This window comes from Heterodontus francisci, chromosome 16 (assembly GCF_036365525.1).
Source record: "Heterodontus francisci isolate sHetFra1 chromosome 16, sHetFra1.hap1, whole genome shotgun sequence".
Taxonomy (NCBI): Eukaryota; Metazoa; Chordata; class Chondrichthyes; order Heterodontiformes; family Heterodontidae; genus Heterodontus; species Heterodontus francisci.
In genome coordinates, this window is record NC_090386.1 from 87,201,628 (window position 1) to 87,273,716 (window position 72,089).

General features: G+C 44.1%; 1 protein-coding gene and 2 non-coding genes across 3 annotated transcripts; 2 read left to right on the forward strand and 1 right to left on the reverse strand.

Annotated features, from left to right (window-relative positions):
- The first annotated feature begins 6,157 nt into the window (after positions 1-6,157).
- trnam-cau (transfer RNA methionine (anticodon CAU)) lies at positions 6,158-6,230 on the forward strand. The gene has a single exon. It is a non-coding gene; the product is annotated as a tRNA-Met (tRNA).
- A 1,155-nt stretch (positions 6,231-7,385) lies between these two features.
- trnam-cau (transfer RNA methionine (anticodon CAU)) lies at positions 7,386-7,458 on the forward strand. Its single transcript has one exon. It is a non-coding gene; the product is annotated as a tRNA-Met (tRNA).
- Positions 7,459-14,771: 7,313 nt separating this feature from the next.
- On the reverse strand, positions 14,772-60,029 carry edem2 (ER degradation enhancer, mannosidase alpha-like 2). The gene is made up of 11 exons (XM_068048569.1): positions 59,788-60,029; positions 43,765-43,875; positions 41,094-41,133; positions 36,685-36,790; positions 34,163-34,288; positions 27,219-27,430; positions 24,862-25,003; positions 22,769-22,893; positions 19,236-19,380; positions 16,088-16,209; positions 14,772-15,335 (listed from the first exon to the last, which is right to left on the reverse strand). The coding sequence occupies exons 1-11, from the start codon at positions 59,889-59,891 to the stop codon at positions 14,850-14,852; spliced, it is 1,719 nt and encodes a 572-aa protein (XP_067904670.1). The 5' UTR covers positions 59,892-60,029; the 3' UTR covers positions 14,772-14,849.
- Positions 60,030-72,089: the final 12,060 nt, after the last annotated feature.

Here is a 72,089-nt window from a genome sequence, read left to right on the forward strand (position 1 = left end):
TGGGACACCTTTTGGAATTTTGGCACTGATATTCAGATCCCTCCATGGATCCGTATTACTTTGCATGTTTTGGTTGTTGTGCAATCTATTATTATATTGTACTTACTGTATGATTTGAGGAGAAGGTGTAGATGTTGTTAGGACCAAGGAGGGAGGAGTGCACTGCCTTTTATAGTCCCACTTTTCCACAGGTCACAACATATATTTTTAAATGTTTACCCAGTTACCGATATGGTCAATCATATATTCTACTCTTTATCCCAGAATAAAATTCACCAACCAGTTTTCTTTAATAAACAACAGAATTATCGGTTTATTATAAAACAAGACTTATCGAACAATGAAGCGAAGTATGAACACACAGATTGAAGAATGAAAGTTCCCTTTTTAACTACCCCACACACAAACAGTACTGGACAATTAAACAACTAATGGGAGGAGGTGGCTCCATAAATATCCCCATCCTCAATGATGGGGGAGCCCAGCACATCAGTGCAAAAGAAAAGGCTGAAACATTTGCAACAATCTTCAGCCACAAGTGCCGAGTTGATGATCCATCTCGGCCTCCTCCTGAAGTCCCCAGCATCACAGATGCCAGACTTCAGCCAATTCGATTCACTCCGCGTGATATCAAGGAATGACTGAAGGCACTGGATACTGCAAAGGCTATGGGCCCTGACAATATTCCGGCAATAGGACTAAAGGCCTGTGCTCCAGAACTTGCCGTGCCCCTAGCCAAGCTGTTCCAGTACAGCTATAACACTGGCATCTACCCAGCAATGTGGAAAATTGCCCAGTATGTCCTGTACACCAAAAACAGGACAAGTCCAACCCAACCAATTACCGCCCCATCAGCCTGCTTTCAATCATGAGTAAAGTGATGGAAGGTGTCGTCGACAGTGCCATCAAGTGGCATGTGCTTAGCAATAACCTGCTCAGTGACACACAGATTGGGTTTCGCCAGGGCCACTCAGCTCCTGACCTCATTACAGCCTTGGTTCAAACATGAACAAAAGAGCTGAACTCAAGAGGTGAGGTGAGAGTGACTGCCCTTGACATCAAGGCAGCATTTGACCGAGTATGGCATCAAGGAGTCCAAGCAAAACTGAAGTCATTGGGAATCAGGGGGAAATCTCTCCACTGGTTGGAATCGTACCGAGCGTGAAGGAAGATGGTTGTAGTTGTTGGAGATCAATCATCTCAGTCCCAGGACATCACTGCAGGAGTTCATCAGGGTAGTGTCCTAGGCCCAACCATCTTCACCTGCTTCATCAATGACCTTCCTTCAATCATAAGGTTAGAAGTGGGGATGTTTAATGATGATTGCACAATGTTCAGCACCATTCGTGATTCCTCAGATACTGAAGCAGTCCATGTATAAATGCAACAAGACCTGGACAATATCCAAGCTTGAGTTGATAAGTGGCAAGTAACATTCGCGCCACACAACTGCCATCTCCAACAAGAGAGAATCTAACCATCTCCCCTTGACATTCAATGGCATTATGATCGCTGAATCCCCCACTATTAACATCCTGGGGGTTACCATTGACCAGAAACTGAACTGGAGTAGCCATATAAATACCGTGGCTACAAGAGCAGGTCAGAGGCTAGGAATCCTGTGACATGTAACTCACCTCCTGACTCCCCAAAGCCTATCCACCATCTACAAGGCACAAGTCAGGAGTGTGATGGAATAGTCTCCACTTGCCTGGATGGGTGCAGTTCCAACAACACTCAAGAAGCTCAACACCATCCAGGACAAAGCAGCCCACAAACATTTACTCCCTCCACCACCGACGCACAGTGGCAGCAGTGTGTACCATCTACAAGATGCACTGCAGCAATGCTTCAAGGTTCCTTAGACAGCACCTTTCAACCTCTATCACCTAGAAAGACAAGGGCAGCAGATGCATGGAAACACCACCACTTGCAAGTTCCCCTCCAAGCCACACACCATCCTGACTTGGAACACAGTGGCGCAGTGGTTAGCACCGCAGCCTCACAGCTCCAGGGACCCGGGTTCGATTCTGGGTACTGCCTGTGTGGAGTTTGCAAGTTCTCCCTGTGTCTGCGTGGGTTTTCTCCGGGTGCTCCGGTTTCCTCCCACAAGCCAAAAGACTTGCAGGTTGGTAGGTAAATTGGCCATTATAAATTGTCACTAGTATAGGTAGGTGGTAGGGAAATATAGGGACAGGTGGGGATGTTTGGTAGGAATATGGGATTAGTGTAGGATTAGTATAAATGGGTGGTTGATGGTCGGCACAGACTCGGTGGGCCGAAGGGCCTGTTTCAGTGCTGTATCTCTAATCTAATCTAATCTAATCTAATCACTGTTCCTTCACTGTCGCTGGGTCAATATCCTGGAACTCCTGTCTTAACAGCACTGTGGGTGTACCTACTCCACATGGACTGCAGCAGTTAAAGAATGCAGCTCACCACCACCACCACCACCAAGGACAATTAGGGATGGGCAATAAATGCTGGCCTAGCCAGCAATGCCCACATCCCATGAACGAATAAAAAAAAATCTTGACATGCCACTTCTCTGTACACATCTTCCCCAGGTCACCAAGGTTTCTGTTGTTTATTGAGCTTAAGGTATGTGACTTCCAGTAAATTGTTGTTTTCAAACAAGACCTCTCAGTGACCCTTGTAAAAAACAGGTGCATGGAGTCTTTTCAACAAAAACAAAGTAAAGCAGCTATGAAATCTTCAACCTTACTAAAAATAAATCTATTTCCACAATTTAAATATGAATCCTCATAAAATATTTACCAAACAACGGAAGCACTTTCATACCAACGTAAGAAAGCCAGACGTTTGTATGATTATATGCAATCACAAAAGGAAAGAGAAGGAATGTTGCAAAATGGGGTAACTGCTTAGATAGATATGTATGTAACTTAGTTAGTTAAGGGGAAGGAAATACTTAGTCACCCATGGTGGGCAGAAGATACATGACAGAGCAGTAATATCTTATTTAAAGATTAAAGGAGATATTAAAGGGTGGACCGAAGGACAACAAGGGGTTAATTCCTTGTTTGAGATTCTGCTCAAGTTACAAGTTTTCAGTGGAAGTAGACAGTCACGTGGCCCAGTCAAGAATCAAAGGCGCAATATGCATATATGTCTTGCAACCACGATAGAAGAAGGTGCCTGATGACTTTAAGCACCAGACAATAGAAGGCGATGGTCTCAAGTACTGTGTAAATCTAAGGATTGAAGAGGTGTGAAAGACTAGCTTCCTGAAAGCGATTATCAGCAGGAAATAGGTGATTCTGTGTCTTTCGCAGAAGACCTTTTTTAATAAGGGGATATCAAGAATGAGGACATAAGTTGTCAAATTTGGAATCGAGACAGCCAAGCCAGCAGCAAGAAATATATAAATGTACACGGAGATCGGGTTATGTTACTGTCCTTGCAGGCAGTTACGGAAGATGGTAGACCTTGGTCAACTCCACCGGGGGATCTACGAGCACCATCGTCAGCCCAACCAAGGGGTGATTATAAGTATTACTTTAGGAATGGGGGAGGGGGGGAGCTGGGGTTAATCTATGTTTAGCCTCTAGCAGGACAGGGTCCTGGGTCATGTAACTGTAGTTGCAGCTGTAACTTGTGATTGCTGAGTGTAACCTTTCTCTGCGGATTGTAGATCATTCAATAAAGCAATTGTGAGTTAACCGAAGAAACTTGTCTCATTAATATAAAAGCAAAATACTGCGGATGCTGGAAATCTGAAACAAAAACAAGAAATGCTGGAATCACTCAGCAGGTCTGGCAGCATCTGTGGAAAGAGAAGCAGAGTTAACGTTTCGGGTCAGTGACCCTTCTTCGGAACTGACAAATATTAGAAAAGTCACAGATTATAAACAAGTGAGGTGGGGGTGGGGCAAGAGATAACAAAGGAGAAGGTGCAGATTGGACTAGGCCACATAGCTGACCAAAAGGTCATGGAGCAAAGGCAAACAATATGTTAATGGTGTGTTGAAAGACAAAGCATTAGTACAGATTAGGTGTGAATACACTGAATATTGAACAGCAGCAAGTGCAAACCTGAAGAAAAACAACCTGAAAAAAACAGTGGGTAAACTTGTCTCATTGGTTATTCTGTTCATTTGTAATTCTGGTGTCAGGAACTCAAGTGTAAGGGGTGGAGTCTTTGAGTGAAGAAGAGAATCCACTACAATGGTTACAGCACAGAAGGAGGCCATTTGGCCTGTCATGTCTGCGCCGTCTCTCTGAAAGTTCAACTTACCTACTCCCACTCCCCCACCTTTCCTCCATAGCTCTGCAATTTTTTTTCTCTTTGGATAATTAATCAATTCTCTTTTGAAAGCCATTATTGAACCTGGCTCCACCACACTTTCAGGCAGTGCTTTTCAGATCCTCGCCACTCACTGCGTAAAAGAGTTTTTCCTCATGCCACCATTGCTTCTTTTGCTAGTCACCTTAAATTGGTGTCCACTGGTTCACGATCCCTTCACCAATGGGAACAGTTTCTCCCTATCTACTGTGTCTAGACCCCTCATGAACTTGAACACCTCTATCAAATCTCATCTCAACCTTCTCTTCTCCAAGGAGAACAGCCCCAGCTTCTCCAATCTATCCACGTAACTGACGTTCCTCATCCTCGGAACCATTCTTGTGAATCTTTTGTGTACCATCTCCAATGCCTTCATATCTAAAGGTGTGGTGACCAGAATGGGACACAACACTCCAGTTGAAGCCAAACCAGTGTTTTATACAGGTTTATCATAACTTCCTTGCTTTTGTACTCTATGCCTCTATTTATAAAGCCTAGGATCCCATATGCTTTATTAATCGCTTTCTCAACCTGCTCTGTCACCTTCAATGATTTGTGCACATATACCCCCAGGTCCCTCTGCTCCTGCACCACCTTTAGAATTTTACCCTTTATTTTATGTTGCCTCTCCTCGGTCTTCCTATCAAAATGAATCTCTTCACACTTTTCTGATTTAAATTTAATTTGCCACTTGTCTGCCCATTCCACCAGCCTATGTCCTTTTGAAGTTTAAGACTACCCTTGTCACAGTTCACAATACTTCCACGTTTTGTGTCATCTGCAAATTTTAAAATTGTGCCCTGAACACCCAAGTCCAGGTCATTAATTTATATTAATAAAAACAGAGGTCCTAACACCGACCCCTGGGGATACCATCCTCCAGTCCGAAAAGCAGCCATTCACAACTACTGTTTCCTGTCACTCAGCCAATTTTGTATCTATGCTGCTACTGACTCTTTTATTTCATGAGCTCTAACTTTGCTGACAAGCTGTTGGGTAATGCTTAATCAAATGTCTTTTGGAAATCAACAACATGATCTTCATCAACCCTCTCTGTTACCTCATCAAACAACTCGATCCAGTTAGTTAACACGACTTGCCCTTAACAAATCCACACTGAACCTCTATAAAACAGTTGTTCGGCCTCAGCTGGAAGATTGTGTTCAATTCGGAGCACCACAGTTTAGGAAGGATGTGAAGGCATTAAGAGAGGCTGCAGAAAGGTTTTACAAGAATAGTTCCAGGGATGAGGGACTTCGGTTACAAGAATAAATTGGAGACGCTGGGGTTGTTCGCTATAGAGAAGGGTGAGAGGAAATTTGATAGAGGTGCTCAAAATCATGAGGGCTCTGGACAGAGTAGATAGAGAGAAACTGAAAGGTGGAGAACCAGAGGACACCAGTTTAAGGTGAATGGCAAAAGAACCAATGGCGAGATGAGGAAAAACTTATTACGCAGTGAGTGGTTAGGATCTGGTATGCACTGCCTGAGAGTGTGGTGGAGGCAGATTCATTTGTGGCTTTCAAAAGGGATTTGGATAAGCAGCTGAAGAGCAAAAATGTACACAGCTATGGGTAAAGGGCCAAGCTGAGTTGCTCTTGCAGACAGCCTGCACGGCACGGACACAACTGGGCAAATGCCTCCTTCTGTGCTGTAACCATTCTTTGATTCTGTGAAGTTGTTGAGTTTCTAATGTTTGCCTACTGCTCGGTAGACACTAAGACCCCACTGTTGTCCCTCCCCACCTCTCCACACAATGGTTATCAACTATAACCACAGTAATATTGTAACATGTGCACTGTGTATCCCAGTCTCAGAGCCTGAATCAGCTCTGGTAGGATCATTTCCAGAGCCTCGTTGGCGCAGTAGGCAGCGCGTCAGTCTCATAATCTGAAGGTCGTGAGTTCGAGCCTCACACGGGGCACTTATTTTACAGGAAGTTGAATTTATGCAATGAACTGAAAAGTGACAGCAGGGTCTGCAAAACCTGCTGGGGTGGGGACGTCTGACTCTGTTCCAACGGGCTCAATCTCGTGTCCGGTGGTCAGTGGTTCCTTAGATTGCAGACAGCAACAAACTTTGCTGATCCTTCCCTTCGGTTTCATAATTTATTATTTCCACCTTGCGGGTAATTGCAACATTCACCGACGGCACCAAGACCCCAGTCTCTATTCCTAATGCAGGGTCACTGACCTGAAACGTTAACTCTGCTTCTCTCCGCAGATGCTGCCAGACCTGCTGTGTATTTCCAGCATTTCTTGTTTTTATCCCACTCTCTATTCCATTGCTTTTAAAGTTAATCTGGGATGGAGAACATCGTCAATAAAGTGGGTAAGTGCACTGCAGAGAGTGCAATAGCATGCAGTATAATAATGATGACCTTGGTACTGCCCCATGGACATTAACTGACAATTACTCCCCTTCCCCTCCCTGTCTCCCCCATTCCCCCCTCCCTGACCCCCTCTCCATTACCCCTCTTCTTGACCCGTCCTTATTGGCCCTATTCCGGGCCCCTGTACATTACCCCTCCTTGACACCCTCTCCATTGCCCCTCCCTGAACTCTTCTTCATTGCCCCCTCCTTGACTGCCCTCCTCCATTGCCCCCCCCCCACCCTAAACCACTCTTCTTTTACCCTCTCCCCAATCCCACCTCTTTATTGCCCCTTTCTCTGAACCCTCTCCATTGCACCTCCCTCTGACCAGCCTGCTCCCTCCGTCCCATCAGCACAACTTTCTATTGCGCCCAGCTCCTCCAATAGAGACTTGAACTCGTCCCTGACATTTGAATAATCGCGGCGGGCATTAGGACCCAGCGGTTCCCTGGGATGTCATTTCCCTCCCCGCCCTCCTCCAGCCGGCGGGCACCGCCTGCAGCCCCACCCCCCACCCCCCCCCCCCCCCCAACCCCTCCACTCCCCGGGCGGCAAAGCGGCACCTCCCGCCGCCGGGCACCGAACCCCAGTAACCCGTTACTGAGGTCTGGCGGCAGCATCACTGAAACCCCTGAAATGCTGCAGCTTTTACACAGGATTTCCCAGTCCCAGAGCCTGAAGCTGCTTTGCCAACATTGTCGTCAGAGCCTCGTTAGCGCAGTAGGCAGCGCGTCAGTCTCATAATCTGAAGGTCGTGAGTTCGAGCCTCACACGGGGCACTTGCTTTTATTTTTACAGATCATTAACAGCTTGGCTGCTTGATCCCTCAATTGAATGAAGTATGTCAAATACACTTAATAAGCCCTGTACGTTTAGAACAGTATTGCTAATTTAAAAATAGAACGAAATATTTAGCTGAATTCATTCAGGAGACTGGCTGATGTTGTCTGCCTGGCAACATTATCCCATCTGTGAAGCTCGAGTGAAAAAAGACCTGCATTTATATAGCGCCTTTCACGACTGCAGGAGGTCCCAAAGCACTTCACAGCCGAAGAAGCACTTTTGAAGTGCAATCGCTGTTGTAATGTAGGAAATGCGGCAGCCCATTTTTACACAGCAAGCTCCCACAAACAGCAGTGATAATGACCAGATAATTTGTTTTAGTGATGTCAAATTGAGGGATAAATATTGGCCACGGTACTGAATGGTTGAGGCAATTACATAAGAACATGTGAATTAGGAGCAGGATTAGGCCACTCGGCCCTTCGAACCTGCTCCGCCATTCAATAAGTTCATGGCTGAACTGATTACTCCACATTTCCACCTACCGCCGATAACCTTCCACCCCCCCCCCTTGCTTATCAAGAATCTATCTACCTCTGCCTTAAAAATATTCAAAGACTCTGCTTCCACTGCCTTTTGAGGAAGAGAATTCCAAAGACTCACGACCCTCTGAGAGAAAAAATTTCTCCTCATCTCTATCTTCTATGAGCGACCCCTTATTTTTTAACAGTGACCCCCAGTTCTAGATTCTCCCGTAAGGGGAAACATCTTTTCCACATCCACCCTGTCAAGACCCCTCAGGATCTTATATGTTTCAACCACATCGCCTCTTACCCTTCTAAATTTCAACAGATACAAGCCTAGCCTGTCCAATCTTTCCTCATAAAACAGCCCGCCCATTCCAGGTATTGGTCTAGTAAACCTTCTCTGTACTGCCTCCAACGCATTTACATCCTTCCTTAAGTAAGGAGACCAGTACTGTACACAGTACTCCAGATGTGGTCTCACCAATACCCTGTGTAGCTGAAGCATAACCTCCCTAATTTTGTATTCAATTCCCCTCGTGATAAACGATAACATTCTATTAGCTTTCCTAATTATGTGCTGTATCTGCATACTAACCTTTTGCGATTCATGCATTAGGACACCCAGATCCTTCTGCATCTCAGAGCTCTGCAATCTCTCACTATTTAGATAATATGCCTCTTTTTTATTCTTCCTGCCAAAGTGGACAATTTCACACTCTCCCACATTATACTCCATTTGCCAGGTCTTTGCCCACTCACTTAACCTATCTATATTCCTTTGTAGTCCTCCCCTTAGGTCCCCTTCACAACTTACTTCACTACCTATCTTTGTGTCATCAGCAAATTTAGCAACCATATCTTCAGTCCCTTCATCAGATTCATTTATATAAATTGTAAAAAGTTGAGGCCCCAGCACCGATCCCTGTGGCACACCACTCGTTACATCTTGCCAACCAGAAAATGACCCATTTATGCCTACTCTCTGTTTCCTGTTAGCTAACCAATCTTCTATCCATGTCAATATGTTACCCCCTACACCATGAGCTTTTATTTTCTGCAATAATCTTTGATGTGGCACCTTATCAAATGCCTTCTGGAAATCTAAGTACAGTTCATCCAATGGTTCCCCTTTAACCACAGCACATGTAACTCCCTCAAAAAATTCCAATAAATTGGTTAAACATGATTTCCCTTTCACAAAACCATGTTGACTCTGCCTGATTACTTTATTTTTTTCTAATAGGCCTGCTATACCGTCTTTAATAATAGTTTCTAACATTTTCCCTAAGACAGATATTAAGCTAACTGGCCTGTAGTTTCCTGCTTTCTGTCTCCCTCCCTTTTTGAATTCGCTATTTTCCAATCTAACTGAACCTTCCCCCGAATCTAAGGAATTCTGGAAAATTAAAACTAACGCATCAACTATCTCACGAGCCACTTCTTTTAACACCCTAGGATGAAGTTCATCAGGACCCAGGGACTCATCAGCCCGCAGCTCCAACAATCTGTTCAGTACCACCTCCCTGGTGATTGTAATTTTCTTGAGTTCCTCTCTCCCTTCCATTTCCTGACTTACAATAATACTGGGATGTTACCTGTATCCTCAATAGTGAAGTCCGATGCAAAATATCTGTTCAATTCATCTGCCATCTCCTTATTATCCATTATTAATTCCCCAGACTCACTTTCTATAGGACCAACGCTCACTTTGTTAACTCTTCTTTTTTAAATATCTACAGAAACTCTTACTATCTTTCTTTATATTTCTAGCTAGCTTTCTCTTGTACTCTAATTTTACCTTCCTGATCAATCTTTTAGTCATTCTTTGCTGTTTTTTATATTCTGTCCAATCCTCTGACCTGCCTCCCATCTTTGCGCAATTGTAGGCTTTTTCTTTAAGTTTGATACTATTTTTAACTGTTTTAGTTAACCACGGATGGCAGGTCCCACCCTTGGAATTTTTCTTTCTCGTTGAAATGTATCTATTCTGTGTATTCTGAAATATCCCCTTAAATGTCTGTCACTGCATCTCTATTGACCTATCCCTTAACCTGATTTGCCAGTTGGCCATTTCAACACACCCCCCTGCTCACATCTCTGTCCTGGGATTGCTGCAGTGTTCCAATGAACATCAATGCAAGCTCGAGGAACAGCATCTCATTTATCGATTAGGCACACTACAGCCTGCTGGACTGAACACTGAGTTCAATAATTTCAGAGCATAACGGGTCCCCCTTTTTATGCTTAGTTATTTTTTTAGCTTTCCTTTTTTATTTGGTTATTTTATTTTCGGTTTTTCAGTTTGTTTAATTTGTTTCCACTGTGCTTACCCACTGTTTTGGTTTTTTTAATGTGTTTTTTTTAATGTTTTGCTTGGAGTGCTCTGTGCTTTTCAGACATTCACACCCTATCTGTACTAACACTTTGTCTTTCAGCACACCATTAACATACCATTCGCCTTTGTTCCATGACCTTCTGGTCAGTTATTCTCTGTGACCTTGTCCTATCAACACCTTCACCTATGTTATCTCTTGCCCCACCCCTGCTTTACTTGCTTAAAACCTTTTACATTTCTAATATTTGCCAGTTCTGAAGAAGGGTCTCTGACCTGAAACGTTAACTCTACTTCTCTCTGCACAGATGCTGCCAGACCTGCTGAGTGTTTCCAGCATTTCTTGTTTTTGTGCCAGTTCACTTTAGCTCGCTCTGCTTTCATGCCCTCATAATCGCCCTTATTTAAGTTTAATATACTAGTCTCGGACCCAATCTTCTCTCCCTCAAACTGAATATAAAATTCAATCATATTATGATTGCTGCTACCTAGAGGCGCCTTAACTATGAGGTCATTAATTAATCCTATCTCATTGCACAATACCAGTTCTAGTATATCCTGCTCTCTGGTTGGCTCCAGAATGTATTGTTGCAAGAAGTTATCCCGAAAACATTCTATGTACTCCTCATCTAGGCTACCTCGGCCCATCTGATTTTTCCAGTCTATATGTAGGTTAAAATCCCCCATAATTATCGCTGTACCTTTCTGACAAGCTGCCATTATTTCTTCCTTTATACCCCGCCCTACAGTGTGGTTAATGTTAGATGGCCTGTACACCACTCCCACAAATGACTTCTTGCCTTTATGATTTCTCGTCTCTATCCAAACTGCTTTTACATCTTGGTCTCCTGAACTTAGGTCATCCCTCTCTATTGCGCTAATACCATCATTAATTAACAGAGCTACCCCTCCACCTTTTCCTAGCTTCCTGTACTTCCTAAATGCCGTGTACCCATCAATATTCAGGACCCAATCTATGTCATCCTGCAGCCATGTCTCTGTAATGGCTATCAGATTGTACTTATTTATTTCTATTTGCGTTCTCTGTTCATCTGTTTTGTTTCGAATGCTACGTGCATTCAGATACAGAGCCTTTAGTTTTGTCCTTTTATTATTTTTGTAACCTCTAGCCTTATCTGTTGATTTACTGTTAGATTTGTATGCTCTGTCCCTTCCTGTCACAGTCTATCATTTCCCATATTAATACCTTTCTCTCTTGCCTTGCCTCTACTCCTTGATTTACCATATCATTCCAAATTAGATCCCTTGCCCCCACTATTCAGTTTAAAATCCTCTCTACCTCCCCAGTTATGCGGCTCGCTACTATACCAGCCCCAGCACAGTTCAGGTGTCGACTGTCTCAATGGTACAGCCACCACTTTCCCCAGTACTGGTGCCAGTGCCCCACGAACCAGAACCCACTTCTACCACACCAGTCTTTGAGCCACGCATTAATTTCTCCAATCTTATTTGCCCTTTGCCAATTTACAAAAAAAAAGTGACAATTCTGGAATAAGTAAGTGAACACAACAGCTCCAGACTTCAGCTGCGAGATCTTTGGGAGCCAGGATACTAGGTGTTAGAGAGAAAGAAACGTATGCTAATTCACTGAATCCCCCAAGGGGTAGAGGTGGAAAAGGTGGGGGGGGGGGAAGGAGGGGCAAGGAGGAGAGGTTAAGGAGGAAGAGGAGGAGTGGAGATGAGGGGGAGAAGGGGAAGAGGGGGAAGGGGGAAGAGCAGGGAGGGAGGAAGCAGTTAAATGAATTTGCCTCATTGGACTGAATGACCTACTCCTGCTCCTATTTTCTTATGTTATCAACAAAAGGCTGGATTCAGAGAAAGTGAGTGTAGAGTGTAGGGATCTGGAGCTGGAAGAGATTTCAGAGAAGAGGTGGGATGTGGCCATGGTGTGATTTAAAAACAAAGATTTTAAATTTGATGCACTGGCAGCAAGTTAGATCAGTGAGGGCAGAGGTGATGAGTAAGTGAGATTTTGTGCAGGGCAGGATTCACATTGTAGTGTCTTGGACAAGTGGAGTTTATGGAGTCTGAAGGATGGGAGGCCAGCAAGGAATGTTAGAGTAATTGAGATCAGAGATGATGAAGACATGCATGACAATCTCAGTGGCGAGGAGGCCAATGTTACATAACGAGAAATGAGCGTTCTTTGTCATGGAGAAAATATAGGGTCTGGAACTAAGTTCAGGGCTGAACAGGAAGGCAAGACTGCAAACAGTCTGCCTCATTGTCAGACACTGCCTGTGGAGGGGTTAGAGACCTGTGGAGGCCATGGGAAGGGACTGTAGTGTCACAGAGCCCAAAGATTATGATTTCAGCCTTCCCAATATTGAATTGGAGGAAATGATGGCTCATCCTCGACTCAATGTTCAACAGGCAGCATTTAGACAGTCAATGGATCAAAAAATAGATTGGAATATCATCAGTGTAAACGTGTTATAACGCCATAGCATACAAGGCTACGGGCAAAGTGCGGGAATATGGGATTAGAATAGTTGGGTGCTGGCTGGCCGGCACAGACACGATGGGCCAAAGGGCCTGTTTCTGTGCTGTATAACTCTATGACTCCAAAGGTTGCCAACTCTCCAGGATTGTCCTGGAGTCCCCAGGAAATAAAGATTAACCTCCTGGACATTGCTGCAAGCAACCTGGAAGAGAAATTATAAGGGCATTCAAAGAAATGGTGATTTTTAAAAATTTTCTTTTACGATTTTAAAAAATTCATTAAAAAAAAATGTGGAGATAGGGGAAAAAGGCTGATTGGGTGGGGCAGTTGGAGGCTGGAAGTGTGTCGAAATCTCCAGGAATACCTCCAACCAGAGTTGGCTACCCTCTGTAGGACCCCATTATTTTACAAATTATGTCATTGGTAGGAAGCATTGCAGGTGAGGAATGGACGGATTTGTTTTCGAGTTACCTGATTTTCTCTCTCTTTTCAACCTCACTCTGGATTTTTAAAAGCTGATTGGGTTTACTGTGGACCTCCATTATGTTCTACGGCATTTGGTGAAAAGTGAGGAGGTTTTGTAAGATTAGTGGTTAGTTTGCTTATGGGTTGAGGGAGTAACTAATAGAAAGAGGAGACTTTATAGAGATAGCATGTAGTTTGTCCCCAGGAAATAGCACTCCTCTTTAAAGTGCACTGAGATATGCACTAATCTAATCTCTGGGAGGGATAACATTATAAATCACCTGATTTTTCCTCCTCAAATGTCATGTTGATTGGATTGTAGTGTGAGTCACTTCCTGCCAATTTTAGATGTTCAACGGGAGGCCTTCAATTTATTATCCGGTTTGCATCCCTCTCTTGAAATGTAAAGTCATTATTTTAATTAAGTAACATTGTGTTTCTGTGATTTATTTACTCTACTCATCCCTTCTGTGACTGTTCTGATTCTGCTTCAAAACTGTGGGTCATGAATTCAGACATAAACAGGAATGCTGTAAGTACATGGCTCAGTCACTTTCTGTCAGGAGAGACAGGTTATTTATCTTACAGGTCCACAGCCCATCAGAACTGAAGATAAAAACTAAAAAGCATTTTAATAAAAGTTGGAAACAGGAAATGAGAAAAAGTGGAAACAATTCTCGTATCAAAAAGAACTAAGGATGCAATGAGAATTTCTTTTTTATGGATTGAGCCATCATCTGGAATGCCCCTGAAAGGTTGCTGGAAGTAGATCGCATACTAAGCTTCAAAGGGGAACTGCTTATATACCTGAAAAGGTAAAACATAAAGTTCTATGAGGAATGTGTACGGGAGTGCTCTTTCAAAGAGCCAGTATAGGCATGATGGGCTGAATGGCCTCCTGCTATGGCATGACTGACTGCTGGCTACTCCAGACATGTTCCTCTGTTCTCTTTACTTGTAGATTAAACTGCATCAGTAAACACATCTTGAGATTTTCAGATACATCTGTGGTATGCATGGATAAAGAAACAAGTACCAGACTATTGGACTTCTTGACTAGTTGACAATTCAGTGTGGAAAGATAGTTGTACTGCCTTTCAGATGAAGCCCCCCATTGTCTCTTTGGGTGGATGCAAAAGATCTGACGACACTATTCGAAGAACAATGAGTTCTCCAGTGTGCTGGCCAATATTCCTCCCTCCTCCCCCCACCACCAAAAATAGGTCGACTGATCTGGGACCTTGCTGTGCACAAAACTGGCTGCTGCGATTGGCTAACTAATGATGACTACACTTCAAAAGTAGGTCATTGGCTGTAAAGCACTTTGGAACATCAAGGGGAGGTGAAAGGTTCTATAAATACACAGTCCTTCCTGTCATTCTTTTCATTAACCGAAATGGGGGGGGGGGGGGGGGGGGAGCTAAATCATCTCATTCCGTGCCTCCAGAGACGATGCTGGGATAGTGGCATAACACATTCTGCTCTTCCCGTCCTCCGGAATGAAAACCCTTCGAAAATCCATTACAAACAAAATAGTCAAACTTTATTCCACTTGATTCATAAATAAAGTCCCTTTAGATCATAAAGCCATTGTGTACACTAGGAATAGTCCGTAAACACCTGACCTAATACCGCGAGTTTTGAGCTAAAATGCTGACTGGCGCAGCTTAGTATTGGAGCCCCTTTTTTATTCGTCCTCTTTATTTTTTTCTCATCTTGAGCGGTCCGCATTTTCTTGCTGTATTGATGATATTGCTCTGAAGCACTAGCTGCATACTGTCCCATCCTCACGTACTGCGAGGTGCGGAAGCTTTGCATCAGCCCCTCGACTTCCCACCGCTCCTCCTTGTGTTGGCTGCAGCAGTGCAAGGCCGCGGGATCGATGGGGTGCGCCTCGGTGTTGAACAGGTAGCCGCCGGCACCCAGCACGCATTCGCCGTAAGGTGTGGTGACTGTGTGGAAGGTGGACCCATCGTTATGGAGAAAGTTGTCGGGGTCAAAGAGCAGGTAGAGATACTTCACCGTTTCCGCCAGAAAGAAAGACTCCATGCGATTGTCTAGTTTGTGGTCCCGCAGGTCCCGGACCTGAAATGTAAGAAAATAGAGCCGATCATCGAATCTACAAAAGGCACAGTGGATGCTCAGACATGGATTAGAATCAAAAGAATTCGTAATATTACTAACTATGGTCCAGCACAATGATCAATGGATAAATATACAGGGGGGTGGGGTGTAACAATGAGCCACGTAGAGCAGAAATAGTCATGCAGTGTATATAGGTAGGCATGGACTGTGGAATTACAGGCACATGGTAACCAAGTCTGATCTGGGGCCCACCCAATGTAAAGGCACACATGCACTTTCTGGCAGGAGTGACGGGCTAGAAATCAGGAACAGGAACCACGGCTGATGTGAGGATACGCAATAGATTTCCTACATTACAACAGTACCTACGCTTCAAAAGTACTTCAATGTAAAGCCCCTTGGGATACCCTGAGGTTATGCAAGGCACAGTATAAATGCTTGAGCCTCACCCATGATGGACAGGTGACTTTTTTCTTTCCCCTCCTCCCCACAATGATCTTGATCCAGATTTGGTACGTCACAGTGGAGTACATCAGAGCAAACTCAATGGTGAGGAAGCGTGATTTACAGGAAACCTTGCTGAGTTTAACGTTCCGAAGAAGGGTCAACTGACCCGAAACGTTGACTCTGTTTCTCTCTCCACAGATGCTGCCAGACCTGCTGAGTATTTCCAGCATCTCTTGTTTTTATTTCAGATTTCCAGCATCCGCAGTATTTTGCTTTTATTTGAGTTTAACAGGTTCTGTACTTACTGTAGCAAAGCCACAATCCACACGGCTGATCTTCTCAATGGCCTCGATGACATCCCTGCCCAGCTCCAGGAGAACTGGGTCCCCGGTTGCCTGATACAGATACATAGCACTCTCCACAAGCTCTGTAACAACAAACCATCCCCTTATTGCATTGGAACAAAGGCAGCTGTGGAAGTGAGAAGACTCCAAAAACCAACAGTCGGCTGTAGGTTTACACAGATATATTTCTAACATGGCCCTGGAATCCCTGCAAAGTTTGGGATGTGGGACCCTGTTGGGTTTCACAGACTATGGGACACCCTCGGGGTCGGTGAGACCAGGAGTTTGAAATGGCTCCATCACAGATTAGTGAGTCCAGAATTAACTGTCTAAATTTGGCACCACATTAATGGTGTTGAGGGTATATCGGGGGGAGGGGGCGAAATAGTCTTCGATTTCTTTCTCGCGTGATTTTCAAAATTAGGGGCAGTGAGTGGTTGGGGGGGGGGGGGTGGGGGGGAAAGTGGGGAAGGGAAGAGTGGTAAATCAGGCGGTTTCATTAACATAACTATTGCTCTCCAGCCAAAGACCAGTTACATCCCCTGGTGTGTAGAGTGAAGCCGATGAGAATGCCAGCACTTCTACAGGGGATGCAAGTCCTTATTAAGCATCAGGGTCAGTTTATTCTATTATATTTCAGAGTTTTTTTTTTCATTCTTAGCACTGTAAGTACTTCTAGAAGGGCAAAACCCCTACCACAACTATTTTCAAGGAAGACAGTGGTGCATAATTGGCACAGCTCATTTAAAATGATACTTTAGAATGCTCGAATGAACTGTCCAGCAATATGTAAGAACATAAGAAATAGCAGCAGGAGTCAGCCATTTGGCCCTCGAGCCTGCTCCACCATTCAGTAAGATCAGAGCTGATCTGATTGTGGCCTTAACTCTACTTTCCTGCCTGCCCACCTTGTCAATCAAAAACCTAACTCAGCCTTGAATATATTCAATGAGCCAGCCTCCACTGCTCTCTGGGGAAGAGAATTCCAAACACTAACGACCCCCTGAGAGAATAAATACCTCCTCATCTGTGTTAAATGGGAGACCCCTGAATTTGAAACTGTGTCCCCTAGTTCTAGATTTCCCCACGAGAGGAAACATCCTCTCAGCGTCTACCCGTCAAGCCCCCTCAGAATCTTATATTTCTCAATAAGATCACCTCTTGTTCTTCTAAACTCCAATGGGTATAGGCCCAACCTGCTCAACTTTTCATCTTAAGACAAACCCTTCATCCCAGGAATCAACCTTGTGAGCTTTCTCTGAACTGCTTCCTATGCAAATATATGTCTCCTTAAATAAGACCAAAACTGTGCACAGTAATCTAGCTGTGGTCCCACTGATGCCCTGTATAGTTGTAGCAAGACTTCCCTACTTTTATACTCTATCCCCTTGCAATAAAGGTCAACATTCCATTTGCCTTCCTAATTACTTGCTGTACCTGCATGCTGACTTTTTGTCATTCATGTACAAGGAGACCCAGATCCCTCTGTACCGCAGCATTCTACAGTCTCTCTCCATTTAAATAATATTCTGCTTTTCTATTCTTCCTGCCAAAGTTGACAACCTCACATTTTCCCACGTTATATTCCATCTGCTAAGTTTTTGCCCACTCACTTAACCCATCTATATCCCATTATGTCGGTGTAAATGCACAATGACAGATAAGGTGGATTGATGGATTTACAGCTATTATTTTCTCGACAGACACTCCTGATTTTGGTTGCGTGGCTTAGGGTAGACACAAAGTGAAAGGCAGCAAGGTCAGGGTTGTCACTACTGTAGTCTGATACCCCAAGTAATAGGCTGGAAAGCTACGTTGACAGGTCAGTGCAAATGTGGGAGGGAAGGGATTAGGGAATTTTAAAACAGAACATTACGAGAAGTGTGTTAAGTTTCTCGTTCCCAATGCTTAGCGATGGAAGTTAGTTTTACATTTTTATACTTACACACAATCCTGACTTGGAAATATATTGCCATTCCTTCATGGTCAGTGTGTTAAAATCCTGGAACTCCCTACCTAATTGTGGGTGTACCTACACCATATGGACAGTAGCAGTTCAAGAAGTCACAACCACCTTTTCAAAGGCTATTAAGGAGGAGCAATAAATGCTGGCGTTGCCAACGACGGCCACATCCCAGTAACGAATAAAAAACATCTCTAATCCTGATAAAGACTTAACACCAAGTTCCTCCCATTGTCTGAGTTAGCTGATTTCAGCCAGACCAGCAGTAGAGCTGCAACAATGAGCCACTAGCACAGGGAATGGAAAAATAGCTCCTGATCCAGTGAATGACCTTGACTGGAAAGTGTATGCCTGGATATATCGTGGAGAGTACAATCAGGCTTGGCTGTGGTGTCCTAACAATCAACTAGTGTGAGAACACTTGCTGTTTGGCAAAAAAATAGTGATAAAATAGCCAAAATACATTTTATTAGTTGTGTACTGACTCTAACAAAAAGGGGTTTGTTCAGAGGTTTAAAGACTATTAAATAGCTCCTATGGTGGCCCAGAACTTAGCCAGTGAATTACTCATACAGGCTAGCAAGATCTCTCATAACCTGTGCTGAATAAGCTGGGGCAGCCATTGGTTTCAATGTGCCTTTGTTTTAGAGATGAAATCAGCCAGAGTTCTTGATTGCTATCTACAGACTCCTGGTGGAAGTGCATATAGAGGCAGGATAGGGTTTAGCTGCAATGAATGCCCCTTGAGAGTCAAATAGCTCAACCATCAAGGCTCGCACACACAAACAGTGGCCACTTGGTCAAGGTATCGGGGATGACCTGTGCCCGTGGAATCGACGCCCTCAGGAGCAGTGGAGGAAAAATTGGCAAAAAAAATGTATTGTTATTTTTCTTATTAAGTGCCTGATCCGCAACAACATTACGACAAGGGATCATCAGCAAGGATTATCCTAGCACCTGTAAAGTTGGCATTAAACAGATTAACTGGTCTTCTAACTCATTTGCTGTTGGTGGGGAGGGGGAGGGAAATCACAATGGCTGCTGCATTTGCCTACATCAAAAACAATGGTTACACTTAGTGTGAAGTGCTTTCAGGCATCCCGTGGATGAGAAAGGGTGCTATTTAAATGAAAGTTCTTTCTTCACCTGGTCGAAGTGGGTAGCCTTCCCGCTTATCCACAGTTGAACCCTGAGGGATGCTGTAAAACTCGGGTAGGCCCCCATACTGCTTCCAAACCTGGTAGTAGTTGTGGAATGTTTTCATCGCATTATTAATGTCGCCAATCAGGCTCTACGGTAGAAGGAACAAAATAATGCATCAGCCCTGACTTAAAAGGCAAGAAAGTCTGGTTTAAAATGTAAGAGTTTTAGAAATCTTAATTTCTCTACAGCGATAATGTACATCATGAAGAGTATAGAAGGGTTTTTCAAAACAGGGAATAGCCACTAGAACTACATAGGGAACAGGAGTGGGAGTAGGCCATTCGGCCCCTCAAGCCCGCTCCACCATTCAACTAGATCATGGCTGATCTTCTACCTCAATACCATTTTCCCGCACTATCCCCATATCCCTTGATATCATTAATATCTCAAAATTTATCGATCTCTGTCTTGTACATACTCTATGATTCAGCCTCTACAGCCCTCTAGGGTAGAGAATTCCAAATATTCACCGCCCCCTGCGTGAAGGAATTCCTCCTCATCTCAGTCCTAAATGGCCTATCTCATTCTGAGATTGCGTCCCCTGGTTCTAGACCCCCGACCACCAGCACACCCCAGCCAGGGGAAACATCCTTCCTGCATCTACCCTGTCGAGCCTAACAAGCTGGTCCCTTTTGATGGCTCAATCCTGTGGGCCCTTCCTCCAACCAATTATTTCTCTTCCCTGAAGCACATCAGGAATTGTTCTCCTGACAACTTGCATTTATATAGCATCTCTAATGTAGTAAAACATGACGAGGTGCTTCAAAGGAGTGATTATCAGACAAATATAGATACTGGGTCACATAAGAAGGTATTAAGACAGGTGACCAAAAGCTTGGTCAAACAGGTAGGTTGAAGGGGTGTCTTAAAAGGGAGGGTGAGAGAGGTGGACAGGTTTGTGGGGGGGAATTCCAGAGCAGAGAAAGCACTAGGGAGATTTAATAGTTACTTAAAATTGTGAAGGGTTTGACACAGTCAATAATGAGAAACTGTTTCCACCGGCAGGAAGGTCAGCAACCACAGAACACAGATTTAAGATAATTGGACAAAAAGAACAGTGGGGTGGGGGTAGGGGAAGAACGAGTGGCTAACATTTTTTCTTTAAGCACAGCGAGTTGTGGTGATCTGGAATGCACTGCCAGAAAGGATGGTGGAAGCAGGTTGAATAGTAACTTTCAAAAGGGAATTAGCTATATTCTTGTAAAGGAAAAAACCTGGAAAAGCTATGGGGAAATAGCAGGGGAGTGGAACTAATTAGATACTTCTTTAAAAAAGCCGGGATACATATGCTGGGCCGAATGGCCTCCTTCTGTGCTGTAAGATGCCATGATCTAATTGACTTTCTTGCCTCTTGTACCTGCTTATATTGTCACTCCGAGGTAACTTAGTCAAAGACAAGATTATACCACAGTAAACCAGCCACGCAATTTTGCACAGTGCAACGCCCTTTTTGAAGCTGAACTTAAGAACATAAAGAAATAGGAGCAGGGGTAGACCATATGGCCCCTCGAGCCTGCTCCACCATTCAATACAATCATTGCTGACCTTCTGCCTCAATTCCACTTTCTCGCTATTCCCCATATCCTGGATTCCCTGAGAGACCAAAAATCTGTCTATCTCAGTCCTGAATATATTCAATGAATAAGATCCACAACCCTCTGGGGTAGAGAATTCCAAAGATTCACAACCCTCTGAGTGAAGAAATTTCTCCTCATCTCAATCCTAAATGACCAGCCCCTTATCCTGAGACTGTGTCCCCGTGTTTTAGATTTGCTAGCCAGCGGAAACAACCTCTCAGTGTCTACCCTGTCAAGCCCCTTCAGAATCTTGTAAGTTTCAATGCGATCTCCCCTCATTCTTCTAAACTCAATTTACTAAGCCTCTCATCATAGAACAACCCTCTCCTCCCAGGAATCAATCTCGTGGAACCTTCGCTGTGCCACCTCCAAGGCAAGTATATCCTTCCTTAAATATGGAGAGTAAAACTGCACACAGTACCCCAGGTGTGGTCTCGCCTAAGCCCTGTACAATTGTAGCAATTGTACCACTACAAAATGAAATGACAAACAATGCGAGAACACACAAGAACAAGCAACAAATCTTAGAAGCGATATGCTCATTTGTTGTTTGTTAGCATATTACAGTGTCATGTCTATAACATATTATCATTCCTGTTCTTATAACAAAGTGCTTTGAAAAACTCACAGGAACACAGGAATTGCTTGACGAAAAAAAAAAGACCACATTCCATCCAGTTTGCTTGCCTTCCACCATCCTTGTAGTCACAGGAGTAACGATAATGGAGTTAAGCAATCATGAACTTAATTTTTTAAAAAGCATGACGTGGTATAGAACCAACAGCCCGAGCTGCATCTGTGGGGTGGGTGCATGGATTCTATCCCACTGTGCAGAGCTTCTGATTGCAACTGCACTGTTATGAAGTAGATGAAAGATAACTCTGCAAAAAGGTGGGGTGATCAGGGCGGGGAAAGATCATATTTCTTCCTAGACTGCGGTAGACATGGCAAGATGATACAGGAAAGCGATAATCTCCAAAAACAGAGAATACCTGCAAGGCTAATCAGTTGTGGAGATGTCAGCAGTGGCACAGTTGGTTGCCCTCTTGCTTCTGAATCAGAGGGTTGTGGGTTCCAATCTGACTCCAGAGACTTGAGGACAGAAATCTAGTCTGACACTCCAATGCAGTGCTGAGGGAGTACTGCACGTCCTATTAGAGGTGCCATCTTTTAGATGAGATGTTAAACCTAGGTCCTGAGTGCTCTCACATGGAAGTAAAAGATCCCATGGTACTATTCCGAAGAAGAGCACGGCAGTCCTGGCCAAAATTTACCCCTTAATGAACATTGCATTGAAACAGATTACCTGGTCATTATCATATTGCTGTCTATGGGAGCTTGCTATGCGCAAACTGACTGCCGCATTTCCTACACTGCAACAGCGACTACACTTCAAGAGCACTTCATTGGCTGTAAAATGCTTTGAGGCATCCTGAGGTTGTGAAAGGCGCTATACAAATGCAAGTCTTTCTTTTAACGGAGCTGAGCCCAACCTCTTACAGATTTTCCATCAGCAGTCTCTCGGTAGTGATCCCTATTTATTCTATCAATATTCCTCAATAATTTTGAGCACCTCTGTACATCACCCCTTCATCTTTACTGCTCGGTGAACAATCCCAGCTTCCCTAATCTCTCCACATTGTCTCTGGACTGTAGATTGGCAGATTGGACCGGGAGTGTGGGAGCAATCTATCATTAAATTTCTCTTCAAAAGGAACCTTGCAGTATCAACAGATCCATCATCCTGGTCAAACAACTACAACTCAAGCCTTAATTGGTGGAAATGTGTCTTGGAAAGAAATTTTAGCCAATTTAAAAGTTTATAAGAAGTAAACATCACAAAGGAAGAAGCAAAAAACAAGAGGACTGAGCTCGGCACAATAGCCTAGCAATTCCCACCTGAAGTCCTGGCCAGAAAGCTTCCAGAGACTGGAAGACAGGCATGGAGACAGTGCCTTTGTACATCTGAACCCACACATACCAGTCATCAAACTTTGTGTAATTCTTAATAACTTTTTCATAGTCTATGAGAAAAAAGAAATACATTATAGGAAGGAACTAAATTGAAGTTAATTTCCAACAGGAATAAATATTTAAAAAACTGATTCATTGGGTTTCTGAAACAGCTGGTATCTGTTACAATGAATAAGAGTCAATCTCAGTTAGCGTTTGTGTTGGTAGATTAGAGTCTAGTCCAGAATGTTCTGTGTCCCACCAGTGTGACAGAAACCACGGTCTAAATGTTCCAATTATTCGTACAAAGAAGATTTTCAAAGTACATTTTGTACAAGAGTCCAGTTCTGAAAGGGATTTAATTTCTCCTGCTAATACACTGGTTTACTCAGAACACGAGCAATTTTTCACTCAGGTTGTTAACCTGTTTAATTTTACAAGTTAACCAGAGGAAAATATGAAAGGGTATTAAAGTTTGCATGTGTGTTACTCATTTATGAACTTAACAGGAGAAGCTGTGCCTGGAATTTCCTGAGAAGTTGTGTCATAGCTTCAGCACAAGGGTAGCAGTGGGCTGCTTTATCCCCTGAATCAAACTCACATTTAATCAACTGACACTGAAACGTCAAAACATGTGAATTAAAGCCTGGCTACCCGACCCGAACCCGACCAGACCCAACTACATGTTGGGTTCGGGTCGGGTCTATATTCTGAGTCCAGCATTCGGGCTCGGGTCGGGCTGGACAGTGCTGCCTCCGGGAACTCATGGGATCAGGCTTGCCCAAGATTCCCCACGACTCCATCTGCAGGAATAGCCTGCTGCCGGAACAGGATGAACAGGATCACAAGTATTACCCACTTGGACAAGGTGGAGCACAATAACATGTTTGATGTCATTAAATTTATTGCGATATTCGTGTTGGGTCGGGTCAGGTCAGGCGCGAAAAAAAATTAAAGGACTTGGGCCCAGGTCGGGTTCAGCTTGGCTGCGGTCGGGTCGGGTTTCAATTTTATACCCAAGCAGGCCTTTAGTGTGAATTTCCTCGATCATTCACATTGCTTCCAAGATAGTTATACTGAAACTCTCTGCCACTCATTTACATATCTCTGTCCTAAGACTAGCTCACACAAATTTCCTAGAATTCCCACAAAGAGTATGCTGGAATAATTCCACGTCTACAAATTTAGGCACAGCACAGTCCAAAGTCACCCAACACTGGTGTAAGTGAGACTTTTTTTTTTAAAAAAGAGTTTGATAGCAATTTTCTTTGCACATTATTTTGTGAACTTTTCTTACTTAAGTTGACAGCACGATACTTAACCAAGATACTATCAGTCTCAGTGTAGCTGAAATTTTTCATACCCACCGTCCCGCTATATGTTCAGAAGGACTATGCAGCTGAAATACCTTCACAATGAAAACAGTCCTATTCTGCATAACAAATGGATGGCAGCAGCAGGCAAGAGGCTCAGAGAGTGAGACATCACTATTACTCCTGTTGGTGGTAGTGCATCTGCACTCATTTTACACCGGTGCAAATGAGATTAGCAGGAAATTTTAGTGCAAGTTTCCCACTTGTCAGATCGGCACAGAAACCAGTGTAAATTTCAGCATAATTTCTGCAGAGGTACAATCCAGGAAATTCAGGCCCTTTGTTTTAATCCACAGAACTAAATACCTTAAATCATATTCCATATTGACAAAATTAATTCAAGCTGTTGCCTTTATGATTCAAGACCCCCTCCTCCCTGCTTTTGCAAAAGAATGTCACTCAATAATCTAAGTCAGCAAGTCAGGTAAGTGCAAGTAAAATATAAAGTAAAGCACAACTCATTGTCTGATCAAGTACTGCCAGGGCAGATACAAGTATAGGTTAGATACAGAGTAAAGCTCCTTCTTATTCTGCCTCACCAGAGGACAGGTACAACACGAGACATGTCTTATGTTGTTCACACCATCAAATATTTCGCCACATACATCAAAAGCTGCAGAGGAAATAGTGACACAGAAACCAATTTAATCGGAGCACAATTCTTACCAAGGAAGGAAGCCATCAAACCCTCATCCTGCAATAGGATGGCTCCTTTCACCAGATACTCAAAATAGGAGTCGATCCCTGCTCCGATACCAGCATCCTGTGCCACCCACTTTGATGTTACCACATCGATATGGTTTCCAACCTATGGGAAAGAGGCAGGGTTGGGGAAGGGAGAAAAGATCCATTTAAAACAGATCCTGATTTCATAGTCACTGAAACAAATTAAGTCGATTTTCATTCAGTAAAAATGGTATTTTTAAAAATTCATTCATTGGATGGGGGCGTCGCTGGCTAGGCCTGCTTTTTTTTTAGATTAGAGATACAGCACTGAAACAGGCCCTTCGGCCCACCGAGTCTGTGCCGAACATCAACCACCCATTTATACTAATCCTACACTAATCCCATATTCCTACCAAACATCCCCACCTGTCCCTATATTTCCCTACCACCTACCTATACTAGTGACAATTTATAATGGCCAATTTACCTATCAACCTGCAAGTCTTTTGGCTTGTGGGAGGAAACCGGAGCACCCGGAGAAAACCCACGCAGACACAGGGAGAACTTGCAAACTCCACACAGGCAGTACCCGGAATTGAACCCGGTTCGCTGGAGCTGTGAGGCTGCGGTGCTAACCACTGCGCCGCCTTTTGTTGCCCATCCCCAATTGCCCTCGAGAAGATGGTGATGAGCCGCCTTCTTGAACCGCTGAAGTCCATGTGGTGTTGGTACACCCACAGCGTTGTAAGGGTGGGAGTTCCAGGATTTTGACCCAGCGACAGTGAAGGAACGACGATATAGTTCCAAGTCAGGATGCTGCGTCACGTGGAGGGGAACTGGCAGATGGTGGTGTTCCCATCTGTCTGTTATACTCTGCCCTCAATCTATCCCCTCCCAATGAACTTTTTTTTTTGTTTTAAAAGGGAAGTGTGCCATTATTTTTGGACTTCTGCACAGAGGCACTCAACTGGAACTCCTAAGGGTATCCAGGCTACTGTGACGGCCCTTCTTGCAGGGTCACAACGTTTTGTGAGCTACCTCCTCCACAGCTCCACATTCCTGACACACCAGCCAAACAAAAGGAGCAGGCATTCCCATTACATATAACTCCAGATCTGGCTCCTTCAGCTTGTGGAAAGCAACAGGTCAACAACAACTTGCATTTAATAGCACCTTTAATGTAGCAAATTATCCCACGGTGCTTCACAGGAACGTCATCAAATGAAATTTGGCACCGAGCTGCATAAGGAGAAGTCTGAACAAGTGATCAAAGAGGTAGGTTTTAATGTGCGTCTTTAAGGAGGAAAGAGAGGTAGCAAGCTTTAGCATAGAATTCTAGAGCTTAAGGGGTGAGAGTCTTCATAAGTGACACTGACTATTGTGGCAAGCGACAGTAAAGGCATGCCTGTTGAAACAGCAGCAATGGATCACTAATTAACTATATTAAAAAAATGAACTCTTTCCTAGATAATGCAATTTGGCTGCTTGTAATTGGCACCAACGACAAGTCCATCTTTGCAAGTTGATAAATGGACCAAAGTTCAACAATGGGCAATTTCTGTAGCAATTCATATCAACTGGAAACAGTCAACCCAGCTGTAATAAAGAATAAGGTTTGAAGGTTTTAAATGAGTTAAATATTTAAAATTAGCAGTGCACAGTGAAACAGGTGAAAAATAGTTGTGTGTGATACATGCGATGTTTTGTGGGTGAATGCACATGTATTGTATTAAGGGCTGAATGAATGCTGCCTCTGGACTGGATCTCTTGTACATTCAATCGACAATCTCTTAGCTCAGTATTGTCTGATTAGGAAATCAAACTTTTGGAGGCAACACCACGAGAGGAAAAATAACAACTTGCACTGATATAGTGCCTTTAACATAGTAAAATGTCCCAAGGCACTTCACAGGAGTGTTATCAAACAAAATCTGACAATGAGTCACATAAGGAGATATTCGGGCAAATGGTCAAGGAGGTAGGTTTTAAGGAGCGTCTTAAAGGAGGAAAGAGAGGGTTAGGGAGGGTATTCCAGAGTTCATGGTCTCGGCAGCTGAAGGAATGGCCGTCAATGGTGGAGCAATTAAAATCAGGGATGCTTAAGAGGTCAGAGTTAGAGGAGCGCAGAGATCGTGGAGAGTTGTTGGATGAAGATCTATTCATTCAGACCAGCCGATTGAGCTGGTTTTGGTCTCTGGAAACCCATGTGAAATAGCAAGTGTCTACAGAGGTGTGACGCTGATGTCAAGCAAAAAGCATGAGAGAAAGAAAAACTCTACACAACCACATGTCGATGATCAGAGACAGGGTGAAGCACAGAAGGGGGCGGGTGAACCCTTATAACAAGAAATACTCACAAGTCCAATATCCGATCGGCTGTTCAATAGTGCGTCCAGCGCTTTCCTTGCCACCTCCTCAAACACAGGGTCACCTGTTAAACGGCTGAGAGTGGCAAATTCCAGAATGAAGGTGCCGATACCAGCAGTGCACGTGACAGGGGTCTCACTGGGATGAACTCCGTTCATAAGGTTCACTGTTCCATACGGCATTCCTGTTGGAGTCTGGAAAGCTTTAAATAAAATAAATGTATTTTTACTTTAAATAAAAATATTCACCCCATTGTCAGCACTGGCACTCAGTGAATCTGTATTAACAAAAAACAAACTAAACCCCAAACTATAATGCTACAGACATTGGGGTCTTCATTATGAATCCTCATTCCAAAGAGTCTGCAAAGGGATATAGATAGATTAAGTGAGTGGGCAAAAATTTAACAGATGGAGTACAATATGGGAAAATGTGAGGTTGTCCACTTGGTGGAAAGAACAGAAAAGCAGAATATTATTTAAAAGAAGAGACTACAGAATGCTGCAGTACAGAGGGATCTGGGTGTCCTTGTACATAAATCACAAAAAAGTTAGCATACGGGTACAGCAAGTAATTAGGAAGGCAAATGGAATGTTGGCCTTTATTGCAAGGGGGAATGGAGTATAAAAGCAGGGAAATCTTGCTACAACTGTACAGAGTGTTAGTGAGACCGCACCGAGAGTACTGCGTACAGTTTTGGTCTGGGTCAAGGAGGGATACACTTGCATTGGAGGCAACTCAGAGAAGGTTCCCGGGATGAAGGGCTAGTATTAGAAACATAGAAAATAGGAGCAGGAGTAGGCCATTCGGCCCTGCTCTGCCATTCAAAAAAGATCACGGTTGATCGTCTAATTCAGTACCCTGTTCCCGCTTTCTCCCCACATCCCTTGATCCCTTTGGCATTAAGAAATATATCTATCTCCTACTTGAATATATTTAATGATTTGGCCTCCACTGCCTTTTGTGGTAGAGAATTCCACAGGTTCACCACCCTCTGAGTGAAGAAGTTTCTCCTCATCTCAGTTCTAAATGGCATACCCCATATCCTGAGACTGTGACCCCTAGTTCTGGACTCCCCAGTCATCGGGAACATCCTCCCTGCATCTAGCCTGTCTAGTCCTGTTAGAATGTTATAGGTTTCTATGAGATCCCCTCTCATTCTTCTAAACTCTAGTGAATATAGGCCTAGTCGACCCAATCTCTCCTCATACGTCAATCCTGCCATCCCAGGAATCAGCCTAGTAAATCTAAGGAAAGGTTGAGCTAGTTGGGCATATACTCATTGGAGTTTAGAAGAAGGAGAGGTGATCTTATAGAAACATATCAGATTCTGAGATGGCTTGACAGGGCAGACGATGAGAGAATGTTTCCCCTTGTGGGGAATGTAGAACTAGGAAAGGGTCATGAGTGTTTGGAATTCTCTTCCCCAGGGAGCAGTGGAGGCTGGATCAGTTAGATAGACTTTTGATCTGCAAGGGAGTAAATGGTTATGGGGGCAAGCAAGAAAGTGGAGTTAAGGCCACAATCACATTAGCCATGATCACACTGAATGGCAGAGCAGGCTCAGGGGGCCAAATGGCCAAATCCTGCTCCTGTTTCTTATGATGGCCGTGCCTTCAGATGCCAAAGCCCTAAGCTCTGGAATTCCCTCCCTATTCCTCTCCGCCTCGCGATCTGTCTGTCCTCCTTTAAGACGCTCCTTAAAACCTACCCCTTTGACCAAATTTTTCTGTCCAAATATCTTCTTGTGTGGCTCAACGGCAAATTTTGTGCGGTAACACTTCTGTGAAGCGTCTTGAGATGTTTTACTACGTTAAAGGTGCTATATAAATGGAAGTCGTTGTTCTTGAAAGACTTAAGAAACGTGGGCTTTTCAGCCTGAAAAGGAAATGTTCAATAGAACATCTTACAAAGATATTGTTAAAGGTAAATCCAGAATATTGTCTTAAACTAAATTCCAAGAGTAAGACAGGGGCTCATATTATACTGGTAAGAAGTAAATTTAAGAGTGATATCAGGACGCTTTTCTTTACACACAGAATGATTGACGCATTGAATAGATGCCCTGACCAAATAGTAGAGATGAAAACCAGGAAACAATGGGAGAAATGTAGGATATTCCTGGATACATGAAAGCAGATGGGCCAATTGGCCTTCTTTGTCCATAAATATCTCAGGATGGTTTTCCCTTTCGGTTTCTTTTCCTACACTACAAGTTCCCAAATATTCTCTGGACTGTCTCAGGTGATGAGGCATTCCCCGTTGAAGGAGGAAGGCAGGAAAAAAGAACGATCAAGCATATTGGTCTGTACAACTTTCACCACTGCTCCCAACAACTGGCTTAAGGGCAAATCTGGCCAAATGATGGCATGGTGCAGTGTGTTGCAGCATCAGCCTTGAATGCCACAGGATACGGCATGGGCTTTTAATAGCTTGATCACACCAGGGCGCTGCCAAGCAGAAAGCAACATTTTCCCTAAGGGAAAACAAGATTGGAAGTGGCTGTGACATACACAAGCAGAGGTCAGGTGACGGGTAGCCTGCACACCCACACAGCTGGGTCGGGATGCAACTTAAGAGGTGGGACAAAAAATTCGCAAGATTTAAAAACAAATCATTCGCTGGATGTGGGTGTCGCTGGCAAACCTGGCATTTATTACCCATCCCTATTTGCCCTCGAGAAGGTGGTGGTGGGCTTTCTTCATGAACGGCTACAATCTGTTATTGTGAAGATGCTCGCACAGTGCTGTTAGGTAGAGTGTTTCAGGGTTTTGATCCAGGTGAAAGAACAGGGATATATGTACAAGTCGGGATGATATGTTGCTTGGTGGGAGCTTGGAGGCGATGGTGTTCTCGTGTAGCTATTGTCCTTGTCCTTCTAGGCAATGGCTACTCTGCAATTAGTGGTTCATCACCTGATCTATCAAAACCTCCTCACCCAACTACAAGGCTCACGTCAGGCGTGACGGAATATGCAATACTTGTCTGGGGGCAGCCGCAACAACTTTCAAGAAACTTGAAAATTTCCAATAGAGAGCACTTTGCTCGACTTGGCACACCTCCCACTAGACTCAATATCCACTCACTCCACCACTGGTGCACTGTGGTTGTAGTATATACTATATATAGAATCACAGTAGTGACTCACCAAGGTTATTTTGACAGCATCTCCCTCCTCTGCAACCACCAACATTGAGAAAAACAAGTGCAGCAATGTCATGGGAACACCAGGTTCCACTCCAAGTCACACATCCTTCCTTCACCACTGCCGGTCAATATCCTGGAATTCCCAACCCAACATCACTGTGGCAGCATCATCAACACAAGAATGGCAACGGTCCACAAAGCCTAATCACCAATTTCTTAGGGCAGGGGCGTTACCCCTGGTGTCCTGGCCAATACTTACCCTTCAATCAATATTACTAAAAACAGATTACCTGATCATGATCACACTGTTGTTTCTGGGAGCTTGCTGTGCACAAATTGGCTGCTGCGTCTCCTACTTTACAACAGTGACGACACAGAATCATAGAATGCTTACAGGAGGCCATTCAGCTCGCCGTGTCCGTGCCAGCTCTCTGCAAGAGCAACTCAGCTGGTCCCACTCCCTGCCCTTTCCCTGTAGCCCTGCAATTTTTTTTCTCTTCAGGTGGTAATCCAATTCTCTTTTGAAAGCCATGATTGAATCTACCTGCACTGTCTCTGATGCAGTGCATTCCAGATCGTAACCACTCACTGTGCGAAAAGGTTTCTCCTCGTGTTGCCGTTGCTTCTTTTGTCATTCACCTTACACTGGTTTAGATTAGATTAGAGATACAGCACTGAAACAGGCCCTTCGGCCCACCGAGTCTGTGCCGAACATCAACCACCCATCTATACCAATCCTACACTAATCCCACACTCCTACCAAACATCCCCACCTGTCCCTATATTTCCCTACCACCTACCTATACTAGTGACAATTTATAATGGCCAATTTACCTATCAACCTGCAAGTCTTTTGGCTTGTGGGAGGAAACCGGAGCACCCGGAGAAAACCCACGCAGACACAGGGAGAACTTGCAAACTCCACACAGGCAGTACCCGGAATCGAACCCGGGACGCTGGAGCTGTGAGGCTGCGGTGCTAACCACTGCGCCACTGTGCCGCCCTCCAGTGCTCAATCCATCCGCTAAAGGGAACAATTACTCTCAACTTTGTCAAGACCCCTGATGATTTTGATCACCGCTATCCCTTCAAAAGTAATTCACTGATTGTAAAGGGCTTTAAGACATCCTGAGGTTGTGAAAGGTGCCACATAAATGCAGAATGGGCAATAAACAGAGCCTGGCCCACATCCTAACAAGAATTTTTTTTTTTTTTCCTCAATCATATTTAAGAATTTAATTTTTATTTGGTGGGTGGAAAAATGATGGACTCAAGTTTTGAATGTTTGATACACCAGAGCTCATGTGCATCAGCTCAAAGTGAAATAACCTGCCAGCCACAAGGTGGCTCAAAGACTTTGCCAGCTTGTATTTCACCTCGATTATTGCTGAGTCTGTTGACGCTCCACCAACTGTTGTACATCAGTTTCTTATTGCAGAAGCGGCTGGCATGTTTCATGTATTTTTCCACATTTGCACCCAACTGCTGTCCGATGAACGCAACACTTGATCTAACAAATTGCAATTCAACAGATTTTAAGATGCTCAACTCCTTGTTTTGGGGAGATCTTCATTTAAATTTGTGAGTAGGTGGTCAGTAACAGGATGGAGCTTGGAACTGGCCCCCCCTCCCCCATATGGAATAATTCCCACAAACACTCACTAGCTGGACTCACGGGCAAGGTACAAGAGGGCTGCCCGTGCGTTTACCTGGGGTTCGTATCCAACAAAATTCAGCACCTCCAGGAGCAGCAAGAAACTCAAAGATCCCTACTTTCAGTCTCATTCCGAATTATATTTAGAGATACAGCACTGAAACAGGCCCTTCGGCCCACCGAGTCTGTGCCAACCAACAACCACCCATTTATACTAACTCTGCAGTAATCCCATATTCCCTACCACCTACCTACACTAGGAGCAATTTACAATGGCCAATTTACCTAACAACCTGCAAGTCTTTGGCTGTGGGAGAAAACCGGAGCACCCGGCGAAAACCCACGCGGTCACAGGGAGAACTTGCAAACTCCGCACAGGCAGTACCCAGAATCGAACCCGGGTGCCTGGAGCTGTGAGGCTGCGGTGCTAACCACTGCGCCACAGTGCCGCCCCAGTGGCACTGTATTTCATGCTCTCCCCCGCGGCGGGTTTGGAGGCGGGGAGGGCATTTAATCGGGTGAGACGGTGACCTGTGGGGACCTCACCACCTTCTGTCCTCCACCCCAATTAAGTTCATGGCAGGAAGGCCCATGGGCCACCTTCTCACCCACCGCCAATTGAGGTCCTTAAGTGAGCCTCATGCCACTGCCACCGGAATTATCCCAGTAGTGGGCAGGCCAGTCGCCACACGGGGAGCACTACAGGCAAACCCTTGCAGGTTGCTTGCTGGCTCCCAGCTGGGGGGGGGACGGTTCCTTCGTTCAAAGGCATGTAGTGCCTGATCGAGGGAGCCGGCATCGGGAAGCGGGGGTCCACTGAGAGCCACCAACCCCCACACCCATCCTCATGACCCGCACCCCGGGGAACCCCTTCCACCAGGATTCACCCTGTGGCCTGGGTCCCTCGACGATCCTAGGCCTCGGGTGGGTGTATTTCTGGCAGTGCTCAGTAAAAGTGCTGCTGGCCTCATTGGCCAGCAGCTCTCTGTGGGCGGGACTTTTGTCACCAGGGTCCTGAATGCCGGGGAAGGCCGGCTGCTGACCAGTTAAGTACCTAATTGGCACGTGTTGTGGCGGGCCTACCTGAAAAGAGACGACGCAGGGCTCTTGCCGGATCTTCAGCCGGTGGTTGAGACCCCCCGTCACCTAAATAATATACCGCCCATGGTGTTCTGAATCTGACTCTCTTCATTTTCGTTGTTGTTTTGAAGTTGACAAGGGTGAAAGGCCCTTATAGCTCAATAGCTGTAACAATAGAAACACTTACAGCACAGGAGAAGGCTATTCGACCCATAGTGTCCATGCTGGCTGAAAGAGAGCTATCCAGACTAATCCAGCTCCTGGTCCTTAGCCTTGTAGGTTACGGAATCTCAAGTACATATGCCAAGTGTCTTTTTTAAATGCAATGAGGGTTTCTGCCTTTCAGGTAGTGAGTTCCAGAACCCCATCATCCTGGGGGTGAAAAAATTACTCAACTCCCTGCGATAATCCTTCTACCAATTCCTTTAAATCTGCCCCCTGGTTATTGACCTCTCTGCTAAAGGAAATAGGTCCTTCCTATCCATTCTATCTCGGCCCCTCGTAATTTTATACACATCAATTAAATCTCCCGTCAGCCTCCTCTGTTCCAAAGAAAACAATCCCAGCCCATCCAATTTTTCCTCACAGCTAAAATTCTCAATCCCTGGCAACATCCTCTTAAATCTCCTCCGTACCCTCTCTAGTGCAATCACATCCTTCCCGTAGTGCAGTGATCAGAACAGCACACAGTACTCAAGCTGTGGCCTAAATAGTGTTTTATACAATAAAAACAGAAAATGCTGGAAATACTCGGCAGGTCTGGCAGCATCTGTGGAGAGGGAAATGGAGTTAATGTTTCAGGTCAGTGACCATTGATCAGAACATTTCCGTTTGTCTCTTTTTATCTCCTTTTGTACTAGTGCTTTATACAGTTCCAGCATAACCTCCCTGTTCTTATAATCTTATAGCTCGGCCAAGTGAAGTGTAGCAGAATGGTGAGCAATAGTATGTAAATGTAACTATGTTTGAGAATAATGGTGACAATCACAGAGAAAAGAAACGTGATGGATGCCCAATGTGCCCATACAGGTGTGGCATGTAGAGCCCCCTCACCTGGCAATAGCCTGCGAGCCGCTTCTTCGGCCAATCTGAGCAAAGGACCAGAGCAGGGCCATCCGGGCTCCAGTTTGATTCCGCCCTCTTTAGAGAGTAAGTGAGCTGACAATAATCCTCCCACCACTGTGAAAATGAACGAAACACTAAACAACAGCGATGAACTTCAAGATCAAATGTACAAGAGAAAGCACTCAATAGTAAGCAGCAAACTGAAAATTTCATTCAAGTCCCTTTCAAAAAGGCAAGCTGTGTAAAAGAAACAAATATTTTTAGATCCAAAGCAGCATTGCCCTGATCTGTGTGGCTCAGTGCCATACGCTAGTACATTTACCCTTTAACCACTGGAGGAGCTTTGCGGTGGATTCTGTTGCTATTACAGCCAGGGAGGGCTGTCAACAGGGACTTGTCCTTTAACACTCTGCAGTGTAATAGTGTTGCACAGTCTGGTGCAACACAAGTGTGCATCACTATTCCTTTTGTTCACTATACAGTGAATTCCTAACCTTGCACCAGCTTTCAGGAGTCCGTGGTCACGTGCTTTCCCAAAGAGGAACAAAATCAGATGGTGTTGCTCAATGCCATAGACTTACACCCAATGGCAGCTAGTTACATGGTAGAACAACCCACGAGCAACGGAACTGGGCTGCTTACTTGCCAAGTTACCATACAGTGGTTCTTAAAACTGGGGTTCACGAACTGGGGATCCGTAGAGACTTTCCAGGGGTCTGTGAAATAATGGGAAAAATATGAGGTGGGCTTGGTGCAAGGTGGGAGGCAAGAGCAGAGTGGGACAAACATCACACCAAGGATAGGTAGACTTTGCAGTGAGAAGCAGGCACACCACTTCCACCTCACCAGTATCCAGAAGTACATGCCTGTTTTCTTTAAAAAAAGACTTGTATTTATATGGCGCCTTTTACGATCAGTGGACGTCCCAAAGCACTTTGCAGCAAATGAAGTACGTTTGAAGCATCGTCACCGTTGTAATGTAGAAATTGCGGCAGCCAATTTATACACAGCAAGCTCCCACAAACAGCAATGTGATAATGACCAGATAATCAGTTTTTGTGATGTTGACTGAGGGATAAATACTGGTCAGGACACTGGGGTTAACTCCCCTGCTCTGCTTTGAAATAGTGCCATGGGATATTTTACATCCACCTGAAAGGACAGACGGGGCTTCGGTTTAAGGTCTCATCTGAAAGACGGCACTTCCTCTGACACTGCAGCACTCCCTCAGTACTGCACTGGAGTGTAAACCTGGAGTTTTGTGCCCAAGTGCTGGAGCAGGACTTGATCCCACAACCTTCTGACTCAGAAGCAAGAGGGCGACCCAGTGAGCCACAGCTGACACCCAAAGCAATATTAAAACACTCTTTACATTCAGCATTTGCATATAATTTAGATGGGAGGGGGGCAGAGGGGGTGAGGATATCTGTGATTAAAGGGGTCCTTCAACCAAAAAAGTTTGAGAACCACTGGTGTAGTGATGGAGTGGGAGATGCATCAAAATGGGAAAACAGATCAAAAGGTCTGGAGAGGCTTTAAATAAATGGACATAGGACAACAGCTGTAAAAATGCTGCAGCTGCTTACACTCACATAAGACAATAATAGTCTTGTCCTATGGTGACTCCTTCGCTACTGCTCTTACAATTGATAACACGTAGGCAACACATATGCGTTGGTGCATAAAAGACGCCAAACTTGGATATCACAACAGAGGGGGCAGTAACTTACATACAAAACAATACAGGAAATAAACTCAAAAACATCACTTTCAGGCACACCAGGGCATCAAGACAAATAACCAGAGTGGTTTAGGGCCAATTTAAGATAGACGTCAGATAGCTTTTCTTTACACTAAGGGTGATAAACAACTGGAAAGGGTTGTCAAGTTGAGTGATTTTGTACTGGACTTCTTTCAATACAGCTAGAAGCTGTAGCAAAATGGTGGTTGGATGGATGAGATAACAAAAAAAATAGCCAAAGCTTCATCGCAAGCAGAAACGTTTAAATTATGATGGAACAGAGATATGATTGGGAAAATATGGTCCTTAAGGAGGTGGCTGGAAGGAGAAGAGGAGGAGGAGGAGCCACAAGCTTCAGCATTCTCGCCTCGGCGTCAGAATGGTGTGGGTTCAAGTCCCACTGCAGAGACTTGAGCACAAAATCCAGCATCATTCTGAGGGAGTGCCACACTGTTGTAGGTGCCATTTTTTTGAATGAGCTGTTAAACCGAGGCTGCGTCTGCCCTCTCATGATGCTATTTGAAGAAGGGCAAGTGAGTTATCCCTGGTGTCCTGGCCAACGTCACTGATATACAGATGATCTAGTCATGATTTCATTGCTGTTTTCGGAATCTTGATGTGCACAAACTGGCTGCCACATTCCCTACATTACAACCGTAACTTCACTTCAAAAGTATCTCATTGGCTGCAGACTGATTTGGGAGGCCATGAAAAGTGCGAGTTCTTTCTTTAGTTTATAAAGGTTTCAAAGAGCGTGTTGCAGACTTACCTCGAATGTTGGTCTCGAACACAGATGCGTTGACATCAATGTCAAAGTCCATTCCTTCCTGAAGAACGTGATAAACTCTCTGAAACTCGGTCACGTTACCCAGCACCTGAATCCAGAAGAGATTGAAACAGCACATGAGCATCTGCACATTCATACTCCCCTACTACAGAAAAGCTGTGGAGAAGTCATATGGGTTAACAATGGCCACTGGGGCAATACAGGAGACTGACTAGCACTGTGGAGCTGTACAGCACTAACCACCTCAAGAGAGGGGGAAGTAAAGATGCATGTTCAATCTGCCCTGTGGGTTTATTTCAGAGGCCCCGATATGATGGTACTCTTTCACATAACATATTAATTGCCGACACCAGCTTGTGTGAAGCCACCTGTTGCCCACTAGGCTCCCAGGGGACAATCTTTAATTTTTCAGTGACATGGCATTCTAACCTCATCCAACTATTAATCTCACGCCCAAGTACACTCAGTGGAATGAGCTGGACTTTGTTTCAGTGAACAGGAACAGAAGATCACTGGAAACTGAGCTCATTGACCCTGAGATTCTTAAAGCCTGGCTGGATTTGGTTCCAGGTCCCGAAAGTGAAAAGGGAGGAAGCTAACTCCACAGTAAAACCCACTCTTTTTTAAATGTCTGACAGAATTGTGGTAAAACTATCTATAGCTTTTCTTTTAATGGAATAGATAAACGTGCTTATTTTCTGTGGAAAATATCCTCGAATCTCACTCCTCAAAGAGATGCCATCACTTGCCCATTAGGGGATGCATTCATTTTTCAAAGTATTTCTTGGCTTGTAAAGACCCAAACAATGGGTCTCCCACTCCTTTCCCAAAGAATTGTGGAGTCCAATCATTGAAAAAACAACAGGGGGGTAGCACCTATGTTCCCTGACTCAGACTGCTTCAGATCAGTGTCCAGGTTAAATCAAAACACAACAAAAAATCATTCCTGGGATGTGGGCTTCACTTGCAAGGACAGCATTTGTTGCCCAGTCCTATTTACCCTCGAGAAGGTGGTGGTGAACCGCCTTCTTGAACCGCTGCAGTCTATGTGGGGTAGGTACACCCACATGTTGTTAGGAAGGGAGTTCCAGGATTTTGACCCAGCGACAGTGAAGGAACGGCGATATAGTTCCAAGTCAGGATGGCGTGTGGCTTGGAGGGGAACTTGCAGGTGGTGGTGTTCCCATGCATCTGCTGCCCTTGTCTTTCTAGGTGGTAGAGGTCGCGGGTTTGGGAGGTGCTGTTGAAGGAGCCTTGGCGAGTTGCTGCAGTGCATCTTGTAGACGGTACACACTGCTGCCACTGTGCGTTGGTGGTGGAGGGAGTGAATGTTGAAGGAGATGGATGGGATGCCAATCAAGTGGGCGCTTTGTCCTGGATGGTGTCAAACTTCTTGAGTGTTATTGGAGGTGCACTCATCCAGGCAAGTGGAGAGTATTCCATCACACTGTTATGAGTGCTTCTATTCTTTTGTTATATTTTGAAGATTTGTGATTTAAAATTGAAAAGGAGTCCATGGATTTTTTTTTTTTTTTTTTACAAGGGTCACTGAGAGGTCTGGACTGTAAACAGTTACTGGAAGGCACTTGTTTTCAAATAATTACCCAGCAGGGGTTGTTTTTAACTTGGGGAAAAATGTTTGCGGAGAAGTGACAGGTCAAAATTTATAGGGGTCAGGCGGCTTGTCTCTTGTGACATTGTTTATGGTTTCGCTTTGTACAGTGAGTTGGGATATGGACAATGGTTTGAGAAAATGTGCCAAGAGAGCCACACCCAGCTCAGTCTATTCCAGCTCTTTGAAAATGCCTGCCAGTTTTCCATCTTTTGAGAAGCACGTGTAAGAAACTGCCTGAAACCCCTTGTTACTGCATTTTCCCTGGAAAGGCTGCCCAAACTGATCTTCAACACCGTCTGTCAAGAACCTTTCTAGGATGATCCCAGTGACAGTCGTCTATATGTATTTGGGACGCCAAACCAAAAAGGACCACGGTCATCTTTCCATACCTTCTCTTTTTTCTTCAAGAATTTGCAAATATTTTGGCCAACATAATCCGTTTTTTGCACTGGAGCTTTAAAGAGTAAATCTCTATTTTTTGGTTAACGGGGGGTGTGTGTGTATGTATATATATATATATATATATATATGCGGGACTAAGGTAAAAAGGGAACTTTTATATTTCAATCTGTGTTTATGCTTTACTTCATTATTGGCGAAGACTTGTTTTATAATAAACTGATAATTTATTAAAGAAACCTGGTGTTTTATTCTGGGATAAAAATAGAGTCTATGATTGACCATATCGGTAAGTGAGAAAAAAATTTAAATATATGTTGTGACCTGTGGAGAAGTGGAACTAGAATAAACAGTGCACTCCTCACGCCTCGGTCGTAACAACATTCCTGACTTGTACCTCGTAGATGGTGGGCAGGCTTTGGGGAATCAGGGGGTGAGTTACTTGCCGCAGAATTCCCAGCCTCTGATCTGCTCTAGTAGCCACTGTATTTATATGGCTGGTCCAGTTATGTTTCTGGTCAATGGTGACCCCAGGATGCTGACTGCTCAAGGATGTGTGAGAACTGACCCCCGAACCTATGTTACTGGAACAGCTCGTTGGGAGGGCAGGAAAGAGCCAAAATGGCAGCCTGTGACATTCACATCATTTCAGCCTGATTGCAATGCAGACTCCAAAGGTGAAAGGGCGGAGTATGTCAGCCAGTCCCATGCTAGCATTCGCTTTCCTTCTTGCATGCCAGGAGCTGACAAAGAGACTATCTGTAATTTATTGGAAAGAAGATATTGTAAGTATTTTTTTTAAAGAGAGAGGGTGAAGGTGGAGCATGAGAATCAGGGTAACATTCCACCGATAGTTTATTGAGTTTACTCAGCCCAGCTAGGTGTCAGGTTCACCACACTGTGCCGAGTTAGCTGGCTTCCACCAGGGCAACAACAAAAAAGCTACAACAGATCTCAGCACGCCTGCGAAAATCAGGCAGGGTTTCAGCTTCTGGTTTGGGCTCAACTATGATGCCCCACATGGTTGAATAGCTTGCAGCCACGTACTCGGACAAGCTGATAGAGGATAAGTGGGGTCCATATGATTACACCAATAACAGTCAACACTTTCAAGGGAAGAATGGTGTCACAAGGATTTTATTGTTGTGCTAAAAACTGAGAATTCTGTGTGTTTTAAAAACTTGAAAAAGGATTTTTCAGTGGACCTTGAGGCACCTGCAAATAGCTGAAAATTTTGCAATGATTTGAAAGGAAGTTCAAAACAAAAGCCGAGCTTTTTGGGTGGTTTGAAAAGAAGCTGAAATTGTATACAAGGACAGAAAAGCAAGCAATTTCAATGAAACCAGCAAGGGGTTGAACTCCTCAGAGCAACTGCAAATGACAAGGGAGACTCTATGTCTGGACATATGATCTGCTTAGGAAGGTTTTGCTTTCACTTTGGACCCTTCAAAAAAAAAGCGAGTTGGACAAAGAGCAGGCATTTGAAATTTGGCTTTGAACCTCCTGGAGAAGAGAGGAAAATCCAGAAACAGTGTTGCCTCTCTCTGTAGAGGAAGCCTGCATCTCTTGAGAAGAAACCCCTGTATGTCAGAGGTAGCAGATTCCTATTGCCTCCTGTCTCTGAAGAATCCTTGCATCAAGTGGTTCCTGTTTCCTCCTGTGTTTTAAGAAATCCTGAAATCTGAAGAAAGCTTCTACTGCTATACTGCTACTGTAAGACTAAGCTGTTGTTACACCCCTGTAGAAAGACCAATATGAAGCCTGCTGCAGTCAAATTGCCTTAAACAACTACCCATCACAGACCATTCATCAACCTCACCTGGAGAGACTTCGCGTGGCATCCAACTATTTGACTCTGTGATACCTCAACAAACCGAAGAATTTCCTACCAGGACGTGACAAACTGATTTATTTTATTATTCCTTCTATTCCTAAGAAACATCTATAAGCCAAAAAATTATTTTTCCCTGTTTAACCGTTTTTTCTTTGAATGTGTGTGTGCATGAGGGCTAGGGAAATAAGGAGCTTTTCGTATATAGATTTATCTCATGATTGTTTAAGACTTAGTTTATTAATAAATAGTTAATTTTGTTGTTGATTAAAGAAACCTGGTTGGTGTGCTTTATTCTGGGGGACAAATAGAGTATGGAATTGGCTGGTTTTGGGTAGGTGGGAAAATTTATTGATCTGCTGTGACCCGTGGAGAAGTGGGACTGAATTAACAGTGCACTCCTCCCAACTCAGATGTAACAATGGGGAAACTGGCAGAAAACTCAACGATGGAGAAAAGATAATTTACAAAGAAAGGGAGGGAGAAAAACTAGCTTGAACAGAGCCTGTACAAGGTCAGACAATCCAAGCATGAGTGAGCACTTACCAAGAGTGTGTCTAATGCATCGATCAGCGTCAGAGAAAAGCTGCGGAACACAGAAAATAAAATTGACTTTTTGCACAGCAACTTGACCTCAATAAGTGACTATAATAAAAGCTTATTTGCAATTAATGTTCCGAGAATTTTTACTCACTTCCTCTCCCAAGACCATCGAACTATGACAGAATTCTGTCGCTGGGACTCCCACCAGCCCTCTGGTAACTGGTCATTCTTCACCTCTGAGCTCACAAGCTCCAGCTGAGCTCAGCTAAACTGGCACAGGGAAAAAACTGAACCTGGGCCCTTTGTAGGCTGAGTGGCCTAGTGCTACAAGATGCATAGCAGAGTCTTATTTGTTGCAAACTGCCAGCCTTTTGGTGGGCCAGAGTTGGATGGCCCTGGCTCCAATCTGAAAATTAAAATCAGGCCCCTTCCCACTCTGTCCCATTCATGGGTTCTCCACACTCTTTTTAAAAAAAATTAATCCTTGGGATGAGGGCATCACTGGCAAGGCCAGCATTTATTACCCATCTCTAGTTGCTGTGGTGGTGGGCCTTCTTCTTGACCCGATACAGTCCATGCGGTGAAGATGCCTCCACAATGCTCTCCTACCTGAGCCCTGTGGTTGTTGCTATGATTAGCCAAAACAATTAAACTCAGCTGCGCGCTGTGGGTCGGAGGATAAAAAGAAAAAAAAAAAAGGGTTCCAAGCAAGGTTTGAGCAGGGGCGTGGGAAAAGTGGAAACGTTTCAGCATCAGCTTGGGAGAAGGAAAGAGGACTGGACAGGTTGGAAGGGGGTGAAGGGTTAGTGTGAACTGGGAGGGGAGGGGGGGTGGTGTTCACTGTGGTTGAAGGAAGGAATGCAACTCTTGAGGTAACTGCTGATGGTCTGTTGAAGAAGCCAAATATCAGTTATTTTTCTTTTTTGAAAAGTAGCTAACCCCGCTGTAGCAGTTTTAATGTTAAAAAGAGAAATTCAAATATTCTGGGAAGAGGTCCCACAAATTCCCCTGGAAATGGACTGTTAGCTTTGGGGGTGGGGCAGTGAGAGGGTGGAAGAGAACAATAATTGGAGAGACTGTGCACAATTCTAAATCTGCAGAAAAGGTTGATAGGAGATTTGATCGAGGTGTTCAAAATCACGAGGAGTCTGGACAGATAGGGAGAAACTGTTCCCATTGGCAGAACGATCGAGAACCAGGGGACACCGATTTAAGGTGAATGGCAAAAGAACCAGAGGCAACATGAGGAAAATCTATTTTTAGGCAGCGAGTGGTCAGGATCTGGAATGCACTGCCTGAGAGTGTGGTGGAGGCAGGTTCAATCGAGGCATTCTAGAGAGAACTCTACTGTTATCTGAAAAGGAAGAATGTGCAGAAGTACGGGGAGAAGGCAGGGGAGCGGGACTAGCTGAGTAGCTCTTACAGAGAGCTGGCACAGACACAATGGGCCAAATGGCCTCCTTTGCTGCTATAACCATTCTATGATTCTCCCTGGATTGGTCCAAAACCTCTCTATTCCCCCAATTTTCTGTTAAGCATTTTTAAAGCTCCCAATACGTGGTTCGCCTGGTACTGAGAGGAATTTTAAAAATGAAGGTAAAATAGCTAAATTTTCAAATAGCAAGTAGAGAGTAGTTTTTATTAAAAATCAAACAGATCCCTCATTAATTTAGAAACTGCAACATCCATGCTCATTGTGGACTCCAAAATAAGAAAATGCAAAAAGGGTTTTAAAAATAATTTTCTGAAGAATGCGTCTTGCAGCCCCCCACCCACCACCACCCCCCCCGACTTTATAAAACTTGTACCTTAAACCCTTCAGGTTTTCATGTATTTACTTTGCCCCCTGCTCCAATACAAATGAAATAATGTTGAGCATACCTAAACCTTAAATTACAAGGTCTTGTCCCACTGCGCTTTCAGTGTAATTACTTATTTTTGCATGTCAGCTTTGTTTTGAAGTTGCTGGTGAACCTTTGCTAACTTTTAAAAAAAGTTGGCATGTATAGCTACAACACAGAATACACTGGTCCAATGAGGGAAAGGCAATATGTCCATACATCCACCTTATTTCCAGTATCTGTTTCAGATGACTTAACCCTATTAGGCCACAAACTCTAACTACTATAAGTAAACATAGCCTGATGTCACAAGAGTTGAATTGCTGTCAGGACACTTTACAAATTGGAACATGCACGTCAGTTTCAGGCTGCAGCTCTGAAGTAACCAGCATTTTGAGACTGTATTGCATGCGGACAAAGTAAGGCATCTCAAGTGTAGTATCTGTGGATGCCCTACCTTTAATACAATCATCTGTAAAACCAAGATAGCAATCAGAAATGGCAATCCTGACTAGTTCCCCCTCACCTACTCCAAAGGTCAGCTGTGGCACCTTTGCTGAGCTCTCAGCTCTGATCAGCTAACACCACAGAACAGAGGTGAAACCTGGGACCTTCTGATCTGTCTACTACACATTTCCTAAACTGAGCTATCACAAAGATGTGTTATTTAATTGTTATTTCCCACAAAGGTCAAATAAAATTAATCCAAAGCTTAGTGATCCACAACTGTTGAAAAGCCATTCTTAAACTTGGGTTGGGCTCTATCCCCTTAAAAACCTCTCCTTTAAAAATTAAAAAATCCTCCGGTTGTCAGAAAGTCAGCTACAACCTACCTCCCCCACGTATCATGACCATCACAGGTCAACGGTCGTAGTTCATCATAAGGGAATGCGTTCTCCAGGTAGCTGTTGTAGGCATGATAGAACATGTCTTTAACTCGCTCTCTGTGAGGGGAAAAAAACACATCGATATATAGGAGACTTTTTGTTCAGTCTGTATTAAATCTCCAGTCAAACCTTAAAGAACTATAAAGCCCAAAGTGACCATACAAATGTATACAAGTTCTTATAGTGGGAGGAAGTCACATTACCAAGGTTTGAGTTCCTTATTCAATCGATCAAATGTCACATGCTATTAGGACAGAATTTGTTCTAATTAACCACTTACTATATTGAACCTACTGAAATTCCAAACACCAACTGCAAGCAATCATTGATCATAGTAAGATTTGTTGGAAGATCAAATGTTCCCTGATATACATTTTTATAAGTCAGATAGGTGCTTGGGATGCATGCAAATATCATCGCCATGCTTCAAATCAAACTATTGAGAAATCTATAGAGGTGCAGTTGGATTTCTCACTATAAGAAGGCACTCTCTCTCCCTATTCGAAAACGCTACACGGGGTTTAGATTGGGTAAGTGAATGGACATGAGCATAGCATATGGAATATAATGTGGGGAAGTGTGAAGTTATCTACTTTGGTTGGAAAATAGAAAAACAAATTATTTTTTTAAATTGAGACTGAGAAATGTTGGTATCCAGAAGGACCCGAGTGTCTTTGTAAATGATTTACAAAGTTAATATACAGATACAGCAAGCAATTCAGAAAGTAAATGGTAAGTTAGCCTTTATTGCAAAGAGATTACAGTACAAGAGTAAAGAAGTCTCACTACAATTATATAGGGCATTGGTGAGATCACACCTGGAGTACAGGGTACAGTTTTGGTCTCCTTACCTAAGGAAAGTTATAATTGCCTTAGAGGGAGTGCAATGAAGATTCACTAGACTGATTCCTGGAATTAAGGGACTGTCCTATGAGGAGATATTCTCTGGAGTTTAGAAGAACGAGAAGTGATCTAATTGAAACATATAAAATTCTTGAGGGGTTTGACAGGATAGATGCTGGGAGGCTGAGAAGACTAGAACTATGAGTCACAATCTTAGAATGAGGGGTTGCTCATTTAGGATTGAGATGAGGAGAAATGTCTTCATTCAAAGGGTTGTATATTTTTGGCATTCTCTACCCCAGAGGCTGTGGATATTCAACCATTTCGAGTATATTCAAGACAGAGATCGACAGATATTTGGATACTAGGGGAATCAAGAGATATCGGAAGAGAGCAGGCAGGTGGTTGAAGAAGATCAGTTGTAATCTTACTGAACGGCCTACTCCTGCTCCTAATTCTTGTGGTCTGCCACATTCAGAGATCCTAAGAACAGTTTGGCAAGTGCCAAGACTGAGTGACCCCCAAGTGCACAAAGGGTAACTGCTCGAGTTTAACCAGGTTAAACCACAATGAATTTTCCTCTGATCACCAGGATACTGACAAAGCAGAGCCATCTGATGAATCCCAGCCCCCACAGCAAGCTCCCACATATGAAGAGCATATGGCACTTGGTCAGGAGGAGAGAAAAATAAAACCAAGCAGTGACATCACAGAACAGCAGGTAAGTGATCGGTTGGTGAGTAGTACAATGTATTTTTGTCTCTCAAAGCTACAGCAGTTGTATAAACTAAGAGCTGGGGAAATATATCTTTTATTTTATTAAACTGGGGAACCTGGAGGCAAGATGCGTGAACCTGAAGGAATTCAGGGCCGGAGCAGCTGAAGGCCGAGGAAACGCAAAGGTCAGAGAGTGAGTTATAAAAACCTAAGTTACATCAGGACAAGGGGAAAATTATTGGTGAGTAACGGGTAAGTAAGTGGTGAGTTTTTTTTGAAATAAGTCTTCAGTTTATTTCTGCTAGGATCAGTCTAATAATAGAGGCATGGCAGGGCACCTCAGTCTCGTGGAGGGCACATCCTGTGCCTTTTCAAGTCCTGGACAACCACATGTGCAGGAAGTGTCGTTAGCTGGAGGAGCTCGAGCTCCGGATTTCAGAGTTTGAGACGCAGCTGGTGTCACTGTGGTGCGTCTGCAAGGCTGAGATCTATGTGGACAGCACGTTTCTGGATGTGGTCAGACCAAAGCTTAAGGGTGTGAGGGCAGAGAGGGACTGGGTGAGTGGTAGACAGTCAAGCAGGACTAGGCGGGTAATGCAGGAGTTCCCCAAAGTTCATCTCGCTCTCAAACTGGTATTCAGTTCTGAATACCGGTAAGGGCGATCGTTCTTCTGGAGGAAACAGCCATAGCCAAGACCACAGAACCATGGGGGGGGGTGCTCAGCTGTGCAGGGTGGTAGTGTCAGGGAGGGCAGCAGGAAGGTCAGGAAAGCTACAGTGATAGGAGAGTCAATAGTTAGGGGACTGGGCAGGTGTTTCTGCGGCTGCAGATGTGATTCCGGGATGGAATGCTGCCTCCTTGGTTCAAGGATGTTGCTGAGCAGCTGCAGAACATTCAGAGGGGGGAGGGTGAACAGATAGAGCTTATGGCCCATATTGGTACCAATGACATAGGTAGAATGAGGTCCTGCAAGCAGATTTTAGGGATCTAGAAAATAAATTAAAAAGTAGGACCTCAAAGGTAGCACTTTCGAGATTACTCCCAGTGCCATGTGCTAATGAGTAAAGAAATAGGAAGATAATGCAGCTGAATGCGTGACTGGAGAGATGTTGCACAAGCAAAGGCTTTAGATCCCCAGGGCATTGGGGCCAGTTCTGGGAGAGACGGGACCTGTCTGTACAAGACGGACGGAAGGGTTGCACCTGAACGGGCTTGGGACCAATAACTCGGCGGGCAGGTTTATTAGTGCTGTTGGGGAGAGTTTAAACTAGCTTTACAGAGATGATGGGAACCTGAATGCAGATTTACAAGGAAAAGAAACAAAGCTGGAAATAGGAGGCAGAAGATCAGTAAGCGAGTACGGTAGGTCAAGGAAACAAAGGCTAGAAAATAGACAGCAAAGGAGTAGTTCCATGATAAGCGGTATATACTTCAACGCAAGGAGTCTACTGAACAAGGCAGATGAGCTGAGAGCACAGATATACACTTGGAAGTACGATATCATAGTTATTACTGAAATGTGGTTTAAAGAGGGGCAGGAATGGCAGTTCAACATTCCTGGTCACAAGATTTTTAGAAGAGATAAAGAGGAGCATAAACATGGAAGGGGATAGGTGTTGTAATATTGGTTAATAAAACAATCACAGCTGTGAGGAGGGATGATATGCTGAAAGGAGCATCAAATGAAGACCTATGGGTTGAATTGAGTAACAAAAGAGGGACAATCACTCTGCTGAGAGTATACTGTAGACCCGCAAGCAGTCAGAGGGAGATAAAAGAGCAAAGAGTGAAATAATGGATAGGATAAACATAGTGAGGACTAGTGGATAAATCTCCAGGCCCAGATGAAATATATCCCAGGCTGCAAAAGGAAGCAATAGCGGAAACTATGACCATCATTTTTCAATCCTCTCTGGCCACAGATGTGGTGCTGAAGGACTACTAACATTGCACCATTGTTGAAAAAGGGAGGAAGGGATAGCCTGACTAATTACAGGTCAGTCAGCCTACCCGAAGTGGTGGGAAACTTATTGGAAAAACTCCTGAGTGACAGGATAAATCATCATATCGAAAGGCACGGATTAATCAAGGACAGTCAGCATGAATTTGTTATGCAAAGTTGGTGTCTGACTAACTTGATTGAATTTTTTGAGGGTCCGTGAGGGTAGCTTGGTTGATATAGTCTACATGGATTTTGGCAAGGCTTTTGACAAGGCTCCACATGGCAGACTGATCAGAAAATTAAAAGTTAATGGGATCCAAGGGAAAGTGGCAAGTTGAATCCAAAACTGGCTCAGTGGCAGGAAGCAAATGGTTATGGTTGATGGGTGTTTTTGTGACTAGAAAGCTGTTTCCAGTGGGGTTCTGCAGAGCTGGGTCCCTTGTTGTTCGTGGTATATATCAATGACTTAGACTTAAATGTAGGGACATGATTCAGACGTTTGCAGGTGATACAAAAATTGGCCGTGTGGTTAATAGTGAGGAAGAAAGCTGTAGACTGCAGGAAGATATCAATGGACTGGTCAGGTAGGCAGAACAATGGCAAATGAAATTCCATCTGGAGAAGTGTGAGGCAATAAACTTGGGGATGGCAAACAAGGCAAGGGAATACACAATAAATGGTAGGATTCTGAGAAATGTAGAAGAACAGAGGGACCTTGGAGTGTATGTCCACTGATCTCTGACGCTAACAGGACATGTAGATAAACCAATTGATAGCACAAATAGAAATAAATGGCTACCAAAGCTGGGAACTAAATATTCAAGGGTATTTGAATTTCGGAAAGGTAGGAAGAAAGGAAAAGGAGATGGGGTAGCTCTGTTAATAAAGGATGAGATCAGGACAGTTGTGAGAAATAACCTTGCCTCGGAAGATCAAGATGTAGAATCAGTTTGGATGGAGATAAGAAATAGCAGAAAAAGTCACCAGTGGGTGTAGTTTTTAGGCCCCCTAAATAGTAGCTACACTGTAGGACAGAGTATAAATCACAAAATAATGGGGACTTATAGCAAAGTTCCTGCAAAAATCATGGGAGATTTTAATCTTCGTATAGATTGGACTAATCAAATTGGCATTGGTAGCCTTGAAGATGAGTTCATAGAGTATATTGGGACAGTTTCCTAAACCAATACATTCATTCTGGAGCGAACTGAAGCTGATCCAGAGGGGCAGCAGGCTCCCAGTCTCTCTCTGTGCCGGCCCGCGCTGAGACTCGAAAGAGGAAACAAAAAGACTTACAGTGACATCACGGGAAATCTGCAAGGTGATTGGGTAAGTAACAGCTGTTAGTCAATTTAAATAGCTTAAAAAGGGAAAGTTTTTTTTTGAAAAAACCTCAAGTGATAAAGTGAGTACTACTAAAGTGTGTTTGAAAAAAATTAGTGCAATTTAGACTGTAGTGGGTAGTGTTTGGAGTAGAATAAGGCCCCTAGTGTAATTAGTATTTTTTAATTCAGGGAGTAACTAAGTAATCTAAAGGTAAGTCATGGCAGGAGAGCTCGCACCCGTGATATGCTCCTTCTGCGCTATGTGGGAAATCAGGGACGCTTCCAGTGTCCCAGATGACCATGTGTGCAGGAAGTGTATCCATCTGCAGCTACTGACTACCCGCATTACGGAGCCGGAGCCGCGGGTGGAATCACTGTGGAGCATCCGCGATACTGAGGACGTCATGGATAGCACGTTTAGTGAGGTGGTCACACCGCAGGTAATGGCTGCACAGGCAGAAAAGGGATGGGTGACCACCAGGAGGAGTAGTAGGCGCAGGCAGGTAGTGCAGGAGTCTCCTGTGGCCATCCCCCCTCTCAAACAGATATATCACTTTGGATCATGGCAGTCCAAAGGACTGTCACTGACCTCATCTCCTCTCGAGATCTTCCCTCTACAGCTTCTAACCTCATAGTCCCGCAACCCCGGACAGCCCGCTTCTACCTCCTTCCCAAAATCCACAAACGGGACTGTCCCGGCAGACCCATTGTGTCAGCCTGCTCCTGCCCAACTGAACTTATTTATTCCTATCTAGACTCTATCTTTTCTCCGCTGGTCCAGTCTCTTCCCACCTACATCCGTGACTCTTCTGACGCCCTACGTCATTTTGACAATTTCCAGTTTCCTGGTCCCAACCGCCTCCTCTTCACTATGGACGTCCAATCGCTCTACACCTCCATCCCCCACCAGGATGGTTTGAGGGCTCTCCGCTTCTTCCTGGAACAGAGGCCCAACCAGTCCCCATCCACCAACACCCTCCTCCGCCTGGCTGAACTTGTTCTCACATTGAACAACTTCTCCTTCAACTCCATGCATTTCCTTCAAGTAAAAGGTGTCGCTATGGGTACCCGCATGGGTCCTAGTTATGCCTGTCTTTTTGTGGGATATGTCGAGCATTCTTTGTTCCAGTCCTACTCAGGCCCCCTCCCCCAACTCTTTTTCCGGTACATTGATGACTGTATCGGTGCCATTTCCTGCTCCCGCCCCGAACTAGAAAACTTTATCAACTTTGCTTCCAATTTCCACCCTTCTCTCACCTTTACATGGCCCATCTCTGACACTTCCCTTCCCTTCCTCGACTTCTCTGTCTCCATCTCTGGGGATAGGTTGTCTACCAATATCCATTATAAGCCCACTGACTCCCACAGCTACCTCGACTACACTTCTTCACACCCTACCTCCTGTAAGGACTCCACTCCATTCTCCCAGTTTCTCCGTCTCCGACGCATCTGCTCTGATGATGCTACCTTCCATGACGGTGCTTCTGATATGACCTTTTTCCTCAACCGAGGATTTCCCCCCACTGTGGTTGACAGGGCCCTCAACCGTGTCCGACCCATTCCCCGCACCTCTACCCTCACCCCTTCCCCTCCCTCCCAGAACCGTGACAGGGTTCCCCTTGTCCTCACTTTTCATCCCACCAGCCTCCATATCCAAAGGATCATCCTCCGCCATTTTCGCCACCTCCAGCGTGATGCCACTACCAGTCGCATCTTCCCCTCCCTTCCCCTGTCAGCATTCCGAAGGGATCGTTCCCTCCGCGACACCCTGGTCCACTCCTCCATTACCCCCACCACCTCGTACCCGTCCCAGGGCACCTTCCCTTGCAATCGCAGGAGGTGTAATACCTGCCCATTTACCTCCTCTCTCCTCACTATCCCAGGCCCCAAACACTCCTTTCAGGTGAAGCAGCGATTTACTTGTACTTCTTTCAATGTAGTATACTGTATTCGCTGCTCACAGTGTGGTCTCCTCTACATTGGGGAGACCAAGCGCAGACTGGGTGACCGCTTTGCGCAACATCTCCGCTCAGTCCGCAAGCAGGACCCTGAGCTTCCGGTTGCTTGCCATTTCAACACTCCCCCCTGCTCTCATGCTCACATCTCTGTCCTGGGATTGCTGCAGTGTTCCAGTGAACATCAACGCAAGCTCGAGGAACAGCATCTCATCTACCGATTAGGCACACTACAGCCTGCCGGACTGAACATTGAGTTCAATAATTTCAGAGCATGACAGCCCCCCACTTTACTTTCTTTTTCAGTCATTTTTAGTTATTTTTTCTTCTTTTTTTTGCATTCCTTTTTACATTTTTTACAATCTTTTTTTGCATTTATTTCATTTCATCTTAGTTTGTTCAGTTTGCTTACCCACTGTTTTTTTCAGGTTGTTTTTCTTCAGGTTTGCACAATATTTGTTCAATATTCAGTATATTCACACCTAATCTGTACTAGTGCTTTGTCTTTCAACACACCATTAACATATTGTTTGCCTTTGCTCCGTGACCTTTTGGTCAGCTATGTGGCCTGGTCCAATCTGCACCTTCTCCTTTGTTATCTCTTGCCCAACCCCCACCTCACTTGTTTATAATCTGTGACTTTTCTAATATTTGTCAGTTCCGAAGAAGGGTCACTGACCCGAAACGTTAACTCTGCTTCTCTTTCCACAGATGCTGCCAGACCTGCTGAGTGATTCCAGCATTTCTTGTTTTTGTTTCAGATTTCCAGCATCCGCAGTATTTTGCTTTTATATCACTTTGGATACTGTTGGGGGGGATGACCTCCCAGGGGAAAGCAGCAACAGCCAAGTTCGTGGCACCACAGATGGCTCTGTTGCACAGCAGGTGAGGAAAAGGAGTGGAAGAGCTATCGAGATAGGGGATTCTATCGTAAGGGGTGCAGATAGGTGTTTCTGTGGCCGCAAACGTGACTCCAGGATGGTCTGTTGCCTCTCTGGTGCTAGGGTCAAGGATGTCACGGAGCGGCTGCAGGACATTCTGAAGGGGGAGGGGGAGCAGTCAGAGGTCGTGGTACACATTGGTACCAATGACATAGGTATAAAGAGGGGGGGGAGGTCCTGCAAGAAGAATTTAGGGAGCTAGTTAGCAGATTAAAAAGCAGGACCTCAAAGGTTGTAATCTCTGGATTACTCCCGGTGCCACGTGCCAGTGAGTTTAGGAATAGGAGGATAGAGCAGATGAATGCGTGGCTGAAGAGATGGTGCAGGAGGGAGGGCTTTAGTTTCCTGGATCACTGGGTCTGTTTCTGGCAAAGGTGGGACCTGTACAAGTTGGACGGGTTGCACCTGAACCAGAACAGGACCAACATCCTTACTGGGAGGTTTGCTGCTGCTGTTGCAGGGGGTTTAAACTAATTTGGCAGGGGAATGGGATACAGAGTGGAGGTACAGTAGGGGGTGATGCAATATAGAAGAGAAACTGAGTCAGTCTGGAAGGCAGAGCAAATACAGACCTGTTAAGGCACAAGTGAAAAATGCAAGGCTGGATTGCATCTATTTTAATACAAGAAGTCTTACTAGTAAGGCAGATGAATTGAGGGAATTGATTAGCACATGGGAATATGATATTGTTGCTATCACAGAGACATGGTTGAGGGAGGGGCAGGACTGGCAGCTCAATATTCCAGGGTATAGAATCTTCAGGCGTGACAGGGGAGGGGATAAAAGAGGAGGTGGCATTGCACTATTGATCAAGGAGTCAATTACTGCAGTAAGGAGGGATGATATCTTAGAAGGTTCCTCAAATGAGGCCATATGGGTAGAACTTAAAAACAAAAAGGGGGCAATCACTTGGCTGGGAGTGTACTATAGGCCTCCAAACAGTCAGGAAGAGAAAGAAGAGCAGATATGTAGGCAAATTTCAGACAGATGTAAAAATAATAGAGTATTAATAGTAGGGGATTTCAACTTACCAAATATCAACTGGGATAGTCTGAGTGTAAAAGGCTTAAAGGGGGCGGAATTCTTAAAATGCATACAGGAAAGCTTATTAAGTCAGTAAATAGAAAGTCCTACAAGAGAAAGGACAGTACTGGACCTAATCCTAGGGGATGAAGCTGGACAAGTGGTAGAATGTCAGTGGGGGAGCATTTTGGAGATAGTGACCATAACTCTGTAAGATTTAAGGTAGTTGTGGAAAAGGACAAAGATGGACCGGAAATAAAGGTACTGAATTGGGGGAAGGCCGATTTCAGTATGATAAAACAGGATCTGGCCAAAGTTGACTGGGAGCAGCTACTTGTAGGAAAGTCTATATCAGACCTGTGGGAGTCATTTAAAGAGGAAATAGTGAGGGTTCAGAGCCAACATGTACCCATTAAGGTGAAGGGTAGGACCAACAAGTCCAGGGAACCCTGGATGTCAAGGGATATAGAGGAATGGATCAGGAAAAAAAGAGAGGCTTATGGCAGATTCGGAGCACTGAAAAGAATGGAGGCCCTACAGGAGTATAGAAAGTGTAGGGGGTACTAAAAAAAGTAATTAGGAGAGCGAAGAGGGGGCATGGAAAATCACTGGTGGGCAAGATAAAGGAAAATCCCAAGGTGTTTTATTAGTATATTAAGGGCAAGAGGATAACCAGAGAAAGAGTAGGGCCCATTAGGGACCAAACTGGCAATCTGTGTGTGGAGCCGGAGGACATAGGTGAGGTTTTAAATGATTACTTTTCATCTGTGTTCACTATGGAGAAGGACGATGTAGGTGTAGAGATCAGGGAGGGGGATTGTGATATACTTGAACATATTAAAATTGAAAGGGAGGAAGTATTAGCTGTCTTAGCGGGCTTAAATATGGATAAATCCCCAGGCCCAGATGAGATGTATCCCAGGCTGTTATGTGAGGCGAGGGAGGAGATAGCAGGGGCTCTGACACAAATTTTCAAATCCTCTCTGGCCACAGGAGAGGTACCAGAGGACTGGAGGACAGCGAATGTGGTGCCATTATTCAAGAAGGGTAGCAGGGATAAACCAGATAATTACAGGCCGGTGAGTCTAACATCAGTGGTTGGGAAGTTACTGGAAAAAATTCTGAGGGACAGGATTAATCTCAACTTGGTGAGGCAGGGATTAATCAGGGATAGTCAGCATGGCTTTGTCAGGGGGAGATCATGTCTAACTAACTTGATTGAATTTTTCGAGGAGGTGACTAGATGTGTAGATGAGGGTAAAGCAGTTGATGTAGTCTACATGGACTTCAGAAAGGCTTTTGATAAAGTCCCGAATGGGAGATTGGTTAAGAAGGTAAGAGCCCATTGGATCCTGGGCAATTTTGCAAATTGGATCCAAAGTTGGCTTAGTGGCAGGAGGCAGAGGGTGATGGTCAAGGGTTGTTTTTGCGAGTGGAAGCCTCTGATCAGTGGTGTACCACAGGGATCGGTGCTGGGACCCTTGCTGTTTGTAGTGTACATTAATGATTTAGACATGAATATAGGAGGTATGATCAGTAAGTTCGCAGATGACACGAAAATTGGTGGTGTTGTAAATAGTGAGGAGGAAAGCCTTAGATTACAGGACCATATAGATGGGCTGAGTAGTGGCAAATGGAATTTAATCCTGAGAAGTGCGAGGTGATGCATTTTTGGAGGACTAACAAGGCAAGGGAATATACAATGGATGGTAGGACCCTAGGAAGTACAGAAGGTCAGAGGGACTTTGGTGTACTTGTCCATAGATCATTGAAGGCAGCAGCACAGGTAGATAAGGTGGTTAGGAAGGCATATGGGATACCTGCCTTTATTAGCTGAGGCATAGAATATAAGAGCAGGGAGGTTATGGTGGATCTGTATAAAATGCTCGTTAGGCCACAGCTGGAGTACGGTGTACAGTTCCGGGCACCACACGATTGGAAGGATGTGATTGCATTGGAGAGGGTACAGAGGAGATTCACCAGGATGTTGCCTGGGCTGGAGCATTTCAGCTATGAAGAGAGACTGAAAAGGCTAGGGTTGTTTTCCTTAGAGCAGAGAAGGCTGAGGGGGTAGGGGGGGGGACCTGATTGAGGTATACAAAATTATGAGGGGCATGGATAGGTTAGATAGGAAGAAACTTTTTCCCTTAGCGGAAGGGTTAATAACCAGGGGGCATAGATTTAACGTAAGGGCAGGAGGTTTAGAGAGGATTTGAGGAACAATTTTTCACCCAGAGTGTGGTTGGAATCTGGAACACACTGCCTGAAGGGGTGGTAGAGGCAGGAACACTCACAACATTTAAGAAGTATTTAGATGAGCACTTGAAACACCATAGCATACAAGGCCACGGGCCAAGTGCTAGAAAATGGGATTAGAATAGTTAGGTGCTTGATGGCCGGCACCTACACGATGGGCCGAAGGGCCTGTTTCTGTGCTATATAACTCTATGACTCTAACCCAGGAGCAGGATATTTTAATCCTGGTAATGTGTAATGAGACTGGATTAATAAATTACTTCATAGTAAATGATTCTTTCGGCAAGAGTGATCATAACATGATAGAATTTCACATTCAGTTTGAGGGGGAAAAATTCAGGTCTGAAACTCGTGTCCTAAACTTAAATAAAGGCAAATACAAGGGTATGAAGATGCTGTTAGCTAAAGTGGACTGGAAAATAAGTTAAAAGTTCAGACAGTAGAGAAGCAATGGTAGACATTTAAGGAAATATTTCATAACTCTCAACAAAGATATATTCCATTGAGAAAGAAAGACGCTATGAGAAGGATGCACCATCTGTGGCTAACTAAGGAAGTCAAGGATGGTATCAAATTGAAAAAAAAGGCATATAAAGCTGAAAGATTAGTGGTAGGTCAGAAAATTAAAAAAACTAGCAGATGACTAAAAAAAGGAGAGAAATTTGAATACGAGAGTAAACTAGCAGGAAATATAAAAAAAGACAGTAAAAGCTTCTACAAATATATAAAAAGGAAGTGTAGTTAAAGTAAGCATTGTTCCCTTAAAGGATGAAACAAGGGAATTAATCATGGGAAACAAGGAAATGCCAGAGACTTTGAACAAGTATTTTGTATCTGTCCTCACAGTAGAAGACACAAAAAGCATCCCAAGAATAGTAGAAAATCAAGGGGCAAAAGGGAGGAACAAAATAATCTCTATCACTAGAGAAAAAGCACTAGGAAAACTAGTGGGACTAAAGGCTGACAAGTCCCCTGGACCTGATGGTCTGCATCCTGGGGTTTTAAAAGAAGTGGCTACAGAGAGAGTGGATGCATTGGTTGTAATCTTCCAAAATCCCCTAGATTCTGGAAAGATACCAACGGATTGGAAAACCGCAAATGTAACATCTCGATTCAAAAAAGGAGGGAAACAGAAAGCAGGAAACTATGGGCCAGTTAGCCTGACATCTGTCATTGGGAAAATGCTAGAATCCATTATTAAGGAAGTAGTAGCAGAACATTTAGAAAATCATAATGTAATCGGGCCAAGTCAACATCGTTTTGTAAAACAAAAATAGTGTTTGACAAGTAGGGCGGATAAAGGGGAACCAGTTATTTAGTGTATTTGCATTTCCGAAAGGCATTTGATAAGGTGCCCCAGAAAAGGTTATTATACAAGATAAGAGCTCATGGTGTTGGGGGTAATATTAGCATGGATACAGGATTGGCTAACTAACAGGAAACAGAGAGAGAGAGTCAGGATAAATGGAGCATTTTCAGGTTGGAAAGCTGTAATTAGCAGCGTGTCCCAGGGATCAGTGCTGGGGCCTCAACTATTTCCGATCTATATTAATGACTTAGGTGAAGGGATCGGGCACATTAGAGCCAAATTTGTGGACAATACAAAGATAGGTAGGAAAGCAAGTTGTGAGGAAGACACAAAGTGTCTGCAAGGGGTCTCCCTTTTAAGATAGAGATCAGGAGGAATTTCTTCTCTCAGAGGGTCATTAATCTTTGGAATTCTCTTCCCCAGAGAGCAGCGAAGGCCGAGTCATTGAATATACATTGAAAAATCTCAGGTCATGCATGAAATCTTGGGTCCTCCGTGAAATCGGTCATTTTGCAAACTTAGCGTGTTTTATTCATTGACACAAAACTCACCTCGCTGATTGGCAGATGAGGGAGAGCTTCCGGTGCAGTCTCGAGAGAAGCAGTCTCAAGCGTTGGCAGACAAGTGAGAATGCCAGAATGATCAAATCAAAAACGGCCACAACCATTACTGCAGCACATTGAGTAAAAGAATTTAGAAGCCAAATTCTGCATGCCGATGGTGGATACTGTTTTGTACAAGTTGCAATGTTTTGTTGCATCACACAAGGTGGGCAACGGTTCTGCGCCACTTTGAGTCCGAAAGCCAGCGCAGCAGAAAGAGAGCATCCAACACTGCACTGCTGGATAACGAACACGCAAAAACAAAAATTGTCGACAGAGAGCTCAGAAAATCGTCAACTGGTTACAATGGAACTTGTGGGTGCTTTTGCAAGCACCACCATACCATTGTAAATTTGATCACCCAATGCTATGGGTATTCATTCAACGTAATATGCAAAATGGCGGTTACTTGTCAAGTGCAAATAAACTACGACAGGACCACATATCAAAGGTTTATGCTATGCATTGAGATGAAGTCTCAGATTTTGAGTCTTTTGCAATTATTTGTGATGAGTCCACCGATGTGCTGCATGTTTTGTTTGATTTTATGTCTGCTAAGGCCAAAGATGTAGAGTCAGGAAAGCGAACAGTGCTCGCAGACTGTGTCCATTTAGAAGCTGTTATTACACTATAGCTTCCCAAGCGATAATCAAAACTATTTTAAAATACAGTGCAGAGTTTACTGACAATGCAACTGACAGGACAAAATCTTTCAAATCTGTGCTCCAAGGTGTAATGCCGAATGCTGTCCATATTACATGTAATGTACATATAATTTCTCGTCAGTGAGCTGTGGAAAAACGAGTTTTGTAATGTCGACAAACTGGTCAACTGCATTAAAAAGATCTTCAGACACTGCTCTAGCCACAAGTTTCGATACAGACAACACATTGCAAATGTGGCTGAAATGGCTGGAATTGGAGAAACAAAACATCTCCCTTCCTCCAGAACCAGTAATTACATGTTGGAATTCTTGGTTTCAGGCAGTACAGTATCACGCAGCTCACCTGAAATACTACTCAGATTTGGTCTCAGAGCAGCTCACACTGGCACCGAAAACACAGGTTTTAACAGACATTGTAACCCTTCTGAGCGATGCTCAGCTGAAAGAGGTTCAGTTTGTTGCCAAGAATACTACATGATTTAATCACTTGGTTTGAATCTCGACATGTCACAATCCACAAAGTTTACAATAAAGTAATGGATGTACTGTTCTGGGCTGAAGTGCAGTCAAACGAACAACACTCTGATGATGCTGAATTAAATGCCTGTGCTCAACAAGTGTTTTCTTGCAGGCGAAGAATTTCAAACAATATTACTGCTACAGGGTAGAGACAGGCAGTGAAGAAAAAGCAGCTCAGAGGTTTCAACAACCTTCTGCGACATTCCTGAAAGCTGTGCATATCTTTGGCCCTGCACAAATGCAACTGTTGATGGTGGATTTAAACTCGTCTGATGCAATTCCTGGCTTTGACAAGAACTGTAGGCTTGTACTTTGCCTGTGCTGCAGGTTTGGAACTCTGTGGAATGCAGAATCCCCCACCTTGCAATGCTAGCACGGCACTGACTCACAATTCCAGCTAACTCTGCGGACACGGAGAGAGCTGTGTCTAAACAGGGACAGGCGTTCACAGTGCAGAGACAGGGAATGAAGAAAGAGACAGTTGCAGGTTGCTCTGTTCTCAGATTCAACCACTGACTTCAGTGCGTAAAGAATGTGACCTGTTTATCGACAGCTTTTTACAATAGTTTTTGAGTATACAATAAATGCTTCGCTTTTTAAAAAAATTTGTTTTGTGGGATGTGGGCATCGCTGGCAAAGCCAGCATTTATTGCCCATCCCTAATTGCCCTTGAACTGAGTGGCTTGCTAGACCATTTCATAGGGCAGTTTAGAGTCAACCAGATTGCTGTTTTTCATGGTTTGTTGCAACACTATGAAATTTACGATTTAATTATGTGAAATCGTGAAATTCACTATTCTTAAAATGCTGTGACCATGAAATTTGTGAAATTTGACCGTGAATTTGGTAGGGCCCCCAAGTATAAGAGAAGGGAGTTTATGCTAGAACTGTATATAAAACACTATTTAGGCCGCAGCTATAGTTCTGATCACCTCATTACAGGAAAGATATGATAGCACTAGAGAGGGTACAGAGGAGAATGGAGTATTTTAGCTTTGAGGTTAGAGTTGTTTTCTTCAGAACAGCGGAGGCTGAGGGAAGAATTAATTGAGGTGTATAAAATTATGAGGGGAGGAGAGAGAGTGGACAGGATGGACCTATTTCCGTTAGTAGAGAGGTCAATAACCAGGGGGCACAGATTTAGAGTGACTGGCAGAAGGATTAGAGGAGAGTTGAGGAGTCATTTTTTTCGCCCAGAGGGTGGTGGAGGTCTGGGACTCACTGCCTGAAAGGGACGTAGAGCTAGAGAACCTCATCGCATTTAAAAAGCAATTGTATATGCACTTGAGGTGTCGTAACCTACAGGACTAGGGGCCAAGAGCTGGAAAGTGGAGTTAGACTGGATAGGTTTTTCTCGGCTGCCACAGACACAATGGGCCGAATGGCCTTCTTCCGAGCTGCAAATCTTTCTAAGATGCCAGAGGACAGCTGAGGTACATATGGAACCACACTGCAGCAAGACTTTCAACACCACATCCTCTTCCTGCAACTTCAACAGTGAAACAAACTACTGAATTCCACACCCCTCTGTCTGTATTTACCAGCAGAAATGTACAGTTGTTAACACAGGAGTGCTATGCTTACCCAAGCAGTCCAATGCTTAGCAACTGCATTAAGTCGTTCAGAGAAAAACAGGCCAAGGCTCATACTTTATTCTCCTTAAAGTGTTTACGTGTGGTACAGTACAGTGGCACATCAGTACTAACACATCAGGAAACTTGGGGAAGATGGATCAAAACTGCAAAATTGTTATTTTTGCCGACAGTTTTTGTTTTGCCCAAATCTGAGCATAATTTTCAAAAGGAGCAATCTGCAAAGAGGAAGCTGCAAGCTCAGCTCCCTTTCCAAACCCCCAAAGCCCGCAGCACTGACCTGTACTGAGCCATCTCCTCCGCCTGGATTTCTTTGCCCTTTGCATTGTGCCCACCCGCTCCGATGACGATGGAGAAGCAGGCGGTGTAGATGATGCCAAGCATGTATTTGTGTTGACTCCGCTGCACCTCTCTCCCGCAGATTGATTGACGTGCACTCCCAGGGACTGTTTGATTGACGTGTGCTCCCGGGCCACTTTCCCCCTCGCGCACTCCGCCTCTGCAAACCCGGAAGCGAACACTTTGGATGTGCGCCTGCGTTTTGTGGCTGCTCTGCTTGATCTGAAGCGCTGAGTCGGTTTACGTGCTGCAGTTGCTCAATAGCTGTGCTTTTTTTTAACATTGCAAGCTGCATTTCATGTTACAACAGTCAATGTGCTGCAGTTTTTCAATGATAGCGCTTTTTTTATATTGCATGCTGCATTACAGCATTGCTGATTATGCACCTTATCTTCTTTGGCCTGCTTGTCTCGGGAGACAATGGGTAAGCGCCTGCAGATGGTCAGTGGTTTGTGGAGCACCTGCTCCACAATTGCTGATTATGCACCTTCTTTATGAAACAATTTGGCACCTATTTATATTCTACCCTCAGTAAACTTGAGGTCATACAATACTCTGCTGCCCGTGTCCTAACTCACACCAAGAGTATTGTGTAAAATATTGGTCTCCTTATTTAAGGAAGGATGTAAATACGTTGGAAGCAGTTCAGAGAAGGTTTACTAGACTAATACCTGGTGTGGGCAGGTTGTCTTATGAAGAAAGATTGGACAGGCTAGGCTTGTATCCAATGGACTTTAGAAGAGTAAGAGGCGACTTGATTGAAACATAAGTTTCTGAGGGGTCTTGACAGGGTGGATGTGGAAAGGATGTTTCCTCTTGTGGGAGAATCTAGAACTCGGGGTCAGTTTAAAAATAAGGGGTCGTCCATTTAAGACAGAGATGAGAATTTTTTTCTCTGAGGGTCATGAGTCTTTGGAATTGTCTTCCTCAAAAGGCAGTGGAAGCCGAGTCTTTAAATATTTTTAAGGCAAAGGTAGATAGATTCTTGATAAGCAAGGGGGTGAATGATTTATTGGGGGTAGGCGGGAATGTGGAGTTGAGGTTTCAATCAGATCAGCCATGCTCTTACTGAATGGTGAAGCAGGCTTAAGGGGCCGAGTGGCCTACTCCTGCTCCTAATTCGTATGTTCATATGTAAGTGGGTGGTTGATAGTCGGCACGGACTCGGTGTGCCAAAGGGCCTGTTTCAGTGCTGTATCTCTAAACTAAACTAAACTAAGTTCTGTTCACCTATCTCCCATATACTTGTTGACCTACATTGGCTCCTGTTCAAGCAACGCCTCGATTTTAAAATTCTCATCATCTGCGATATCTGTGCTCCTCTAATTCTGGCCTTTTGAGCATCTCTGATTTTAATTGCTCCACCATTGGCATTCCTACCTTCAGATGCCTAGGCCCTAAGCTCTGGAATTCCCTCCCTAAATCTCTATCTCACTACCTCTCTTTCCCCCTTTAAGACACTACTTAAAGCCTACCTCTTTGACCAAGCTAATATCACCTTATGGGACTTAGTGTCTAATTTTGCTTTATAATATTCTTGTGAAGCACCTTGGGATGTATTATTAATTTAAAAGTGCTATAAAATATAAGTTGAGTATTGCTGAAAATAGAGACATTTTGTCAAAGCTTTTCATCTTGCACTCATCAGGACAATCCACAGGAATACCAATGTAAGGGAAAGCAACAAATTTATACTGTTTGAGAAGACAGTGTTGATTGGTTGGCAAGTGGACTCTGATTGGTAGAGGCATTGGTATGAAGAATGCACCAGTTTATGGTGACTGACAACTAACTGCCAAGCTTTGTTTGAAATTGAAACCAAGCAACATGATACTGATTGGTCAAGGCATTGCCCTGAGGAATGAACCAGCGAATGGCTGTAACTTATTTTGTTCAGCTGAAACAGATGCAATATGTGTACATATTGGGTACATGCCCGACTGACAATCTTAAATTGGTTGTCAGTGTAATTCTTGGCACACTGAGGATTATTTAGCAACTGTTGTCCAATTGTGGAATCACATCTAATGTTGGACACTGTGTTTTGAGTTTTGCAAGCACGGGCTGGATAGATACAGTCTGTATCTTGCCTGTTGCGAATAGCAGAAGGGACATGCCGTTTGATACGATCTGCCAGATTTTGGGATGTAAGGCCTATATACCTAGCATCAGACTGGCATTGAAATTCATGTATCACATTACTCATTTGTGTGACAGCAAAATTCTGTTGGTGGCGAACATCACACATGTTGCTACTGCATAGTAGCAGCGTGAAACGGATAGCTTCACTTGTTGCTCAACTTTTTGGGATACATTACCCTTCCAGGCTAACCTGAGCTAGGCTGGGCACTCTTCAGGGCCGAAAATGACGGTCTTAGGCCCGTTCATAAGTTGGCGTGATATACAGCTAAAAATGATCAGATCGCGGTAGCCATTGTCACGCAGGTTGCCTTTGATTCACCCTATTTCAGCGTCAAGCTTGCATGGTGAGCAAATGGTTCGGGCCCTATTTCTGAGGTTGCTGATAAGGCCAATCTTATAGGGCGTGGAACTGTAAAAATCCCAACGCGCGTATTGACCAGTGAAGGTAGGCTTGCGGTAGGCCGTGGTAGAGAACCCCTTAGCAGATTTCTCAACGAGTACAGCAAGGAAAGGGAGCTCATTTGACTGCTCCATTTCAAAGGTGAATTTGAGCGCAGGATGGAGCCCATAAAGACGTGTAAGGAAATTATTACATGCATCTGCGGATTCAAATATTGGGCCGAAGGGCCTGTTTCAGTGCTATATCTCTCTGACTCTATGACTATAGCAAACGTATCATCTACATATCGGAAATACGCAGGGCCCTGTTCTTTGCAGACAGAAAGAACATGTACACACAGTGTGCCTGTTTCAGCTAAACAAAGTAAGTGACAACCATTCACTGGTTCATTCCTCAGGGCAATGTCTTGACCAATCAGAGTCAAGCTGCCTGGTTTAAATTTCAAACAAAGCTTGGCAGTTAATCATCAGTCACCATAAACTGATGCATTCTCCATGACAACGCCTCTACCTATCAGTGTCTATTTGCCAACCAATCAACACTCTCTTCTCATATTGTATAAATTTATCACTTTCCCTTAGATTGGTATTCTTGCAAATTGTCCTGATGAGTGCAAGACGAAAAGCTTCGACAAATTGACTCTGTCTTCAGCAATACTCAAGTTCTGTAGTATTAAAATATAAATTGTTGTTATGGTTGGATTTTTTTCAAGCTTCAACAAGTCTCTCAATTTTGAAGAAAGAAGAAAGACTTGCATTTATGTAGCGCCTTTCATAACCTCCGGACGTCTCAAAGCCAGTGAAGTACTTTTGAAGTGCAGTCACTGTTGTAACATAGAAAACACGGCAGCCAATTTGTGCACATCAAACTCCCACAAACAGCAGTCTGATGACGACTAGATAATTTGTGATGTTGGTTGAGGGATAAATATTGGCCAGGACACCAGGGATAATTACCCCGCTCTTCTTCAAAATAGTGCCATGGGATATTTTACATCCACCTGAAAGGGCGGACAGGGCTTCAGTTGAATGTCTGCTGCAGAAGGCAGCACCTCTACAGGAGTGCCGCACTCCCTCAGTATTGTACTGGAATGCCAATCTTGATATTTGAAGCTCTGGAGGGGGACTTGAATCCAGAACCTTCCTGACTCAAAAGTAAGAGAGCAATCCACCAAGCCACAACCTGTTCTTTGTAATCTGTATGTGGTTCTTTTTCAATGCTAGTCTGACTGGAACTATGAGCACAGATCACTTGCAATCTGAAATAAATGGAAGTTGCTATAAGATTAATTAATCTTGTTCAGCCAACTAGAGGAAGCTCAATATCTTTCCAGGCCAGGGACTGTGCTCACAGGGGCTTCTCAACTTGGCAAATCTCACTGGGACCAGCTGTCCTGGGATTTTTTTTTTTGTTAGTATGTTTTCCCCTGTGATGACAACATTCAAATGCCACAATAAACAAAAAGATCTGGCTAGAGGGGAGCTGGCGTGAGAGCAGATGCCAGGCTTTGAGGGTGGGAGAATATTTTGCTGCTGTTATGGGAAGATGGTCCTGTGACAAAGCCCATATGGAGAGAGAAATACTAGGGAGGCAGCGTGGAAAAAAATGAAACAGTAATGGAAAACAGAGAGAGCAACCGGACGCGTCAAGCCTCACCCATTTAATTCAAAAATGTCGCATAATTTAATTAACGTACACTGAAAAATAACCACAGGTTCGACTGTGGATCAGGTGGAAAAGGGGAATTGAGGTAGAAGATCAGCCATGGTCTTGTTGAATCGCAGAAGAGGCTCAAGGGACAGTATGGCCTACTCCTGCTCCTACATCTTACGTTCTTAACTGGAGTTTCAATCCATTTCACTCTTGATATCATAACTCTCACTCATTCCCCAGAGTTTACAGTTGCATTAGTGCCCATGAGACCAAGAGCAGAGGAACTGGGGAAGACAGAGCATGGGAGAGAAGAGATGGGAATGAAGGAGGGATTGGGGAAAAAACAGGGAAAGGAGGAAGAATAAGGATGGAAAGAAAGAACGGGGAGCAGAGAGGAACATAAAGGTAGGGATGGACAAGGAGGAAAAGATTAAGGGACTAAGGGTGGAAGAACAAGGAGGAGAGAGAGTTGTGAAATCCCAGACGACAAACTGTCAGATTGTTTCCTGTTAATGAAGGACGTTCAGATGACCACAATTCCTACTGACACCTTATTTCAACTGTAGTACAAGGATGTAAAGGGTTATTGCTGAAGACAGTGAGAAGACCCCTCCCATTGTAAGAGTGGTGATGTAACAGTCACATGAGGCTAGGCTTGGGAGAAGAGGTAGCAGCACGATGGATGTTAGCTTGGGAGGCTTGATGAGAATGTATATAGTATTATATAAGTAATAAAGAGTTCTTAGTTGACCTTATCCTGAGTCTGAGACTTTCTCCAGAATGTCCCCGCTACACTACAAAATACAACAACAACACACATCAACCATTGCAGATTTATTGTAGAGCTCTTCCTACTTGATTGCTTGAAAGGTGATCTCAGCTTTTCATGACCCATCATTCATAATAACTTCTTTACTAAACAAATTGTGGGGAAAAAATGACCCAGTGCAAATTGGGTGAAGACTCTGTGTTAAGAGTTTGGTTTGCAATAGTTGATTAGATATGCCAAGGAATCTTGCCAACATCTTCCATTACCTGTTCCTTCTTCCTGCAGTTGGAGTTGTATTGATGCTTGGAGCTGGTGCCAGGCCTGACACAGGTGGCACTGCCAAGGGTCAGACTCCATGAAGCCTGGCTGGCATCAGGATCCTTGTAGTCAGCTCACTGTTGAATAGGATGGGAAGAGTACTGAAGTGTGAGGCATACTGCCCTTCCCAATCATTAGGTGTATCAAATGCAGCTCAACACCAAACATCTCAGGTACTAAATGCTCTAAAATGCTTCAGTGGAAATGTTATTAAAGAAAGAAAGCTGGTCAATACACAGGTAATACCTGCACCACTAGGACAGCCAGGAATTATGTTCTCACTGTTCTAGCATTGAGTAATGGTGCATCAGTGTGTATTACATGCTTTTAAAGAAAGACAATAAAAACTGGCATTTATACAGCAATAACTTATATTTATATTGCGCCTTTAACGTAATGAAACATCCTAAGGCGCTTCACAGACGCATTATAATACAAAATATGACACTGAGTCACAGAAGGAGATATTGGCCAGAATTTTATGCCCCCCAGGGGGGTGGGGGTGCGGGGGTGGGTGTAGCATTGAGTGGGAGGCGGGGTTGCTGTTCCCATTGCCTTCCCGCCCCCACTGCAATTTTATGAGCGGAGGAGGAAGTGTCAAACGACCTGCCCATCCCAGACCAATTAAAGCTCTTAACTGCTCAATTATTTGCCACTTAAGGGCCTCCTCCTGCCGCTGCTGGTACATTACTAGCGGTGGGCAGGCGGTTCAGTAGCTCAGAAGGTCGCCCAGTAAAATCTGGCGGCCTCCTTGTGGGCTGTGGGGGTCCCAACTGATAGGGCACTCTGTGCCCAACAGGGCGTCCACCCCATGACACAAGCCATCCCAACTGGAGTACCTCCCCCACCTGCCACCGGCCTCGAGCGACCCTGCACCCCCCCCACCCCCCACCTCGCCAGGGCTCAGCCGATTGTTCCCGAGGAGGCCCCATACAGTTACCTGTATTCTGGGGCCTCGTCCATTTTGTCTGTCCTGGCTGGGCACTCTCGGTGGCGTTGCTGGGACGGAAGTGCTGCTTGTCTCCTGATTGGCTGGTCGCTCTTGGAGGTGGGACGTCCTGCCTCAGAGCGGCAGAAGCCCCGCCTGAGGCCAATTAAGGGCATGGGCCACGTAAAATTACTGTGTGGCTTTCAGGCCTAATGGAGGTGCGCATGCCCTGACTTTTTCTGCCGATGGACCGGGTCTCTGGCCCATAAAATTCCATGGGGTCAGATGAGCAAAGACTTGGTCAAAGAGGTGGGTTTTAAAGGAGGAAGGTGACATGGAGAGGCAGAGAGGTGGAGGGAAGGAATTTCAGAGTTTAGGGCATAGGCAACTGAAGGCACGGCCTCCAATGGTGAAGGGATTAAAATCAGAGATGCTCAAGAGGCCAGAATTAGATGAGCACAGATATCTCGGAGGATTGTGAAGCTGGAGGAGATTACAGAAGTAGCAAGAGGCAAGACCATGGAGGAATTTGAAAACTAGGAGGAGAATGTTAAAATCGAGGCATTGTTTAACTGGGAACCAGTGTAAGTTAATGAGTACAGGGATGATTGGTGAATAGGACTTAGTATGAGTGAGGATACAAGCAGCAGAGTTTTGGATGATCATAGAGAGTAGACTGTGGGAGACCAGCCAGGAGAGCATTGGAATAGTCAAGTCTAGAGGTAACGAAGGCATGAATGAGGGTTTCAGGAGCAGGTGAGCTGAGACAGAGACACAGTCAGGTGATGTTGCGGAGGTGGAAATATCTGGTCTCAGTGATGGCGTGGATATGAGGTCGGAAGTTCATCTCCAGGTCAAATATAACAACAAGGTTGCGAACAGACTGGTTTAGTCTCAGACTGTTGCCAGGAAGTTGGTAATTAGGGAGCAGAGTTTGGAGCAGAGACCAAAAACAATGGCTTCAGTCCTTCCAATATTTATTTGGAGGAAATTTCTGCTCATCCAGGACTGGATGTTGGATAAGCAGTCTGATAATTTAGCATCAGTGAAGGTGTCAAGAGACGTGGTGGTGAGGTAGAGCCTGGGTGCCGTGAAAGCTAATGTTGTGCTTTCAGATGACGTCACCAAGGGGCAGCATGTAGATGAGAAGTAGGACGAGGCCAAGGAGAGGCTCTTGGGGGCATTTATACAGCACGTTTCAGGACTTCAGGGATCCCAAGCCACTTCACAGGCACAGTGCTTTTTTGAAGTGTCGTCTCTATTGTAAAGTGGAGAAATGCGGCAGCCAATTTGCGCATAGGAATGTACCACATCCAGCAATGTGATAAAAATCAGATAATCTTTTTTTTATTAGTGATGTTGGTTGAGAGATAAATACCTGGAATGGGCGGGTTGTCTTATGAGGAAAGGTTGGACAGGCTAGGCTTCTATCCGCTGGTGTTTAGAAGAGTAAGAGGTGACTTGATTGAAACATATAAGATCCTGAGGGGTCTTGACAGGGTGGATGTGGACAGGATGTTTCCCTTGTGGGAGAATCTAGAACTAGGGGTCACTATTTAAAAATAAGGGGTCACCCATTTAAGACAGAGATGAGGAGAATTTTTTTTCTCTCAGAGGGTCGTGAGTCTTTGGAATTCTCTTCCTCAAAAGGCAGTGGAAGCAGAGTCTTTGAATATTTTTAAGGCAGCGGTAGATAAATTCTTGATAAGCAAGGGGGTGGAAGGTTATTGGGGGTAGGCGGGAATGTGGAGTTGAGGTTACAATCAGATCAGACGTGATCTTATTGAATGGTGGAACAGGCTTGAGGGGCCGAGTGGCCTACTCCTGCTCCTAATTTGTATGTTCGTTTTGGCCAGATGAAAACCCCATTTTTGGTGTATGGGGCAGGGGGACATGCATTGGGAGAACTTCCCTGTTCCTCTTCAAAAAGTGCGTTTTACTCCCTTTTATCTGAAAGATAGCACCTCTGACAGTGCAGTCCTCTCTTGGTGCTGCACTGGAGTGTCTGCCTAGATTGTGGGCTTAAGCCTTTGGAGTCTCTGAGACTTAAACCTACAGAATCAGAAGTGATAGTGCTACCACTGTGCCATGGCTGACATGTAAAATAAATGTTACAGTTAAACTGAGTGCAGGCACAAGTAGTGGTTACTTGATGTGCTCACAAGAGGTTAATTAGTCGATATAAAAAACTTAAATGTCACATTTATCAATCGTGCGTTATGTCCCTGCTGATATTAGAAAGAATCCTTTCTCATTATAACCCTGAGTGTCTGATTCAAAGTTCTGCAGAGATCGATCTCACATAAAAGTGTTTTTTAAATTAAAAATCTGGGTTAAGTAAAAATAAAAGCCGTGAAGTATCCTAAAATTGGCCAGAATTCACCATTTCTAATTTAAAATTCTGGCACTGTCTTAGACTTTTACACACTGGGGCACAAGGGCACCAATATTTGAAAGGGGGGTGTATGGTTTTAAATTTGCTGCTTACATCCCTGTATTAAGCTGAGTTTGTGTCTTATGTTCAGTGAATTTGGTTCAGTCAGTCCTTGATGTTGGGGAAGAGGGGTATATGTGTGCATAATTATATTAAATTAACTCTATGTAAATGTGTTTGTAATCTGTCACTGGTTTTATCTTCCTAATCTCATTGTTGCCAATTATTTGCCGTTGGAGCTTTTAATATTCACTCTCTCCACCACTGGTGCCCAGTGGCAGCAGTGTGTACCAGCTACAAGATGCACTGCAGCAATGCACCAAGGATCCTCTGACAAAACTTTCCAAACCCGCAACCTCTACCACCTAGAAGAGCAAGGGCAGCAGACACATGGGAACATCATCAACTGCAAGCTCCCCCTTCCCACCCACCCCCAAGTCACACACCATTCTGACTTGGAACGATATTGCTGTTCCTTCATCGTCGCTGGGTCAAAATCCTGGAACTCCCTACTTAACAGCACAGTGGGTGTACCTACACTACATGGACTGCAGCGGTTCAAGAATGTGGCTCATTTCTTTGCTTCTCAAGAGCAATTAGGGACGGGCAATAAACATTGGCCTTGGCAGAAATACGCACATCCCATGAACAAATAAAAAACTTCATCAGACTCGGCACCAATGCTGTTGACTTTTATGATGATTCCACAGTACAACAATTTCTCTTTGACAAAGTTCACCTGCGATGCTGCAGTAAATGAAATCTTTGTAATGTTGATCAGATTGTTAAGAACTTAAAGATGAGCAACTCCAGTCCTCTTTCAGCTGACAGTTTAAAGCATTCAAAGACAGAGGCTCCAATGTGCTGTAACACAGAGTATTAGGACAGAGTTTGTGTCTTAGTACTTATGGCGGGCAGCCATAAAGACGGGGCTAAAGTGTGGCGAGTCGAAGAGACCTAGTAGTTGGCAGGAAAAAAGACAGAGGCGCAAGGGGAGAGCCAACTATGTAACAGCCCCGACAAACAAATTTCTCTGCAGCACCTGTGGAAGAGCCTGTCACTCTAGAATTGGCCTTTATAGCCACTCCAGGCGTTGCTTCACAAACCACTGACCACCTCCAGGCGCTTATCCATTGTCTCTCGAGATAAGGAGGCCAAAGAGGAAGACTAAACACACTATCAATAATTTTGGAAGGTGTCTCCAAGGAAAGTTTTAAGTAGAAGCCACACATTTTATTTTAAAGCACTGTAAAGATTTATGAATGCTTTGTACAAACAGCAATTATGAGATTATTGATGCTGCCTACAACTGTAATTAGCTAGCATTCCCTCACAATATTACCCCCCTTCCAACTTCCTTTCGAATTAGTTTGAAGTCATCTTTACATATTTGCAGAGTCAGAGAGGTTGGAAAATTACTACCCAGAATTGATCTCTAGACAGATAGACACCATTGGAGTTGTTCTCCTTAACAGCAGAGATGGTTAAGGAGTGATTTCATAGAAGTGTTCAAAATCATGAAGGGCTTTCATGGAGCAAATAAGGAGAATGCTAAGAGGGTAGGTAACCAGAGAATACAGATTTAAGATGGCAAAAGAACCAGGGAGAGATGTGGAGAAAGGTTTTTATGCAGCGAGTTGTTGTGATCTGGAATGCCTTGTCTGAAAGGGCAGTGAAAGCTGATTCAATAGTAATATTCAAAAGGGAATTGGATAAATAATTGAAAGGGAGAAATGTGCAGGGCTATAGGGAAGGAGCAAAGGGAGTCGGACTATTTTGATAACTCTACCAAAGAGGCGACACAGGCATGAAAAGCCAAATGGTTTCCTTCCTTCTGAATAATTCTGATTCTATGATTAGATAAAGCAATGGAGTTTTTTTTTTGATTAAGCTTGAGGATCAATTGTGTGATAAAACAGGATCAGCAAATCCTGTCTGGCCTTAATGGAAGATGTGACATCAAAAGTAAATTATAGAAATCCCTGGAATGTGAGGTATTTGGACTCCAAACAAAAGTCTGACAAAGTTCCACTACTTCAATAGACTAAAATTCACAATAAAATCTGGGAGAGGATAAAAAAAAACTGAAATTAATTGTGCCCTTATCAGAGTGCACTGTCGTTACATCAGAGGGAAACTAATCCTACTCTTGCACAACTCAATAATTCATAAGCTCCTCAGCCTCCTGCAGCATAGAGTGCACAGAATAACTTTTAACTTCTGAACAAACCATTTCTTGTTTAGCCTGGACATGCTGTATGCATTTCCACCCAGTGTCCTGCCATTGCCTGTATGGAAGTAATTGCCTCCGTGTAGGTTTTAGGCAGGTATCAGAGCTTTTAAAAATGGAATTGGGAAATCTAGGTTAGATCCAACAGAACTGTTTAAGAATATTTTACCCATAGAGATTTCACATTAGTACCCTCACTATAACATGCTATAAAGTATAAAGAAGCATTTTAATTCTTTGTTTTGCAGTGCTCATCTCATATAGTGAAGTGGAGCTTAAACAACTCCACACGAGCTTTTTGCTAGCTTGTGATGAATCTGGATTAACATTAGTCGAATGAAGACAGTGAACATAGGAACCTAGGAACATAAAAGCAGGAGTAGGCCATTCAGCCCATCGAGCCTGCTCTGCCATTCAATTAGATCATGGCTGATCATCTACCTCAACGTCACTTTCCCACGCTATTCACATATAACTTGATATCATTAGTATCCAGATATCTCTCGATTTCTGTCTTGAACATGCTCAGTGATTGAGCTTCCACAGCCCTCTGGAGTAGAGAATTCCAAAGATTCACCATCCTCTGAGTGAAAAAATTCCTCCTCATCTCAGTTTTAAATGGCCTACTCCTTATTCTGAGGCTATGTCCCCTAATTCTAGAGTCACCAGCCAGGTGAAACATCCTATCTACATCCACCCTGTCACGCCCTGTAAGAATTTTATAAATTTCAATTAGATCACCTCTTATTGTTCGAAACTCTAGAGAATACAGGCCCAGTTTCCTCAATATCTCCTCATAAGACAATCCCGCCATCACTGGAATTATTCTGGTGAACCTCCGTTGCTCTCCCTCCATGGCAAGTATATCCTTCCTTAGATAAGAAGACCAAAACTGTAAACAATACTCCAGGTGTGGTCTCACTAAGGCTCTATACAATTGCAGCAAGACATTTTTACTCCTGTACTCAAATCCCCTTGCGATGAAGGCCGCCATGCCATTTGCCTTCCTAATTGCTTGCTGCACCTCCATGCTAGCTTTTAGTGACTCATGAACAAGTACACCCAAATCCCTTTGGACATCAACACTTCCCAACCTCTCACCATTTAAGAAATACCCTGTCTTTCTGTTCACTTCTAACAAAGTGGTTAACTTCACACTTATTCACATTATATTCCATCTGCCATGTTCTTGTCCATTCACTTAGTCTGTCCAAATCCCCTTGAAGACTCCTGCATCCTCCTCACAACTTACATTCCCTCCTAGTTTTGTGTCATCAGCAAGTTTGGAAATATTACATTTGGTCCCCACATCCAAATCATTTATATAGATTGTGAACAGCTGTGGCCCCTGCACTGATCCATGCAGTAC

Excerpts from the sequence above, each read along its gene's own strand:
- edem2 (XM_068048569.1), bottom strand. The coding sequence starts at position 59,891 with ATGCTTGGCATCATCTACACCGCCTGCTTCTCCATCGTCATCGGAGCG. Across the intron at positions 36,791-41,093 it reads ATGCATTAGACACACTCTTG|GTGCTGGGTAACGTGACCGA; the intron begins GTAAGTGCTCAC and ends TTCTGGATTCAG. Across the intron at positions 34,289-36,684 it reads GTTCGAGACCAACATTCGAG|TGGTGGGAGGATTATTGTCA; the intron begins GTAAGTCTGCAA and ends TCATTTTCACAG.